Source organism: Cricetulus griseus, assembly GCF_003668045.3.
Source record: "Cricetulus griseus strain 17A/GY chromosome 1 unlocalized genomic scaffold, alternate assembly CriGri-PICRH-1.0 chr1_0, whole genome shotgun sequence".
In the NCBI taxonomy this organism is placed as follows: domain Eukaryota; kingdom Metazoa; phylum Chordata; class Mammalia; order Rodentia; family Cricetidae; genus Cricetulus; species Cricetulus griseus.
The window spans coordinates 114,146,315-114,218,403 of record NW_023276806.1 but is presented as its reverse complement, the minus strand read 5'-3'; the positions used below and the strand labels follow the sequence as shown (position 1 = coordinate 114,218,403).

The following is a 72,089-nucleotide window of genomic DNA, read 5'->3' as shown; positions in this document are numbered from 1 at the left end:
AAAATCTCAAAAAATAAAGTGGAGCTTAATAGAAGAAGATATTTGAAGTCAACTTCTGAGCCCCACACAGGCATACAAATACAAGTGCACACACACACTTGAGAGTATACACACACTTACAAATATACTCAAATAAACAAATAAGTTGATATGCAGAAATTCAAATGTCAAGGGGCAGTTAACAAATCTGGACCACAGTAGCATCTCCTCCACAGTCAAAAGGAACTTGAAATGGTTCCTTCAACAAGATGACCTTTGTGGAGGGGCAGATCTCATCACCCCCCTCATCCCCTACCCCCTAACCCCCACCCTGCCTGCCATGCCCCTTAGCTAATGGGGAAGCAGTGTTTATTGGAGTAACTGTTACCAAAAGGCTGGTAGATATATTGGCTATATTATTATTTCTCATAGCTAAGAAAAATTGAGCAAAGGTCCTCACAAAACACTCTAGCTAGCATCTATCGTGTTAGACCCACTCACAGATAATAGTTCTCCTGCGTGGGGAGAATAGAAAGATCACTAGCAAGAAAACTAAGAGACAGCACAGTTTCTAAAAGCCTCAATCTTAATGAAAAACTGGGGAATGGCATTTTAATTAAAAAAATAGATTGGTATTAATGTTTCAAACTCTTAGTGTAATACTTAAATACTAGAAATGTCCCCAAGGATTATTTATTTAAGGGCTTTGTTCTGGAGGGCCATTACATTATTTCAATAAAGATGAAAGGGTTTATTTTCCCTAAATTATTTAGGTGAAGGAGTTAGCCTTCAGACAGGTGTTCTATTTATGCAGATGGAAAAATAAATTATTCAGAGAAAGAGACTGCTAAAACAGATGGAAAAGCAGTGTAAACCAAGAAAGCCACGGGCAGCTGCTTAACAGGCAGCTGCCTATCGCGCGCCTGGGAGTTACCTCCTTAGCAGGACTTTAGCTATATATGTCGTTGTCACTTCTCCACAACGCCTTTGGGGACCTGGCACCATCTTCAGTGATACAGTATTTAGAGAACATCATTTGAAATTCTTTATGGAAACTTAATTTTAAATGTCATCACAGAGCCCTGTGAAATCTTCCTACGGGCATTTTTCCTAACAGATTTGAGCGTGAGCTGCCTCTCACATCACCTTTTTTTTTTTTTTTTTTTTTTTTTTTTTTTTTTTTAAGTAGTCTATTTAACATCTGGCTTCCTCTTAGCACCTCTCACAAATTAACAGGTTTTCAAGCTAGGGCTTTCTTTTACTCCACTGTTGCATGATTTTAGCCCCTTGGTTGGGGGATCCTGAAGGGCCCCCGACGTTGGTATGCCCTCCACATAACACTGGGACCGAATATGTACCAAACACCTGCTTACAGAGGGATCCATTCCGGGAAACAGCCACAGCTCTACACATTCCCGCCTTGCAACCTTGTAACCATGCAAACAAATCACACTGTCCCCTTAAGGAAGGGACAGTTCAGACCCTGGAACTTCAGGGACACAGGGAAAAGAGAAGAGGCCCCTGAAGGGATGCCCTCTTGGCTGAGCGTTGGGAAGCAGCTTAGATTCAGAGCTCACCAGTCGGTCATGAAAACCAGCATGTTAACCTAGGTCTACTCCCCTGATCATTGTCACTGATAAGATCGGCCATCACCAAGGCCTTGAACTTTTACAACACAGGTTCATATAAATATGAAAAAGAGCATTTGTCCACAAATAAAAGTGTTCAAAATGTGTCTTGCACCTTCTTTTTCTAATTGTAGAATTTAGTGCTTTCATTTTTAGCTAATTTGCAGAGTTTAGAGTAATTATTTCAGGAGACATCTTCATCTGAAAAATGACAAATATGAAGTACATACTTACTGACTCAAAGTAACACAGACCATAGAAGGAAGATTTTGATTTATTAAACTTATGAAGCCTGTGAGTCCAGATTTCTGCCTTTTTGGTTAAAAAGGTTGACTGTTCAAATAAAGGACTGATTTTTTTTTATGCTTTACACTGAAACCTTTTGATATTATGAAAATATTTCTCAAAATGAATAACCAAGAAAAGAGTGTCTTGTACAGTTTTAACTTACAGGGGAATGTGTGACAGTTCCTCAAAGTTAAAAAAATATTGCTCAAAATACACTTTGGACCAATTTCCAGAATTCATGTATGCACACTCATTGGCAGTCTTTAGAGGTTGGATGCTGAAGACAATGTCTTATTGGCATGGCAGTTTTGTCTAAATATCATCCTAGCAATTAACATTTAACCAGGTCCTTCTCTGAGATATATTTAAAATGAACTTGACTTTAGTCATCCTTGAACTATTTTACTTTTACCAAATGTTAACAACATGGAAGAAATGAGGAGAGACAGTAAATATACAAGAGAACTCAACAGGATGGTCTTACTGCCTTCCCGGTGTTGGCCTCTGCCTCATCCTACCTCTGCTGTCCTTTGCTTGATGGTCCTTCTTGAAAAGAACTTGAAACTATCTCTTAATGTGTTTATTTTGTAAGCACATTCCATGTCATTTTTATATATGCAAAATCGGTAACCTTCCCCAATTACTAGTAGCAACTGATAAAAATATATAATCACTGGAGAAAATACAAGTTTTTAGGAAAATACTCCTTCAATTTTGCTTGCATGGCTTTTCTTAAAGCTGTGATTCTTAGCCTTCCTAAAGCTATGACCCTTAAATACAGTTCCTCATGCTGTAGTGGCCCCCAACCATAAATTTTTTTTGTTGCCACTTCATAACTGTAATTTTGCTACTGTTATGAAACATAATGTTAATATCTGTATTTCCAATGCTCTTAGGTGACCCCTGTGGAAGGGTCCCCAAAGGGGTCAGGACCCACAGGTTGAGAACTGCTGTTTTAAAGGATTTGTTCTTTCTTTCATTTAAGCAATGTGAGCAAGCATCATTTGCTAGTTACCACTCTTCAATGGCAACAGAAACCATCTTAGGGACTTCTCTACTTCAGAAAGGTTGGTTCCTGGCTTATAGGTTCCTGGTTAGTTTAAAGGATAGGGAGACTAAGATGTCAGTGGTGAGGTGTCTACTACGAGTGCAGACAAGATAAGGACCTAAGAGATGCAGTAATAGTGGTCGTGAAGATCCTGGGCTTAGTGGATGTTAAAGGCAAAGTCGGTGGGGGCAGAGGGCTGCTTGGCTATGGGAATGAGGGAGAGAATGGTGTCAGGGTGCTAACTCTTGGGTAACTTGCAGTCAGTCTGGTCTCAGATTCCTGATTCATCCAGACCAGTAGAGGTCATTGTCTGTACTTAGAGATTTGCTGAGATACTGTGTTGTTAGGCTTACTACTCCCCATAAAAAGGCGAATATACCAAAGTAATTATGCTAACATTGCTGGGTTAGTGAGATAAACTAATTAATTGCCTTAAGGCATGGTGTAGACATCACACTGTACCTGTCTCTCTGAAAATTAAAGTCACTAAGATAATTTATATCCAGGTGTCTTCTAATGGAGACAGATTCAAGGATAAGGTCACATGACCATAATAAATAAAACCCCAAGAATGAAAAATAATGTGGTCTTTAACTTAATCATTCTCTTTCAAGTTACAAATGATTGGGAACAGATGTCAAAATTGTCATCATTGCAGATCACATCCCGGAAGGTCATGCTAATCCTTTAAGCATGGCCCTATTCCTGCTGATTCAGTCAATACCAGATATTGTTGGTGATAGCAAAGGAATATAAATACTTTATCAGTCTTTGATGCCAGGCAGCACAGTGAAGGCATTTATAGGCATGTTGGCCCTGGGCACAGTACAGTCCCTCTTTGGTACATGAACCACTGGGTTATTCTGGTATGCTTGTGGTTAGGTAATTTAGTCATTCTTACGTGTGTGTGTGTGTGTGTGTGTGTGTGTGTGTGTGTGTTCTGTATGTATATAGATGTCCATGTCCATGAAGAAGCCAGAGGATAATTTCAGTTGGGTGGGGTATTGCTCCTCAGGCACAAACCACTTGTTTTGTTTTTCTTTTTTTCTTTTTTTCTTTTTTTTCTTTTTTTGCAACAAGGCTTCTCAGTGGCCCAGCATTTGCCAAGTAGGCTCGGTTCTGCTCAGATCCTCAAGCTTACAAGGTAAACACTCTAAGCCAGATGATAGTAGTGTTAACCCCTTCCCTAGTGAGATTACAAGGAGGGACTTTAATGTTCCATTCACATCTGCAAATGTGTTGCACACTAGTTTTTTCACAGTACTGAACTGAAAAGTTTATCTAACTAACCCAGCATTGTTGGCATAATTACTTTGGTATATTCACGTTTCTAGGGTGAGTGTTAAGACTAATACCACAGCATCTCAGCAAATCTCTAAGGTACAAATAATGACCTCTAAAATTCCAGATAAATCAGAAATCTGAGACCAGACTGTGTGCAGTCATTCAAGCCAGGAATAAGGTTAGCACCCTGATGCCTTTCTCTCCCTCATCCCCAGCTCTGTGTAGTCATTTTTCATCATGTTTGAAACATGATGAAAACATGTTTCAAACATCACTGTTTGAAACAAACAAACAGTAGTCACTGTTGGTAGGTTTGCATGTGAACTAGGGACATCCATGCAAACTTCTAAGGCAATTAGCTTGATCACTATGAAACCATCAATTCATCTTCTGGGTCAGACTTATTGAAAGGTGGAGTGAAGATTCAGAACCACAAACACTAAGGCTGTTTAATGTTTAGGAAATTGACTTTTTAAAATGCTTTCTCTGACCAGGAAGTAGCAGAACTGGAGGTAAGCCCTGGGCACACTCATGTCTGCTGCAGTCCACAGGATGAAGAGCTGTCTTCTTAACACCTCCCACATATGCATCTAGCTTTTAGCCATAAAATTCAGACATTCATCTTTTTTCTAGGATGACCAGAGCCTGTATATACAGCCCAGGCTGCCACATTCCATGTGTGGCTTCAATAGTGTTGCTTGGAAGACAGCCTCAAATGCTAAAGACACAGAGGCAGGAGCCCAGAACATGGAGCCCAGAGGACACACAGTACTGACTTCTTAAATGCATCTTTTAATCTCTACAAGGGGTTCTTAAAATTTCATCATAGAAAAATCTATACTTCACTACCAATAAAAGAATGACTTTTGAGCAAATCTTTGTCTTGGGAAAATCATTTTGATTCTGTAAAAAAGGTGGTGTTTAATTTGGTTTTTTCTTTTCTTTTTTTTTTTTACATTTATATATACTAATGGAACATTAAAGGAATATCACTAGAGAAAGGGGCTAATAAAGGCTAATCAGAAATTAGTTTTCTCACACAGAATAACCCAATAGAGAAAGCTAAACCCAGACTGCATCGGGTTTAATTACTGACACAATCCAGAAGTTTTTTGCTAGTTATCCAGTTCCCAGGATGGAGGAGTGGGGCTTGCAAAATCAGATGCCACTGAGATATCTCTGTGAACAAGAAAAACAAGTCAGTGTTTTCAACTGGATATTTTCATTCTTGAAAAAGGTATAATGTATACAATGTACACTGCCTTATTAGCTATGTCATGTAAAACTGTGATATATGTGTATGGAGCACAACTAAACCAATCAAACCAAAGTGAATACCACAGTCCTTAATTTAGATTACAATCAAGGAACGCTAAGTCTATTTGTTCTGTGTGATAAAATTATGGCTATAGTGGGAGCCAAACTTAGCATTTAGAACACCAGATAAACAAACACCGTCACTGTATTCAAACGATTTTATAATATAAAGGAAAAACAGATGGGAAATGAGTACCAGGAAGCGGTGTGGGGTACCGAAGATCTACAGCTGGCCTGGGGTTGCTTTAAGGGCACCTAGCTTGACCAGGATGTAAAACGAAGCATTGAAAAACCTCTCCTACACTCACTATTTCATTTTCTCAGTCATTTAATTGTTCATTAAATTAAACAAATATTTATTGAAGACCAACTATGTAAATAAAGCTGTTTCTGGCCCAGCAAAGCTTCATTCTATCTAAAGAAGGGAGATAATAATCAAAACAAAACAAATGAATATAACCAAACAAATGAGTGGTATCCCCCCCCCAATCTGGTGACAGCAGCATAGAGAAAAAGATAATACAAGAAACATGGCAGAGTGCACAAGAGTGACAGGGAAGACCTCCAAACTCTAGCTGCAAGGAAAAAGTCTTGTAGTGGAATCATGAAGACAGAAAGAACAGTCGACACAGCCAGTGCAGAGGTCCAGAGGCACAGCAGCAGGACCTGCTTGGCTATAGCCAAGAGAGAAGGAAGAAAATTGCTAGAAGATGAGGTTAGAAAACAGAGCTAGGTATGATGGCTCACACTTTAATTCCAGCACCTGAGTAGTTGAGGCAGGAGACTGGACTCAAAGTAAGATCTTATAGAAAGAAAGAAAGAAAGAAAGAAAGAAAGAAAGAAAGAAAGAAAGAAAGAAGAAGAAGAATAGAAGGCAAAAGACACACAGATCAGCTCCAAGAAAGATACTCATTGAATGTTAGGCCATATCAATATATATATTATTTAGTATAATATATATATATGTATATATATATATATATATATATAGTAGGTGGATAAATCCATGGAAATGGGATTTATCCCATTTATCCCATTAGAAGATGTGAGAGGAAAAATGAACTAAACATTTTATCTCTGGCAATCCATTCAAAATACAGAAGAGTTGGCTAGTAACAATCAAAATAGGATCAGGTAAATAAATGTGATGCCAACTTTGAGGAAACTCACTCCCCAGCATGTTGTCTCCAGCCTACAGAGCTGAAGCCATAGGACCCCTTGTCAGCATGAGGGGGCCAATAGTCAGCAGCATGCTCTGAGAAAATGCCACAACCTCATCCTACATCTTTTATCTCTGCTGCACGTTATTCTACAAATTCAGCTTACCTATAAATCTCACCTCCCTTAGGGCTCTCTCTACCTTTGTAGTAACTGACTCAAGGCCATCCAATTTGAAAGTCATGTAAAAAAGAACGCTTTGCTAACAGTGATGGACCGTTAGAGAAGAGAGACAACTAGAGGTAGCATATTTTCCTGCCTATGAGAGCTCAGTTATTTACAGTTTGATATCATAATTTAAAAGGTCTCCAGATTACAATTGAAAGTACTTACAGTGTGTTACAGAGGACTTCATTTGGATTTTTGGTGTAATGAAGTGAAAAGCCAAAAATTCGTAATGCAAAGGAATTCTCTTTTGTGGAACAATTTATACAAAGCTGTTCCATTTTTTACAAGTATTTTTTTTTTAAGCAGCAGACGTTCATTTTCCCATTAGCTTCAAAATTAATGATAGTTTCGGATGTGAAAACAATGCTCGATAATTCTCCCTTAATGCCCTGTGTTACCCCACAGAGGATATGGTAAGAAGCCTTCAGAGGGAAGCAGGTGCATGGAGGTTGATAATGGAGGTGGATCTTAAATTATCTCTTATACCCAGCGTCAATGCAGACTTAAATACACTACAAAGTTAAAATGTACCTATCTCTGTGTGCGCATCTTCTTCTTGCCCTGTGATGCAGCCTTGGTACCTCACAGAGAGGATAATGAACTAAATTTATTTTAATTAAAAGAATCCCTTAGTGCAACTATCGACAGCTGTTGTGTGACCAACTCTTTCTCAAGGAGGGCTGAAGTCTCCCCCACATTAAGACACTCCCCTTCTTTATCAGACTTTGTAATTGGATGAAGAAGATCCCAGCTTCATGTTCCAGCCTGGGGCTGTCTCAGGCTGAGTAAAAGACAGCCTTGCTGAAAAAAATTAACACAGGCAAATCCCCTTAATTGGCCCTGACTGTTGATATCAGGGTAAGGTGCCAATTATACAACCATCCCAACTCTTGGGGTCTGCAGTGCACATGAAAGAGATAGCTTGTTTTCTGATTAACTTTTAATGATGTCTATCTTTAGGCAATAAAACCTCTTTGACTATTTTTATTAAAGGATCCTTGACAAATTTGCTGTATGGAGTTCCAAATAAAAAACAATTAAAAAACAAGCTAAAAAGAAGAAATTTTGGATAAGAGAAAATCTCACATTTTGGTTCACATGATGTGAGTTGGTAATGGGTTTGCACTTTACATGCCTTCTGTGTCTGAGGTTCCCAGAACACATCTTCTGGATAGATATCTTACCCAGCATCCAGGAGCACCTTTCACCTACAGCTTTGACATGGAACCACATTCAATTGCTCAACTCAATCTGTGTTCCAGCACGCCTGAAGAACATTCCACTTAGATAGTGTGGTGGTTGTTCTTGGTAGTCATCTTGACCATATCTGGAATTAACTAAAACCAAGCAGCTGAGCACACCTGTGAGGGATTTTTCTTGATTGAGTCAGCTGAAGTGAGAAGACCACCTTAAATCCAGACCACGCCTTCTGGTGTCAGCCTATAAAAAGGACATGGAAGAAGGAAGTGCTTGCTCTTCACCCACTTGCCCTCATTCTCACTGGCAAGTCCATTCCTTTGCTGGTATTAGAGCTGAAGTCTTCACTTTTCTGATGTATATGGAACACCACCTGTGACAAACTGCCTTGTGGAACCAACAACTATTGGATTGTTAGGCTCTCTATTGGGAGATGGCTGTTGCTGGAATAGTCAAATTACAGTCTCTATGCCCCCTAATAAATGCTGTTTATGCAGACAGATAGCACAGACACACACACACACACACACACACACACACACACACACAGAGAGAGAGAGAGAGAGAGAGAGAGAGAGAGGGAGGGAGAGAGAGAGAGAGAGAGAGAGAGAGAGAGAGAGAGAGAGAGAGATCCATTCTATCAATTCTGTTTCTCTAGAGAACCTTGATGAGTAGAGGCAGCATTGCTATCTATCAGGACAGAGCTGGGATGAATTTTGGTCATCTACATAGAGTCTTTGCTTTCATTTAAAATATCTTCTAAGATGGGCAGGAGTTTTGTAGATAAGAATATAACTTGTTTTTTAGTGCTTAATGCTTTTAAATGTAAAATAGACATATTGGCATATCTGTAGCTTTATTTATTTGGTTTTTTGTTTTAGTCAGGGTCTCATATAGCCCAGGTTGGCCTCAAACTCCATGTATAATGAAGTTGACTTTAAACTCCTAATCCTCCAGCCTCTGCTTCCCAAGTAATGATATCGCAATGCATATACCATCATGCCCTGCTTCTCCATCTCATATTTTTAAACTTTACATTATATCACCGATTTAATTTTAGCAAGTTTGGCTTCAGTTGCTCCAAATGTGAAAGATTTCTCAGTTCTCTGTGCTCTGACAGTTCCCACATGCCACCTCACACTAGCTGTATTGGAATGAAAGCTTGAGATTGACTGTGTTTCTTAAAGCACAGCTTCCTTGAACAGACCTTCAACCTCTTGGCTACACGGAACACTAGTGTAAGGAAGCCAATCTTTTAATCCCAATGAAATGTTAGGTTTTTCCTATTTATCTTATTTCAATCAATTTTGAGGAATAATGTGTACTTCCTAAGTGGGCATATTGGAAGAAGGTACTATTTTTTAAATTCTATTGTCCTGTGATCTGAGAATGTGATCTCTATAGTTTATTTGATTAGCTGGGGTATTCTTTATATATTAACAATACATGGCTAATGTTTTGTGCTGTGTGTGACATAAGCATGTACTTGATTTTTGGTTTTTTGGAAACAAATAAACATTAACTATGCTAATAAAATACGCAAAATTCTGTATTCTTTATTTTCAGGTGTGTGTGGTTGAATTCCTGAACAAATGTGTTGTTGACAGGAGCCCAGTCATGTCAAAGACCCCAGATGCATCATTCCCATGGAAACAGAAAAGCCTTCCTCCAGTCTATATGTAGATTTCAACAATGTGTGTAGAAAATACCAACGACAGCTTCTTCCTCTTGGATGATTATACCTGAAAGTGCTCCCTGGAAACTAAAATTGGCTAAACCTTCTTCCTTGCTCAGTTGAACAAAATAGACTCAACTCCTCAATTCAGATTCATGAAATAAAAGCTCAGTACTTCAGAGTTTCTACTGGTGTGTCTCCAACAGAGCATGGCCCACATAATCCCAGCTTTTCAACATGTGTGTTTGTCCTTTCTTCATTCCCTTGTCACTCCAGTTGAGTCAGTCTCAAAGCAATGGAAATTGAGGAAGGTTTACTCTAAAGTTCTAGTATTTTTCATGGAGTTTTCTTCCATAAAGACTGAATACCCATCCTTTTCCTTTACACACACATACATATATATATACATATATAATGTATGTATAATATACATATATATATATATATATATGTCGCTCAGACACACACACACACACACACACACACACACACACTCACACACATATGTAGCTAAGAAGACAACTTGCGTAAGAGTCTGTCTCCCACCATGGTGATCAGGTTTGGCAGCAAGTGCTTTTACCCAGTGATCCATATAGCTGGCCTATTCTTTCCTTCCTTCCTTTTTCTTTCTTCCTTACTTTTTGTATCAATGTTTACTATAAAGTTAATTCTGTCAAAGACAAAATGTTCATGGCTGCTTCATACTTCTATGGATATTTTATTGGCATATATTATAGTATTCTTTCTTTGTCCCTGTCAACATTGTATCTTGGATTCTGTTTGTCTGAGAAGTCAAGAAATTTCTGAGATTTCAAGGGTCACAAAGTCAAAATATTTTTTGTGTTTCTCCAAAATAAAATTATTTTTGCAAAATAATAAACATGTGATTTACTTTTCTATTTTCTCTTGCGTTTTTACTTTTATTCATTTATTTCTTTTGACATGTGGTCTCACAAAGTCCAGGCTGGAATCCTTCTAACTCTCTACATATAGTTGAGACTCACATGCTACAGGACAGCTAGACAGTTGCTCAGAGAAACCCTATCTAGAAAAAACAAAACAAAACAAAGCAAAAAGACTAACCAGCTCTTCCACCTCCCAAGTGCTGGGATTACAAACATGTGCCACCACAGCAGGTTGTGTAATTGGCTCTTGACTCTCATTCTCTCCTGAATTCACACTGGAGTTGCCCAGAGGCTGGACAGTCAACTCCATAATGGGTTAGATACAGAGCAGGTGTGAGCATCTAACTATCTTGTGTGAAACTCAACACTGAAGAGCTTTGTAAACATGAAGGCCAATTCAACTTTTCACACTTAATAGTTCTGCTGCTTTGGCAAAGGAAACTTACTGTTAGTAAATATATTAGCATGCAATAGGTTGTGTGTTATTTTAGGTGAATTAATGAACAAGATTTTAGTTCCTTGATTCTACGTCTAATATAATAAACACAGGTACATAGAATCCACATGAACAAAATCTCCTTAGATTCTTTTGAGAGTTTAAGAAAGTAAAGAAGGACTGAACTCCAAAAGTTTCAGGATGCCTGACTTAAATCATGTATTTTCATTTAATATTTAATCATTCAGATGCTTTTCTTTAATTAGAATAATGGAAAATTCAGAATTTAAAAGTTAGTAAAGGAGAAAACTAATTGTCCTACAATCAAAGCACTCAGGAAAGGCCATCGCTAATCTGCAGGCACACAGACTTACCATGTTTGGTCTGTGATGCATAAGGAATTAACATGGGATGGTGTGGTACATATTACTTTGGAGCTCAATTTCTTTTACTTAAATATATCATAAGAGCCATGAATATTATTGACTGATCTTCCAGTGTCCATTATAACCGTTGTACTGCCATCTCTTTAAGTAAATTCCCATAAAGCCATCCATACTGCTTTCGTTTCTATATTTGTATTATATCTTAGTATTGTATTATAGTGTATCATCCTTTTCACATATACTTAATAATTTCTTAGAATAAACTCCTAGAAACAGAATTGCTGTCGCAAGGATATGAGTAGCCCAAGGCTCCTAATATCTCCTACCTAGCTGCTTTGCAGTAAAGTGGCAACAGCATAATTTTTTTCAGTTTTAGTTGGTATCTTTGCATCACTTCACCACTTTCCAAGCTTTAGAATTTAAAATGGTACCTCACATTTTACATTCACATTTCTTTGAGTATTAATGTTTAACCATTTTTATCTCCAATTACCTATATCTAACAATTTAGACTAAGTTAATAGATATGTGTCAATTAGAAAAATATATTCAAAGGTAGAATTAATTGCTTTCATTGGTATAGGGAAAGACTTCTGAACAGAACACCAATAGCACAGGTACTAAAACCAACAACTAATAAACAGGGCCTCATGAAACTAAGAAGGCAAAGGATGTTATCATTCAGACAAAGCAGCAGCAGTCTACAGAATGGAAAAAAATCTTTATCAATTATACATCTGATAGGGGGTTAGTTTCTAAAATATATAAAGAACCTAAAAACTGGACATCAAGAAAACAAAGAACTCAATTAATAAATGGGTACAAAACTAAACAGAGAGTTCTCAAAAGATGAAACACAAATGGCTGAGAAACAATTAAAGAAATGTTCAGCATCCTTAATCATCAGTGAAATGTAAGTCAAAACTACTTACCCCAGTCAGAATGGCCAATATCAATCAAATAAATGGCAGTTCATGCTGGTAAGAATATGGAATAAGAGGAACACTCATCCATTTGCACTATGGAAATCAGTGTGGCAGTTTCTTTGGAAGCTGGGAATAGATCTATCTCAAGATCCAGTATATATTTTGGTATATACCATTCTTGGGCATATGCTAAAAGGACTTCACATCCTGCTATAGACATACTTGCTCATCCATGTTCATTGCTGTTCTATTCATAGTGGTAGCCTAGATGTCCATCAATGATGAATGGATAATGAAAATGTGGTAATTTACACAACGAACTATTATTCAGTTATTCAAGGGTAAATGGATGGAACTAGAAACAAAAAACATCCTGAGCAAGGTAACTGAGACCCCCCCAAAAACAAGTATTATATGTTGATGTTAGCTTTTAAGCCTTCAATAGGCAGGCTGCTATCCATATCACCACAGAGGTTAGGTATAAAGTCAAGGAGTGTCAGGGAAGGAAGGGGAAATATATAATTATGAAGAGACTGGAATGGGAGAATTAAATGGGGAGAAAGACAGAAGAGGAAGAAAAAAGGAGTGAATACTGGGAAGGACAACTAACACGAAGGGCCATCTGAGGGGTCATATGGAAGCCTACTAAATATAGTCACCAAGTAATGAGAGACAGAGCCCCAATTACACATCTTTCACCACCAAGTGAAATTTCCAGTGCCAAGAATGGGTTACATCTAATTAAGTTGTTAGGCAAAGAACGTCCCATAGATGCCCCCAAACAACTTAGTTTTTGCCATGACTATTTGTAGTTGTTTTTTTTTTCTTCTTTGGCTCTTTTGGGGGACCCACTACCCAGCTCCTGAATAAAACACTCACAGAGGCTTATTCTTTCTTATGAATGCCTGGCCTTGGCTTGTTTCTAGGCAGTTTTTCTTAACTTAGATGATCCCATCCATCTTTTGCCTCTGGGCTTGTATCTTTCTCTATTTCTATATACCTTTCTTTACTTCTCACTCCGTGGCTTGCTGTGTAGCTGGGTGGCTGGCGACTATGTCTGTCTCCTTTTCTTGCTACTCGATGATGGGGGAGGTCCTTCTGTGTATATGTTTGTCTTATTGGTTGATGAATAAAGCACTGTTGGCCAATAGGAAATAAAGTAATTGAAAGAAAAAAAGAGAAGCCAGCAGTGGTGTCACACCCTGGTAGGATTTGCTGAAGAAAGCAGTGGCAGTCAGATTTCCACAGAAACCCTGTCTTATAAAAGGAAAACATAAAAGTAAAAGAAATAGAGTAATTAAAAAGCCATGTAAAGATGGAAAATACACAGAGAGTCTGGATATTATATGCTATATTGTTGTCTTTAAATTGCTTGATTGCCAAGGAAAGAGTTAAGGTGCTAAAATACATTTGATTATAGGTGCTGCTAAATTAATCCAACTTATGTATTTTAAAAATGCTTTGACTTAAAAATTTAAATATAAGGACAGGTTACTTGGGAAAGGATTTTTTGCATGTGTTTCCACAGAAAATGGAAAGCTATGGATTCCTTCCAGAATAATATGGTTTGATGAAGCAAGACACCCTGAAACAGTGTCCCAGTTTATCCAACATCTAAAACAATGGAGATGATACAGCCTTGCAGACTACAAAAACAAGGACCTGGCCAGGTTTCTGTGTTTTATCATGATTCCCATGGTATGGACATCGCTCCTGACCAGCAGGAAGCAGTTTGGAATGAATGACTCCAAAATTCCCAAATATTATTTATAAATGTTTGTTTTCATTTAAATGGGGTTGGTTAAAAATGGTAACGATCACAGTCAATCTCTTTTTAAAGGAAAAAAAGGGAAATAGGATATAGAAACGAATACTTTGTATTGGTATGGGTTTTCATTTATTGATACAACTTTAAGGTCAATTTTGTGATATGTATATTTCTCCTCTTGTTTGGTATTGTGTTTATACAGATCTTTTAAAATGTAATGCATAATTGAATACAGATTTATATAGTCAGGTATAATAGTCAAAACTTACAGTTAGGTTAGTTAGGTTTTCTAGATATACAAAGATTTATTTGAGATGGATATTCTTCAAAACTTTCAAAGACCTACAGAACATATGGCATTTAAACAGGTGTAGGGTTTTTCATGACAGTGAGACACAACTGTTCCTGGCACACCATTTACATCAGAAAGGAGGATGGGTATCGAAGAATCTCAATATGGAGTTTGCTTTCAACATGGCAAGATTAGCCATTTGAGCAAGAAACTGCGCTTGCCTGGACTGTTTGTTGCGGTATAAACTGGATATGCAGGACCCACAGGAAAGTGACTGCTGAACTTGCAAAACAAGACATTCCTGAAGGGTTCCTGCTTCATGGAGAAGTCTGCAGACACACTGTGGCCTATAGGCTGAAGATGGATGCCCCAACGTTTACAGAGGAACTTTGGGTGACTGTCCAGGTAGTGAGATGTCTCTGTCAGACCTAGAGTTTATATATTATCCTTCTGTGGTATTTGATGAAGTTGAAGACAGATAATTATGGTTATAGTTTTCTTTAGTTATTATAAAAGGTAAGTTACATACATATAAGACTTTAGACTCACAAAGATAAGATAGATGATTGAATATTTTCTTTAAATCTTGGTAAATGTTAATGGACTACTATCATAACTATAGTTCTTACTTGATAACTGTTTTGTTATATATTTTACTATGTTAACCATAAAACCCTATTTATTTAGACAGAAAAAAGGAGATGATGGGGGAAGTCCTTCTGTGTATATGTTTGTCTTTAGGTTGATGAATAAAGTACTGTTGGCTAATAGAAAGCAAGATAGGTGGGACTAGGAGTTGAGGAGGATTCTGGAAAATGTAGTAGAGGAGAGTCACCATGTGAGTCCGGGAAGACAGGACACTTGCCGCCAGTGTCCTCAATAATATAAGTTTATAAAATATATAGATTAATGATTATGGTTGATACTTAAGACAGAGATAGAAGATAAGAAATCCTAGTCATTGGCCAGCAGCATTGTAATTAATATAAGACTCTGTGTGTTATTTCGGGAGCCCACGTGGCGGAGGGGCTTGGGTGGCTTGGTGGAAAGACTTATCGTTATGCCTCCTTTCTCATCTTTCTTCCCAGATTTCTCCTCCTATTTATTCTCTCTGCCTATCAGCCCCGCCTATCCTTTCTCCTGCCTCCCTATTGGCCACTCAGCTCTTTATTAGATCAACAGGTGTTTTAGGCAGGCAAAGCAACATAGCTTTACAGAGTTAAATAAATGCAACATAAAAGAATGCAACACATCTTTGCATCGTTAAAACAATTTATCCCACAGCATAAGTGAATGTAACACATCTTAAAATAATATTCCACAACAGCCATTAGCTGCTCTCCACAAACTGATGGTAAAACCTTATTGCAGAAGGCAACACCTAAAGCCCGTTCTTTTGTTTTGTTTTGTTTTGTTTTGTTTTGAGACAGGGTTTCTCTGTGGCTTTGGAGGCTGTCCTGGAATTAGCTCTTGTAGATCAGGCTGGTCTCAAACTCACAGAGATCCGCCTGCCTCTGCCTCTCGAGTGCTGGGACTAAGGCATGCACCAACACATCCCAGCCTAAAGCTGGTTCTTACCTAGAGTCTTAAACCTTACTGACTGGTGTCGGTGGGAAGGTACTCTGCAAGCTACCAAAGGTAATCATTAACTCAGCTACAAACCTTAAAATCTCCAATGGTGACCTGCCTGAAAGATATACTACTACAATAATGGCATAAGCATTGTGAGAGTAACCAATGACTCTTAGTGACCTTGTTTGGGTAGCTAAGATTCTGAGACTATAATGTCCATGGCCCCAGGAGAAAACTAAATACTATTGTTCTGCTAAAGGAACATAGCAATGAGTGACTCCTAATGGTATTCTGCTGTACCCATAGATCAGTGGCTTACTCAGCCATCATCAGAGAAGTTTTTTCTTTCAGTAGATAGGAACTAATGCAGAAACCCACAACTGGAGTGAGAGAATTTAGAATACCCAGTCCTAAATGAAATGCCTTCATCAATCTCCTCCCATCAGGACTCAGAGAACTATGTGGAAGGGGAGGCAAAAAGATTGTAAGAGTCAAAGGGGATGGATGACACCAAGGAAACAATGTCTTCTGGACACAGGACAGAGACTGGAAGCATGCATAGGTTCAGTCCAGATGGGTTCCCAGCCCTAAAAGGAGGAAGTGGACATGAAATCCCATTCCTAACCTGTCCCGCGCAATAGTCTCGCCAGCAAGAACCACACAGGACATTCGGATCCTTCTGCAGGAAAGATTTAATGCGTCTTGAGAGGAGAGCATAAGCTTACCAGAGCAGAGACCCCGAGCCAAGAATCCCGTCCCCTAATAAAGGCTGGCAGCCGCAGCCTGGGACGTGTCACCCTATGATTGGCTTCAGCTCCTCAGGCCATATGACGCCACGGAATAGGCAGAGATCAAGGAATGGAAAATTACCCAGCGCCTGTGCAATAATTTACATTCAGTGCCTTCAGGCGTCATCATTGTAATGGAGAATGCAGGGACGGCTCCCTACACTAACCAACTTCTCAAAGGAAAAATTTGTTTTCTCCAAGGGAGTCTCATTGGATATGTAAGCTATACTTATAGGCAGGCCCCATGCCCAGCAGTAGATCACAGTACAAAATGAACTCAATGGTATGATGTTTTTGTCCAATGTTGCTTTGTTTGGGCCTTTTTTTTCTCTTACTGGTCTTTTTCTTATATATTATGATTTCTGGTTTTGTGATTTTATGAGATTTGGTGTGTGTGTGTGTGTGTGTGTGTTTCTTGTGCTATACTTTGTTTTGTTTTTAAAATTCTGGTTTGTTTGTTTTCTAAAGAGGGAGGGTTGGGTGAGTGGTTGTGGGGAGGATCTGGGAAGAGATGAGAAAGGGAAAACCATGATCAGAATATATTGAGTGACAAAAATATTTATTTTCAATAAAATCATTTTAGCATTTGAATATTTTAAAGTATTATTATTTAAGTGGTTTGTATCATAACTAATCCCCTAAGCCTATCATAATATCTAAGTCAGGAAAAAGTGTGAGTAATATGGACTGAGGAAAGGAATGAGGCTTGGATGATATAGCTCTATGGGAGTAAAAAATGGCATTCTATAGGACATGGCATGACTGCCTATCACCCTGACTGGCAATGGGATCCAGAATGTGACAAGTCTTCCTGTCCTGCCAGTCTGACTTTTATAGATAACTATTAACCTATTTAATAATAGCTTTTTTTTCTTTTTTTTTTGTTGTTTTTGCTTTTTCGAGACATGGTTTCTCTGTGTAGCCCCAGCTGTCCTGAAACTAGCTCTTGTAGACCAGGCTGGCCTGGAACTCTCAGAGATCCGCCTGCCTCTGCCTCCCGAGTTCTGGGATTAAAGGTGTGTGCCACTAACGCCCAGCTTAGAAGGACTTAAACTTTACATTTTTAATGAGCTACATAAGACCATAAACAAAAATAGAAACATACACAACACAACAAAAATAACATTAAACTTGTATCAGTATACAAAAATCCATAGCAATGTAAATATTTGAGGCTAGTGGATGTTCAAAACCAGACTCAACATTCCACCCTTTTATTCCATCATTTCTATACTCCAGAGTGCTGCTGAGGTCTTGGCTGAGCAGCAGCTCTAGGCAGGACATCAGCCTAGACTCAGCTGCCTCTAGCCTCCAGTATGCATAACTTCTTTATCTCCGCAGCATCTTACCAAACACCTTCTAGAGACAAAATAAATCAGAGAGTGCCCAACAGAAAGATGCTGGTAGCAATTAACTACAGAAGTGGGCCTTGGAATGATAGGCTGAAGCTCTAACCAGAGGGGAACCTACACTGCCTATACAGTTCAAGGCACACAAGCAGAGAGCAAAGATATCTGTAGAGCCAAACTTGTGTCCCGAAGCATGCCCTCAGGTCCCGAGCTCCTCCCCCTCCTTGTTAAGGAGATATATTTAAGCCGGCAAGACCAAGGCTGTAGCTGAAGGATGCTGGAGAAGAAGCCAGCCAACTGAATCCTTCTAGCTCTAATTCTAGCACCACCAATCGAATTCTGCCCCTAAAACTCTAGGCAGAATTGTGCATAAAGACTACAGATACTTGCCAGATGAAAAATGAGTAAATAAATGAAAAGATGAGTATTGAATAAATAAATGAAAACCCATGAAATTAGTAACAGGTGCTCACTGACCATAAGATTTATTAAACTAAAACAAAGGAGGGACTAAGAGTGCTAGCACATGTGTGCCAATGCTCATGTATCTTCTACATGTTTCCTAATAGGCACTCTACTAAGTATTTAAGCCATTGAACCCATTTTGCCAGTTGGTGCTTAGTGGAAATTAAGCTGTGGATTACCAAAGTGGTTTCTCAAGAGGCTTTGAAGTCTACCGTTTTAGGCTGTATGATCATAGCACTGTCTCACCTACTTCCCTTCCTACTTTCTCTTTTAATCTTTTTGTGGCAGTAGGTGGCTGGGGGAATGGTGCCACAAACCAACCTGTATTGCTGTAATGGTTTTCTTAGTGAACACTGTAGTTAACATCCAGACTTTTATTATAATCCCCATCTTGTCGCCAAGTATTTGTCTTTCACATTCCTTCAGCCAAAAATCTTCCAGGCTTTGTTTTCTTGTTCAGATACACTTTAAATATGTATTTCTTGCTTCTCCATCTTCAGAAGCAGATGGACATATAAAATTTAAAATTTGGGAATGGTTCATCATCCAGAGTCTTAGCTGAGGTTATTATTGCTATGATGAATCACTATAACCAAAAGCAAGTTGGAGAGGAAAGGGTATGTTTGGCTTACTCTTCTCCAACATAGTTTATATGAAGAAGTCAAAAGAACTCAAGCAGGGCTGGAGCCTGGAGGCATTGGGGGGTGTGGGTGCTGCTTACTGACTTGCTCCTCATGACTTGCTCAGCCTGCTTTGTTATAGAACCAGGACCACCAGCCCAGGGGTAGCACCACCCACAATCTGCTGAGCCTTCTCCCATCAATCACTAATTAAGAATATGCCCTACAGGATGGCCTGCAGCCTGATCTTATGGAAGCATTTTCTCAATTGAGGCTCCATCCTCTCTGAAGATGTTAGCATACATCAAGTTGACATAAAAGCATCTCAACAGGAAATTATCAAGGAATCAAAAGAAGGGAGAAAAATCGGTTGATGTCTGAGGCCCAATCAGTATGGGCCTGTTGGCTGAACCTATTCCGATGGTGTGAAAATTTTAAAATGTCTGGGAATCACCCCACTGATAGGTAGATGTCTATTATTAGAATCTCCTGCTCTAAGGATCAATAGCATTAAAAGTGCAATCTTTCATGGGGTAAGCTTTTGTGCAAAGATAACATTGGTCGTTTAATTTGCTTAATAATTTTAAATTTAAATCATCATAGTTTTAAAAAGTGAAAGCTTCTCTAAAGTGTACTGCTTCATATCCATAATCTTTAGCACTCAAAAGACTGAACCAAGTGGACAGATAATTTGAGGCCAGCATGGGCTAATTTCTGGGAAAGCCTGTGCTGCATAGCAATAACTTATCTCAATAAAAGTATTGTAACTTCTTTAAGCTTTTAAATTAGCAACCTATGCTATATAAGCCTATAACTTTTTAACAATCAGTTCTAAAAACCACGGATTAATATTTGGTCAAATGTATAGATATGATTAATTAAATACCTTAAACTATTCTTTATGGTAGCTATATAAATTCATTATTTTCAACCCCCTGCAAGTAAAGTAGTTACCCAATGTTTCCAATTTGATAAATTAAAATTTTAATTTAAAAATAATCATCTTAAACCAGTTGCTTGATAGCATATTTAAATTCTGAATCATAATCTGACATTTCCTTTAAAAGGTCAAATTCTCTTAAATAAACTACAAATGCTTAAAACACTAATAGTTTTGTTTCTGTGTCTTAACACTGCGGTTTTGAATTTTATAAACATTGTTTCCTTTTATACTGGTGAGCCAATAAAAGATCTCTTCCTGCCAAGACTAAGTTTATAATCGTAACCTACTCTGAGAGCCACTTCTTATCACCTAGAGTTCCCTACAGTTTCCAGTAGGCTATCTACAATTCTCTCTCTCTCTCTCTCTCTCTCTCTCTCTCTCTCTCTCTCTCTCTCTCTCTTTCAAAAATTAATTGAGCAACTAAGGTATTAGAACATGGTCAGAGATGAGGCACATTCACAAGTGTAGAAAGCAGTAAAGTTCTCTGGATCACAAAAGTGAAAGAAAAATGCTTTAAGAAAACAAGAGATCGCTTCCAGCGTGCAAGCGGGGAGGAGAATGGATGGCCAATCAGGAAAGGGGATTGAGATTACAAGAAGACTTCAGTCTGGATTGTTTATGGTACTCAGTATGGACTATATTTGTTTCTCCTTTTCCTCTTTCCCCATCTTTGTGCTTAATTTTCCAGTAGTGCCCAGGAGTGTTCAGTGTGCTTTTCCTATACTTGCATTTTTGCCTTAACGTCTTCTACAGAACTAGGTCCTTTGGGGAATTTTAGGAGGTTTTTTCCTGTTTTTTGAAGGACTCTAGACCTTTTGATCTTGGTGTTGATGGTTTTAAGTCTTTTCCATTTGGGTTTGATTTTTGTGCATTTTTGGCTGGGGCATTTCATACAGATTTCTTCACTGGAATTTTTTCTTCATCAAAATCATCATCATTATCTTCATCATCCTCATCATCTTCATTGTCATCTACATCATCATCAATTTTTACCTTTTTTGTGGAACCTTGTTACCACCTCCAGGAGCAGATCACTTGCCAGATACACTTAAGAGTTTTGAAATCTTCGTCTTCTGACTCTGAATCTTCCTCTACAGCTACTAGGTGCTGTCCACTAATGTGTACAGACCCTGAACCACACCTCAACCATAAGACCACAGGTGGTAGGTATAATTTCAAAGCCCCCAAGGGAAACTGTTAGTTGTACAAACATTTTCAAAGTTGCCAGTGTTACTTTAATTGAACTGCCTTCATAGTTCATTGCTTCTGCCTCGACAATGTGTAATTCATCTTTTGTCCCTGCCCTAAACTAACTGTTCTTAGTGACAACTGGTGTTCATGCTCATCACTATCCACCTTAAAGTGAAAAATTTTTGTCAGCTTTTAGTTCCCAACCCAAAAGGTAGTTGTGAGGGCTTAGGTTCATGTCTATCAAGTCTTCATGAGGTAGAGGCACGCACTTCAGTGTGAGAGAAGTCGAATGGAGGAAACTGCCTACTGCTCCTCAGAATGGACACGCAGGATGGAATCATGCCAGGGTCTAACAATTCTCTCAAGTGTTATTTCTCTATTTCCCTCTTCTGAGTTTGAGCACTCCCTGTTGTCACCAAGAGTTCCCAGAATTCCTGTTAACATCTTAGTACAGATACCCTGTGGCAAAAAAAAAAAAAATTAGGTGAAATGATTGCTGAGGGACAACACATTCTAATGGTTTCTATACACATGAATCCATCTGTCCACACATGGACAAACACACACACACACACACACACACACACTTGGAATTACAGGGGTCCAGGCAGAAAATCAAGGATAATTTCACCCTGCTATCAGCTTTAATTTTAGCTGTAACCTTCGTTCCCCTTGATATATGACTTCACACATTCACAGGTTCTAGGGATTAGGATATGGGATTCTTCAGGGATTCGACAGAGAGCATTGTTCTGCCCACCACATTATTATAGTTTTAAAAAGTTTACACATTTTCTTTTAAATTTATCTACATATTTATTTTAGACTCTCATTTCATTTTGCCCAACTTTAGTCTCTTTGTCATACTTATCACATTGACAAATGACCTGTGATTACATCTGTACAGTGAGTCCCTTTACATTTTAGAGATAAACAGAGGGGGATAGAAAAGAACAAAATCCAGGAGGGAAAGAGTAAGAACAAGGAAGGATAAGAGAGGTTGATTTTATCTTCACTAAGAAAGCATGTCTAGCCAGGATCCCTGTTGGAGAAGCCTATCTCCTGGGGAGTCTGAATCTGCTTGGTGGCAGAAAGTTCTCCCATACTCTCAACTTGCAGAGCAGAGATTGTGCTGTCACAGCTCATCAAAGTCCTGGACAAGCACAACTGTCTGCTGTTGCTGTTAGCACTGCTCAAACTTGTAAATGGTTTGCACATTATAGTTTCAGCTTCTTCTTCTTCTTCTTCTTCTTCTTCTTCTTCTTCTTCTTCTTCTTCTTCTTCTTCTTCTTCTTTTGAAATGTCTTATTCTTGATCTTGGTAACCTAGACAACACTAAGCAGTAGGGAAAAAAAATCAATAGAATCCCTTAGAAAACCAAGGGCATGGTTTGTAGCTCAGTGGTAGAATACTTGCCTTGCATGCAGGAAGCTCTCAGTTCAGTTCCCAGTCCCACCAAATGGGAAGAAAGAAAGAACAAAAAGGGGAACTAAACTGACAGAATGTCCCTAACCAGCATCTTTAGAGCCATTTCTTGTTTTCCTGTGGATCATTTCCATCTTATAAATTCCCACCCTGATCTGTGGGAATTAAATGTGATTAAAAAGATTAAATGTGATGAAGTGCTTCAGTTGACTATGTGTCGATCTCGAGCCATGAGATGAAAACTAAATTCTATTAAGACAAGTTCTTTAGAACCAGTAAGAAGAGGGGGAGACATCCTTAATATGCATTTGGCACTTCTAAACAGATGGGTTATTAACATGTTTTGAGATTACTTGAGCATGAGTGGGGGGTTTTGCTTTCTTCTTGGCCAGTTAGAGAAATAGAGCTGGAGATAAAAATAAAAACATCCTACAAAGCATAATTTTGTTTTTATAATTTTTCTTTTATTTTTGAGATAACAACATAACTTCCCCCTTCCCTTTCCTCCCGTGGGAACCCACAGAATGGACTCCATTTCATTTTGACTTAAGGTCAGAGAGTTTTTACCTGCCATCCTCCTTTAAGGTCAAACTGCAGAATGTTTGGCCTAAAAGGTGGCTATTGTGTATCTTACCTTGACAACAGGATGTCTGGCCTAAGATATGAATGCCACAGGACACTTGGCATAGGTTGTGGTCACTGCATGTCCTGCCTAAACAATACTTAACTCAGGAGATAGTTGCTTGATGTTTTGGGTATTGAGAAGGTAATTACACTTGCTTGTTCTTTGTATCTTGGTAAGGAAGTCTTTTGCCTTCTCCCCCTCTTTTGATGGGAGTATAAAAAGACTTTTAACAATAAACATGGGTGGTTCAATATTCACTGGATGCCCTCCTGACTCTATCTGTTGTCTCCTGCCTATTCCTTTTCTCAGTCCATACTCCCCATCTAAGGTATGGACTAGACTAGTTGGCTAGATCCAACTGAAGACCTCCGAACATGGCTATGACACCTCCCTTTAAACCCTTCCATAAACCCCCTCCTTTCTCTCTTTCTAAGTCATGGCCTCTTTTTTCATTAATTGTTGTTACATCCATATTTGTATATACACACATATTTCTTAGTATAACCTGCTCACTCTGTATAATGTTACTTGGTGTTGGGTAGCCAATAGAATTATGTTTGAGAAAAGAGCTCATTATCCAAAGACATGTAAGGAGGCTTAGATAAAATACATAGTGAGCAAGCCTGTGCTGAGATGTAATGGGCTATTGTGTGTAGCTCGTTAGTTCTTGTACCAAGAGAAAAGTAGTTTCTTTTCTGGACTTCTTTCTATGCTCTATAACTTTGTCTGGTTTAAAAAAAATAAAGTTTTTATGTTACATCTGTCACAAGTATGAGCAAAAGGGTTATTTAAATATAAGTGATGTACACACATTTTTCTGGCAGTGAATAAGAGAATCACACTACTGTGCATCTTCTTCTACTTCCTTGAAGCAATTGTGGCTTATTACTAGTGCAAACATAAGGCATAACTCAATACCAGTGCTGACACCATCATAACTTCAGCACTGTATGTGATAGCTTGCCCAAATTAGAGATTTGATAAGAAAAATTTTCATATATCCCCCCTTCTATTAATGATCCAACTAGGGGTTTGGTTGATTTATACATCTACTTGCTCAAATAATTAAAACCATTTGTATATTACTATTGCTTGTGATGATTTGAAGTTCAGAATAACATCAACAAATTCCAGCTAATCAAAACTTAAAACCAAAAAGCCTGCTGCTCTTCAGGACTAATAACAATACATTAAATCTAATGAGCATCTGTAGTTTGAATTTAGCCCCAAATCACCAGGTCCACATACTAGTCAGTCTTTCCCATTTAATCTTCACTTCTCCAAACAAACACCTTAAAAGGTGTTATTAATTATATAATACATATTGTGTCATTATATATTATATGTAAAATGTATAATATAACTAGATGAAAAAAAACAGGCCTACAAAACAGAGGCAACTTGCCTAGAATGTACACCAAATAAGTGGCAGAGATGGTATGTGATCCATATCAGGTACCTGAAATTCTTGAACTTCTGGCTTAAATCAGTACATCACAACTTTTCCATCAGTGGCCATTTTCATCGAGGAAATTTTATAAAAACCCACATAAGTGCAAGTATATAAAATATGTGCACAAATCAATTATTAATAATAAATCTGTCCTAGTGAGCTATGCTCTGTCAACTTGACACAACCTAGAGGCATTGTTTGGATCAGATTGGCCTGTGGGCATGTCTATGGAGGATAGTCTAGATGGTTAATTGATGTAGGAGGGCACAGCACTGTTGTGGAATATTACTTTAACCATGTAAAGGTGTGTTACATTTGTTTATGCCACATTTGTTTAATAATGCAAGAATATGTGTTTAATTATGTAAAGATGTGTTGCATTTGTTTCACCTTGCCTGACTAAGGCACCTGATTGGTCTAACAAAAAACTGAATGGCCAATAGCTAGGCACAAAAAGGTTAGGCGGGGCTGGCAGGCAGAGAGAATAAATAGGAGAAATCTAGGCTCCAGAGAGGAGGAGCAATAGAAAAGGGAGGAGGAGAGAATGAGGGAGATTCTCAGGACCAGAAGCCATGCAGCCACCAACCAGACATACCAAACAGTGAAATAAGATATACAGAAGGAAAGAAAAGTAAGAAACCCTGAGGCACAACGTAGATAAAGAAAAACAGGTTAATTTAAGCTAAAAGAGCTAGTCAGAAATGAGGCTAAGCTAAGTCAAGCATTCAAAACTAATAAGTCTCTGGGTAATGATTTGGGAGCTCATTGGTGGCCAAAAAGACAAAGCCTAGTATAGGGCACACTGTGGGTGGCATCATTCCTAGACAGAACATCCTAGGATGAGCCTATAAGCAAGCTGGAGAATGAGCCACTGAGTTCATTCCTCCCTGGTTCCTACTATGACTTTTCTCACTCGTGAATTGTGATCTGAAAGTATAAGTCAAATAAACCCTTCCCTCCCCACCTTGCTTTAGGTCTGGTTTTGTTTTGTTTTTCAAGACAGGGTTTCTCTGTGTAACAGCCCTAGCTGTCTTGGAACTTCCTCTGTAGACCAGGCTGGCCTCTAACTCACAGAGATCCACCTGCCTCTGTCTCTTAAGTGTGGTCTGAATATTTAATCCTAGCAATAGAACTCAAACTAGAACTGAAGGGACCAACCACCATTTTGGCAGCCATGACAGGCTAGCATGCATTCGCCTGACCTTGCTGGGCCTGTCCTGGTCACTTGAAGGACAGATGCCCTCCTAGTGGCAAGGAACCAATTAGAAGTTAGCTGGCAGAACTGTGCTTTACAATAAGTGCACAACAGTGACTTGCAGAGCATAGCAACTGCCCTTGGAGGGCCTATGGGCCATAACAACCAGTTGACCAATCAACACTGCAGGTCATCCAAGCCTGGAGGATCACTAATCCTGAGCCTGTGCATACTCCTAGACACTCCCCTTACACTGCCCTATAAGATCCCTGTCTCGTGGTTTCCAGGGTCTTTCCCCAGCCATCCACTGTGGTAGATGGATGAAAGGCCCAAGCTAATGGGGTTAGCTCGTTAAACAACTACAATAAAAGACTCTTTGCTTTTGCATCGAAATGGGCCTCTTTGTGATTTGGGGGTTCAGAATTTGGGCACAACAGAACACAAATGCAAATAAATTTACTTTAAAACAAGTATTTGGTATACATACAAATTTATAATTTTTAAGACAAAAGCCCATTCCAACACTAATGAGGTGAATATGCTTGTTTATTTTTACATAAACAATTAATTCTTAGCTGAATATTTGAAACTACGAAATATAAAAGAGCTTCAATATTTTTCAGAGTTGGCTGATATTATAATGTCAGTGCTGAGAATCCCACTTCACATAAATATGAGCAAATGGCAGGAGTATGTTGGAAATCTTGTCCTAATTGCAAGTCAAAATGAATTTAAATTCTTATTACATTTATTTATGTATTTGTTGTGTGCCCCTGAGTATGTGCATGTGCACACACTACTGTGCACATGTGGAAGTCAGAGAACAATTTGTGGGAGCCAGTTCTCCCGAGCTATCATATGTGTCCTGCATTGAACTCAGGCCGTCAGGCTGAGCTGCCTCAGCAGCACTTTGTTTAACTTAAACAGCATTTTTTTTTCTTTTCAAATCAAATACACAATGCAAGGATGTCCTAATTTGATATTTACATGCCGAGGAATGACATTAGGAAAATATAAAAGTCTATCTTTTATGACAGGCATGGTGGCACACACACACACACACACACACACACACACACACACACACACACACACCTTTAATCCCAGCACTCAGGAGGCAGAAGCAGGCAGATCTCTGTGACTTTGATGCCACCCTGGACAATGAAGGCGTTCCAGACCAGCCGGGGCTGCACAGTGAGTCTCACAAAACAGCATGTCTTCTGTGTGGGTGTAAGATCAGAAAACTTTGTCCCAGAAATCACTTCCATTCTTAACACTCACTACCCTCATGTCTGACCGGTCTCCACATTGGTCTCTCAGGGTGTGGTGGTGTGAGCACTAGAAAGTGTGGGTGCTGTATGTTTAGAGCCAAACCTGCAGCAGTATCACATGACAAAACATGGGCAAGCACTGGCAGGAACTCCCCGGGTTCGTTATGTGTTTGATTTTTTTTTTTATTAATTTTTGGTTGCTATGCTCAGAAACCTCTTACGGTTGCCAAAATTTTCACACCAAGCCCCGCTTTCACTTACAGGACCTCCTAGGGGCTGAAACCCACCATTCAAGAAGGTATGACAGAAGACAAAAGATAATTAGAACTGCAATTACCCCCTGAAACTTTACTCTGATATTAGCATCCCACCATTACAGTTGGCTTTGTCAATATTCTGCTTGAATGCAAACCACAAAAGAACTTTCTAATATTGTGTTCAAAACTGTGTAACTGGGAGCAGAACATGTTGAACCACATGTGCGGGGCTGTAGAAAACATCAGGCTGCATCTTCTTGTGGTGAATCACACAGATATTAGATAGGATTATCAGTTGAAAAGAGACCCATGGAAGGCCAATCACATTGCTGAATGCAATTCCATAGTGATTTACTCTAATCAAGACTGAACATGCCCAGTGAACAGAGCCATCAATTTCACAACTGAAAAAAAAAATCTCTAAGCATTACTTTGTAGAGATGGGGACAGAAGGCCACCATAAGCCTTATAGTTGATTTTCTGTGAATTATAGACCCAATACTGTGGTTGCCACATACCCCTATAATATAGACTATAGGCACAACAGTCCTATAGCCAGCCACACTGCACTGGTCCTTCCCCCCTGGAGGGTATAAGTGGCCTCTCTAAGAAGCCCCAAGGAAGTTAATTGGCCTCATTCTGATGGTGGTCACAGAGACCTCCCAAGGGCTAAACTTAAGGCTGGTTTAGCAGGAGATACTAGGGTCAATAGTGGTCCACATCCTCATGAAAGGGTAGACAGACTAGGGCAGATAACCTGGATTCAGCTACCAGTGGGCTTGTTTGGAGAAATCCTCCAACCTCTTGGTGTGCCTGTTTGTTACTGTGTGCCTCTGAGACAGAATAATCAAATACCAATGGCCTGTGATGATTAGCTGATATCATGCCAAAAGCAAGCCCTGGTCCAGCAGATTGTAATCCTTCTTCCTTCTTCATGTAAGCCTTGATTCCTTCCTACACATCTCTATACCCGGCTCTCCCCTATCTCCTGGGTGACAACATCCAAAGGTGCTCATGAAAGTATCTCTCTACCGTTTAAAGCTTGTCCTCCTCAACCTCGCCATTTGGCTCCAGGTCCATGTGTGCCATTTACCTTAAGAAGGGCTTCTAAGCAGGGAAGGAAAAACTGCTCACTGTCCCTCTCCATCTTTTTTTGTGGAGCCCTATGGCCGTTGCAAGCAGGCCTGGGGAGGCTTTTTCCACTAATGGTGAACTAAATGATACATTAAATTGGGCACAGGCCACCTTCAGGTGAAGATGAAAAGAGCCCAGCCTGATCCAGGGGAGACAGTTTCCCTCAGGGTGTGTTTTCAACTGCACTTTTCTTTCCACTTTAAATAGCACAGGTGAAAAGGACTTTCTGAGCATAACCCCATGAACCAGCCAAGTTGCGGTGTCACTTTCTGCTACAGGAAAAGAAGGGAGGGAGGGAGGGCTGTGCAAGAGTGTGCTTTAGCTCTCAGGATTCCTTTCTCCCTCCCTCCCTCCCACTTTATGAAGTAAGGAAACGCAAGCACCAGGAAAAGTACTGCTATTTTAACAGAACTTCAAAAGGCAACAAGGCCAGGTCTCTGGGTTAGTTTTCAGAACATTCCAGGAACATTTGATTACAATTTCCATTAGGATAAGTTTTGCAAAAATGAGCTCTGCTGTGGTCATATCACAGAGACAATTACTTATTGTATCCATCTCTGGAGAGCCAAGGAGAGACTTAAAGACAATGGGAGATTCAGCTTTTCCAAAGGGTCAGAGGGAAAATGATGTCATAATAAAGGGCAGAGAGGTTTGGACCTCAAGGCTCTGGGAGAAGACCTGCTATCTGATCAGATGCAAATTACTCCAGGGTTTGGCTGTCAATCACAGCAGAATAAGGAGGCCATTATAGTTTACTGTCTGCTGCATGCATACACTGAACCAGAGCAGATACATGATTTTGATCATCTCCTTATTACTCTGTGCTATTACAAATGGACATGGTCTATCTCTGCCCTAGCCAGGACATCTCAGATACAGAATACATTTCTTTTTCCTTCTTTTCTTTCTTTCTTTTTTTTTTTTTTAATTTGAAATAGGGCTTCACTATGTTCAAGTCCTCACCAGGCTGGCCTTGAACTTTAAATCCTGCATCAGCCTTTTGAGTTTATAGTCACATACTACTAAGTCCTGCTAGGATACTGTTTAAAATAATTGTTTAAAAATATTTATCTTTAGATATGCAAGTAATAAAGAGCATATATATGTATACATATAAGCATATATATACATATATATAAAATATGGGAATAAGACATAAATTATGGGCATGGGCTACACCTTTCTGCATATAAATGGCAAAACAGGCTTTTTAGTTGTTTTTAAACTCGTTTTTGTGTGGTAGGGTGCATCTGTGTGGAGGCCCAAGGACAACCTCTGATGCTGCTCCTCGGTTGCCAGTTACCTTTTTTGAAACAGGTCTCTCACTGGCCTGGAATTTGCCAGCTAGCTAGCCTGCCAGCCAGTGAGGCCCACAGATTTGCCTGTGTCTCCACCTCTCCAAGAGTGAAATTTCAATGGTATGCCACTACACCCAGCATTTCTGTGTGTGGTGGGGGAGGGGGGTCTTCAATTAAACTGGTGTCTTCTTACTACAAGGGAAGCACTTTCCTCACTGAACCATCTCCCTAGCCCTATAGCAGGATTTAAATGCAGGTATTTCCAAACCCCTATCCCGTGCAGTTGTCACAGCAATTAAAGACAACAAACTGAAAAACCAGTGTACTGCATTGCCTCAGCATTCAGTCAACAGCACACACTCACTGCATGTTCATGCCTGTTCCTGGGGCCCACCTTACCCCACACTGCACGCTTCACAGGCATTAAGCCAGCCAGCCAAGTGACAGGAGGCCCCAGCAGCTGTTTCACCAGCAGCAAGTAGAAATGACACAAGGGACAAAGGAAGCACTCTACAGGAAGGAAGGAGTGGTTTTAAGGTATGCTACTAAGCAGGAGGGTGAGGAGGGCCAGCGACAACTCAGGAGATATTCGGGATGAACATGGAAAAGTGGTACTAGCTGGTGGAGACAATGTTACCCTTTAACAAGAGTCTGTCTTTTGTCCTTCTTCCTGCAGAACACCACAGGTGAAAAGATACTTCTAAACTTCTTGTTCCCTGCTTGACTTGCAGACTATCGCCTTTTCCTGTTTGTTTGGTTTTTACATCTTTTTCCTTCAGAAATGATTCACAAATGCTATATTATTTTACCCTACACAAATTGCTTTTCATAAATCCATGTGTGTGTGGTGGGGGGTACTCGAAGCCATATCATAAACATGACACATCTGTTTCTAATAATCAAAGAAGTATAATAAAACCTTTCCTTTGGAGGAATAGTCTAAGTTTCATCCTCAAGGCAAATTATATCCATCTGGTCCCAAGAGAGCTGGCTCTTGCATTAAGGAATATTTGTTGGTTGGGTGATTGGGAGAGTAGGACTGGGGGAGAGGGGAAGTTGTTAGTTCTAACACTTAGTGTTAAGTGGAGTTCATTTCTAAAATTGAAGCTTCCAGAAACTGGTGAGTAATCCTGCTTCGTGGAGTGATATTATGTCACCAGCTCTGCTGAGCCAAAAGCACAATAAAATTAATCCTTCGTTCTGCACATTCTCATGATGTGGCCCTCACAGATGTGCTGGAGGAGAACTGCTCCTGTCATGCAGAGTTCATGAGCCATGGGCTGAGGCAGCTGGTGAATTTCCGGTCCACACACTGCTCGAGCCTTCATGATCTGCAGAGTCATACAATGGCCTTCCAACTCTCTTTTCCCTTGCTGCAGTCACTGGTGCACATTTTTGAACCGAGTTTTAATATTTGTAGCCAATCTGGCAGTTTACTAACTTCAGACAACAATGGGCTGGGAGGAAGGCAACAGAATTAGGTAAGAAAAGGGGCTGCTATTTTTAGGCCTGTGTCCTGTGAGAGTTCAGTCTTGCAGTAGTTACAGGTGTGGGGGTAAGAGGGTGGGGGTGGAGTTATGGCAGCTACTTGAGTCTCACAGGGGCCAAATGAAAAGGCTGTACCTGGCCTCCAATCCGTGTGACTCACCAGCTTTTTCCAGTATAACATACTGGTCTAATCATCAAATACTACCTATGTTGGAATTATTCTTAATGATCCCTATTGATTTCCAAAAAGAAGGTAACTGGTGAAAAAATTTAGAGTCAATATAATTTGGTGACTTAACTCTGTCAATGGCAGACTAACACAGGAGTCACCCTTCACACAAGATCTAGTCCACTGTGGCTGTCCATGGCACTAATGGACATTAAACACTGCCTTCTTTTCAAATCTGCTCCCGTGCCTATGGAATCAACACCCAATCCTGCAAAACTCTGGACAGAGATTCTGATTGGTCAAGCTTGGATACATACTTGGATCCTTGCTAGGGAAGGCATAGTGGCCAATAAAAGATAGGAGGTCAGGAAAGATTGGGTTGCCATCACAAAAACAATCCAAAGATATTCTCTGGGATGGTGCTTTCAGAAACCTGTTATCTTGTTTATTGTGGAAACATTTAGCATTTGTCCCACTAGGAAGTGACCCCTCTCAATAAGACACAGCCATAGCTGTTGTGTGAATGGACCAGGCAAGACCCATGTGTTGCTGTGAAGTGCTGTTATGAGAAGCTAAGTGAGCAGAGCCTGAGGTTTACTAAACCTCATATTACAAAGACTCTGCCAAAATTTATTGTTATATCAGTAGAATCTCAGAACTGAACAGGAACCCTGGGAGGCCTGCCAGCAGCAGAGAGCCAATGTCAATCAGAAAGCCAATAGCAACGCAATCAGCTGGGTTCCACTGAAGACCATTAACCAGTCTTTAGTTTTAAATAGGTCAGTTAGCTTCATATACAGTCATTTATGATGACTTCAGCTTGTGTCTGAATGTCATGGAAGAAAATCTCGTTTTCCTTGACATAGTGTGTGTGTGTGTATGTGTGTGTGTGTGTGTGTGTGTGTGTGTGTGTGTGTGTGTGTGATATGCCAAGGTTTGAGCCCCGATTCTTGTGTATGTTGGGCCATGCTCTAACACTGTGCTGTAGACTCAGCCCAGTTGACACTTTTGTTTTGTTTTTCAAGATAGGGTTTCTCTTTGTAACAGCCCTGGCTGTCCTGGAACTAGCTCTGTAGACCAGGCTAGCCTTGTACTCACAGAGATCTGCCGATCTCTCTGCTTCTGAATACTGGGATTAAAGGCAAGTAACACCACCGCCTGGCCCAGTTGACACATTCTTAAGAATGATTTATTTATTTTTATTTTATGTGCATTGATGTTTTTCTTGCATGTATGTCTGTGCAAGAGTGTGGGATCCCCTGGAGGTGGAGTTACAGGCAATTGTAAGCTGATATGTGGATGTTGGGAATTGAACCCAGTTATTCTTTAGAACAGCCAACGCTCTTAACTGCTGAGCAATCTCTCTAGCAACCCTCCCTCCCCCGCCAAATTGACACATTTTAAAATGAAAATAAAATTTTAAAATTTTAAAAGGAATTTGAGGTTCTCAACCTCACTTTTATCTGTCCTATGTGTCCTCTACTGCTTATAAATGCCCATTTCTGTGTTTTGTTGCCACTGGACATTTCTCTAGCTTCCTGACCTGTTCTGTCCCTGCCTTGCAGTGCTTCCCCTCAGTAAATAACAAACACATCATTCTTTAAAGTCAGTGATTTTTCTTTGACTCAGTTACAACAAAATGCAACTAATTGCTGAATGCTAACACCATGCCAGGCAGAGCACCATGGGAATCTGCAGGTACTATAAGTTTAATGTTCTTTTTAACGTATATATAATTTGCCCATTTTCTTCATTTTTCTTATTTCCTCAAATATTCACCAGCAATAAGATCTACAAAGAGAAAACAGTAGTGAGGAAAGACAGGATGTCTAGGGATGTCTCTTAACTAGTTTAGTTTCCCTGCCCTGACCATTTGGTAAGAAGCCTCCTGCACTAGGACCTCTGGTAACATTCAGGGACTCAGGCATGGTTCCAACATCTCTCCTCTAGAACTAGCTAAAGCTTCTATTTACAATTGCACTGGTATAAAGATGAATGTAAACTAGGCCAAACTCAATATCATATATTCACTACTAATGGAGTCAGTGGTGTTGCTTTAAATAAAATTAAAGTTAAAACATCAAAAATCGCCTAGGATTTCACAGATAGGGTGCTTACAGGGCCTAACAGAGAAGCAGTCCTGTTTTGGGGCCACTGGAGAAGGATTTCTCCCCACCAGGACAAGGCTTCCATCTCTTCTTTCAGAGCAAAGCTTTCTGGCTGGACTCACTCAGGAGACCTCTTTCTCTAGTCTGATATATTAACACACTGAGACCCAAGGGAAGAAATTCCCACCTACATTCACTGCACCAGCTCCTAGCCACAGTACCTTTTTTGTAGGTCGCTAAGCTGTAGGACAATTATGCCTCCCCAACACACCGTAACTCTCCTCTTGTTTATGTAAAGACCCCAATTAGGCCAGAAATAGAATTTAGCACTGCAAACATTGTTTAAAAAATGTTAAGACATTTAGACCAGTGCTCTCGTTCATTATTCTTATTTGAAACCTAATATTAGTAACAGCATGTGCCGAAGACCTGGACCATGAATTAATAATGAAACACTTGTACTGGAAAATATGTGAGCACCTAGTTACTCTCTTTGGCAGGCTCCTGTTGGGATGGGAGTTCGCTCTGACTTACACAGCACTTTCTATGATCATTTTACAGAAGAAAACTGGAGATTAGTTATTTCCATGGGATTTCTTGCAGGGAGCAAGACAACAGAGCATGCATCTCCCACTCACTCTCAGCAGCCATAGAACAGATGCAGGCTCCTGGGGAATGTTCCAGCCCCAATGCTTTCTTCCCTGAAGGTTTGACTCTCCAAGAATACTTTGCTTAGACATGGTAATATGCATAGTGTCAGCTATTCCTCCATCTAATTTATTCCAGCACAGGCCTTACAAAGTCTTTAAAGACTAAGAAAAAATCAAATCCTTGTTTCCACTCCAGCTAGTGTATGTGTGGGCAGGGGGAGTTTCTGAGAACAGAGGTCACAGATTCAGTCAGACAGTGGGTGGGATCCCATCACTGTGACCCTCAAATAATAGGTGCATGGTCTTGAGCACAATATTTCACTTTTCTGAATCTTATCATGTCCACCTGTATCAGGGGAGGATAGGGTAGTCCTCTTTGGTCCACAAGGATGAGCACAAATGTGGTGGAGCAACTCCTGCAGTATTGGGTAAATGGAGACCCTGCCATCATACCAAACAGCTCACCATCATCTTCTGCTTCTATGGCCTGTGTGTAATCATTAGTGCCTCCTAATGTTTGCTGTCTTACATGCCATCCTTTCATCTACAAAGAAGGCCAATTTGTTTTCCTTGGCATTGTTTTTAACAAAAGCAGTTCATACCTGAATTTCCTCCTTCTGTTGAGAATTGTTCTCTGGTGGCATCCCTTGGTGACAACTCCTCAAGGAGGCCTTCCAACAGGCTTACCTGTCTGATGCCATCTAGTTTCAAGAGAACTAGGGACAAATTCTTAGCACTAGTGTTCCCAGCACTTATCATAACAATGCAGACAAATGTCAACCTGAAGATGAAACAGACACCAGTGCAGAGGCCCAGACTGGGGTCTGTCTGTGGTCCTGTGTTTCTTACAACCCGGCGCACTCACCTGTCCCTTTAGACCCGGCTTCCTGTGGCTTCCTGCACATGTTAAAGAAAAAGTGCCTTTCCACATCTGCACAAAACAAGCAATTGTTGTCATCACTATCCTTGTCCTGTGAAACCTTAGGAAGGCTATAGGGTTACAAATTCTGTCCCTCTTAGCAGAACACAGAGTCTCAGCCCTACACCGGGGAGGTGTGTCCGGTGGGTCCACAAACCTCGATTTGGAGTTTCATAAGTTTAGACATTATATGTAAAAATATATAAAAATCAACACCCCCCACCGCCCCGCCAAAGTTATTCACAACCAATCAAGCAGGACAAAAGAAAAAGGACATGTTAGAGTCCCCCTCTGCTGATGAAAAGCAGTCGGTGGCACAGGAACGGTTTTCGTTTTGGTTTGTTTTCTTAGTTATTGCGTAACAGGGTGCAGTATATGTAGTACAGGAAATAATTTAGCCCACGCACCTGCACAGAAACCCACATCAACCAGTTCGCTTCGGCAGTCAGTCTGTGGAACCAAAAGCTAAGCCTGAAAGCAAAGGCGAAATCAAATACGAAAATTGCACAACAGCCCTGCAGGAGTCAGCTCCCCAGAGGCCCCGTGAAACCCCATCTGTCAGGTAGGGTTTCAGACACATTTTGATGTTTTGGTCACCTGACCCAAGCTCTTCAGCCCAATTGGCCCCCAAATTCCCAGGGCAGGTAATGAGGTAACTAGAGTGTGTGGGAACGAGGGGACGAGGCCGATACAACTTTCCCCATCATTCATTAGACTGTCTACTAATTCTGCTTGTTTCTTGGTTTGACGTCTGCTTATCAGGAAATTTGAACTTCTTAAAGAAACAGAATGACTTTATCTACACCTGGGACAGAACTTTGTAACATTTGTGTAAAATTAAACCATTGTAACAGAAAATAGTAATTTGGGAAATTAAATGATTTACATGTTAATTTAACAGCCAATATATTTAATTCATTTGCATTTTGTTTTTCTGTGACCCCTTATTAAATATCATTTGTAATATCATACTACCATCCTTGGGTTGCCTAGAAGTCACCGAAATAAATGTTGTGATTTATCCATGATTTTCCTAATCCTTCTCTTAATCTCCCAGAGATGTTGTCCAAACAAATTAATGTTTATACTCATGTCATCTATCACAATGGGAACTTTGGCCTTTAAAATGCTGACACTGTGGCAGAGACCCCACCAGAGAAATTAGCCTTGTTTAACAAGAATAAACAGAAGCAAACCTTGGTAAAACCAAGCCTAATGGGAGGGACAGAGAGCACGTGCTGGCTGTTCAGCTGGACCCCTGTCAGGAAAACAAGCAGATTTGGATGCCCTGGCAAAACCAGGCACTCCAACACCACAGAGGAACATGAAGGAATTGTTCCTTAATTTCACCTAATCAAACAGGCGTTGGTGGCGCACGCCTTTAATCCCAGCACTTAGGAGGCAGAGGCAGGAGGATCTCTGTGAGTTTGAGACTGGCGTCTAAAAGAGCTAGTTCCAGGACAGTCTCCAAAGCCACAGAGAAACCCTGTCTCGAAAAAAAAAAAAATTCACCTAATCATACACAACATTATTTAATGTTCTAACACCCATTAGTGACAACTGATAATGTTTTGATTTTGCAACTGATAATGCAGCTCTCATAGTACTCCCAAAGTGTGCCTGACAAGTTTCCCCCAACAGTTTGACAATTGACAGGAAATATATTGGTCTGCAAACTTCAGAACAAACTTTCTGTGTGATTTTTTTTTAACTCAACTGATGCTAGGTTGTGGTGCTCTCACAGTCATAGAAAATGTTTTCCTTGCCAGGGTGTTGGTGGTGCATGCCTTTAATCCCAGCACTCAGGAGGAAGAGGCAGGCAGATCTCTGTGAGTTCGAGGCCAGCCCGGTCTCCAGAGCGAGTGCCAGGACAGGCTCCAAAAGCTACACAGAGAAAACCTGTCTCAGAAAAAAGAAAAGAAAAGAAAAGAAAAGATTTTCCTCTCTCAAAATACATCATGTAATTATCAAACACATCTTTAAGAGGGGGACAAAAAGCCCCTAACAACTTTATCATTTTCCTTGCCAAAGTGTATTTAGTACCAAACACATGCAAAAGATATGGTACCTGATACCTCCTTAAACCAGTTAGGGGACCATATCAAACATTAATGGGGATCAGTGTGAGAACCAGTGTAAGCAGTCTGTGGGAAAGCACACAGCCGCATTCCCATATGTTATTGGGGAAGCAGGTATGTGAAGTGAGGCTGTCTGGGAGATGGTGTTCTGTAGTGAGTACTTGACTGATGAGAAAGAAATGCACCTTGGGTATATTTATTTAATGACTCCAGTACACACACACACACACACACACACACACACACACACACACACACACACATCTGTTGCCCTTAAGCTCTCCTCAAGACACAGGTCCAGTTCAAGATAAGCAATTTCAATATGAAAAGCTTCTAAAACACAGATAAAAATGATTTAGATCTTCCAGGTGTGCCATAATACTTGGCAGAAAAAAAAAAAAAAGTTCATTCCGGGTGTGTAATCTCTTAAAGAAATCTGTTGTCAGAGCTGGATAAAACCATCACGTTAGAAAAATAGAAGTTCAGCTATGAACAAAGTACAAGGTGCGACTAGGGAAACTCTCTGCTTCGTGCAGAAGTTACAGCATAAAAGTAAAATTCCCTTTTACTTATGTAAACACTGCTGGGTTTGGGCATTATTTCAAAAGAGGCAGAGCTGAGCATGTAGGAGCCTATAGAAAGACGACAGACTCTTGGTGGGAGGTTTGGGGTGGGGTCCTAGTGCCAAGCCAGACTCTAATGCCTAGACAAAGGAAGAAAGAAGATGTATTTTATAGCTTACAGACTTTTTTCTTTCGTTCTTTTTTTTTTTTTTCTTAAGGCAGCAGACCAACCAAATAACTCAATCAACAACAACAAAACTGAGATGTGCCACACAGTGGAAAATGTTATAACAACTTGAATAACGAAGAGGCCCCCGAAGGAGTGGGAATGTAGGCAAGGGGGAGGGTCCCATATTATGGAATATTTAAACACTGTAATTCAATGCACATTTATTAATTGGCTACTTTTTAAGAGACTCTTACTTATGACAGGTTTAGGAACAATATAGCATGTACAGAGCTCTCATGACTTGTTTTGCTTTCCATATGTTTAGATGAAATGAACATCACATCTAATGGTTGTCCTCCCCGCTCTTGAAGTGGCTGCCAGTGCCACACCCCTTGGGAGTTGTTACCACCAAATTAATATCCCGTGGGTCACTTAATTTAAAAAAAAAACCACATTATAGAAGCATTATGTGATTAGATGCACTGCTTTTATAAGGGGGTTAGGGTGTGTACTTTGCCTCTGTTCCAGAAAGGATGGGTGGGGCTCATGTATATAGACCTCCAACCCAGAGTCTCTGAGAGGCCAGTGACAGCACAGACACATGTTCCAAACTGTGACCTCCATCCACCATCTGAAACTGCCTTTACAAGATGGACCAGGGCAACTCGTTTAATAAGAAATAGACCTGAACATCTGGTGGGGATTAGCTGCTCTGAAGGGAGGTGTTTTTACGTCCCTATCAGGCCAGTTTTTCACCAAGGGCTCATAGTAAATACAGGGCTATCAAATGCTCCAGTGGCTCAACAGGTCAGTGTGGGTACCTATACAGAACCGCACTATGGTGCACTATCCAAACCAAGTTCTATCAGTCAGAAAAGACTGGGCTTGTGAATTTGAAACATCGTATTTAGTCTCCACCTAAACAAAAAGAAGTATGTGTTTTTGTTGATGGGAGGGCAAGAAGATTTGTTTGGGGGTTCAGAACACCCAGTAGTTCTTGCAGGTGATTCAGATGGTGTCAAATTCAAAGACTGCAGGCAGCAGAAAAAAAATCCAATGGTCATTTAAGCTCCACTATTGAGTGTCTAGAGAGAATCGCTTGGGTATCTTTCAGGTGACACCCAAAGAGGCTGAAGGATGCCCTCAAGAGGGGAAGCAAGCAGCATCCAGGGGGACATTAAGGACTGGACATGTGTTTGAGGAGGACTATGGGTATCTCTGGTTACATTCCCAATTAAGTAAAAAATAATGTTTCCCTTTATTACGAAAACCTGCAGTAGTTACTTTTGCTTCTTACTATTTTAGGCCTTCATAAGTATTGTAATTTGATGATGCTTAAGAGAAAGCAATTTTTGTCCAGCCATCCTGACTGCCAGTGGCTATAATCTTAGAATAGTTTTTTATATCATTTAAAGTGCACCGATCAGTTTGAGCTACATTCTACACATGGAGGCAAATGAGTTTTTAGGAGTTGAGATGGGCAATGAGCTGGGAACAGAATTGCTGTACCATTCTAGACAATTCTTGGGGGGGGCATGTTATCAAAGCATTACACTCCTGAGGACCTTTTTAAAATGCCATCCAATTTTTATTCCCTGGAGGAAGTAGGGTCTCATAGAGGAGAGGTACCCTCAGGAGTTGCTACCGAAGCGCTGTTACAGGGTTCAGCAGTCAGGGTCACCAAGTTGTCTGTCTATCCATGGTTGTTCATTGCCTTATTTTGCAATCTGATACCACAGAGAAAGGATGTAAAAAGGACAGTGACAGGCTGGATTGTGTTCTTCATATCCCATTTTGCCAGCTGCCATGTTTCCAAAGTGCCAGGATTCCCAGTCTCCAGAGTGGGTATAAATAATTTTAAAGGGATTCTAATATTTCCTAAAAGCTTAATAATCAATGAAACAAGTTCCACTTTCTTGCATTTGTATCTTGACATTGGTAACAAGTGGAGACAATTTCTGACTAAGATTGAGTAGACACAAGGATCCCCCTAAATAGCTACTCACTTCTCCAGTCTCCTTGTCTGCATGATCATGATGCAGTCTCAGCTGTGAGATCCACAAGGCTGATGAGAAGAACTGTGTTTAAGAATCTGAAAACAGGAAGTACTGTGACTAACAGAGGAGGTGCAGGTGATTGTGGAGATGACGACAGTAATGATAGAGAACACAGGTGGAAATTCTACATGTTATGAAATTCTGGCCTATGATTTGTTATTTGAGAATTCTGGTGTTTTCTCACATGCAGAACTGTGGTGATGATGGAAGTTCATGAGTGTGAGGTTGACCCTAAAATAACACTATTTTGACCATATATTTTTTTTTCAAAACATTTCATGATGTGCCTATTCCAATATTTATTGACATCACTGAAAGGTAACAGAGCCCTGACCACCATCTTGTACACTTGGCTCTGCTTTCTAAGGTCAATTATGTCCTGCAGTTGACACTTCAAGGTCCGATCACCAGCACATGCAGCCTTCGGTCTGCCTGAAATGTTGTCCTGTCCTGTCCAAGCATGCAGTTACTTTGAAAGAGTAAAATAAACATTTTCTTCAATATCGGTGCCCATAACATTTTATTTTTGATTCTCTTGATTGGCCTTAAGTAGTTGCTAAGAGATAGAAGGATAGACAAGAAGAAAATAGATGTGAATAAGGCTACACTGAACATTAAAACTAGGCTGTCAACAAGACTGTACTTTACCAAGATGAAGGTTGAGGATGGAAACATCTGTAGCCACTCAATGGCACAGCAACTGTCCCAACCAATCCCTAAACTTTACCTAGGCACGGGCCCTCCCACCACTCTCTAAAAGCAAAGCCAAAACATTTAATTCTCTCTGCAGCCTTCCGTGCTTTTATCTAGTGAGCTGTCTGAAAAGCCATTCCGCATCTTGGAAACTACGTCCTGCTAAGGGAGCAGAAATGGCCATCGTCAGAGCAGTAATTGAACAGTCATTTGAGGACGAAATACTAGGCCAGAATCTCCTTGGGCCTGCTCCAAGCATGGCAATCTTACGTACCTTGCGTAAGTACCCACATACCCCAAACAAGGCAAGAGCAAGAAAAGACTATATATTGAGAACAAGGATGGCCACTTTCAGGACAGTTTGTTAACCATTTTCAGACAAGCCAGCAGAGCCAATTGTACAGTCACTCTGCAAGACAGAAACTGTAGGCTGCTTTTTGCTCACGTTCAACATCATATACTAGGATTTCAAACCATTCAAAACTCTCCTACCTCCCTCCTTTTTTGCCCGTTTCTTATCCTTAATGGGCACTCTCAGCTCTGGAGCTAGGTGCTAGAGGGTCTGGATTCTGCCAAGATTTGCAGTTCTCCCTGCCTCCCCCTGTTGGTGGGTTTAACTACAGCCCAACCTCAAAACAGCAACTATGGAAAACATTTTTCAAGTTAACTCACGAGATAGTAGAGTAGCTCAGAAGGAGAAGAGAATACTGAATGACATCAACTCATACTTGAGACTGTCATGCACTGTGATATAAGTGATCTGGGGGCTTAACATCATTTTGGAAACTAGCCTTGGGATCAGATTTGTAAAATGCAAAATGGGTAAGTTGCTTTTAAAAGCTCCCCTTATTCTTTGTGTTCCTGGACTCTTCCTTTTTGTGGCTTGCAATATTTCCTTTTGTCTCCAAGCTGTAGACACCTACTTAATAAGTACCAATAAAGATTGTATGTTAGCCTTAAACAGTGGTAGCATTCCCCACCTGCTAATTGCTTCATTTGCACTTACTGTTTCCGCCCTCTCATCAACAGGAGCTTTGGTATAAAGGGCAATGAAGTAGAACTCGCCGAGGCAGCAGAAGCCAGCCCACTGAATGCTGCCGTAATTACACAGCAGCCTGGAGTAGCTCTTCTCAAATCAAATTATGAGACTGGATTACCTAAAACTCTCAGGGCATAGTCCAGGTTTTCATTTGTCTGGAGGTTGCTGTCAGCAAGCAGGTTTCTTTCTCCTCATTCTTTGCAAGGATTATCAAGGTCCTACTTCCAGATGCAGTAGTCCAGAGAGAGGAGAGGCTGGGAAGAGTGCTGTTTTCTCACAAGGCTTGTCTCACCTCACTGCTTTATCATTTTTTTTTTAATTATAAAGAAGCAAACTGAAAGAAACTATTTTCTTCATGTTTCATATTTTCTATCATTTGCATATCAAGATTATGTCCAGCTGAGTTTACTCACGATTCTTTGGCAAATATTTATGCCTTGTCAATGTCCCAACCACCCATACACCGATTAGAACAAGAGTCAATAGCTATCAACCATATTTGGATCTTGTTTGAACACCTGACTGTCGTCTGGGAAGTGTATACTGCACTAGAAATAACAGAAGGAAGAGGGTTGTCTGGAGGTCATGCCACCTGGATTAGAGGTGCCTAAGCTGTGGGGCCCTGTAACACTCCTTTAACTATCACTTTCTCCACCTGACAGACAAGGGCATCGAATTTAATCATCCCCAAAGTGTTCTTCTTTCTAGTTTCATAATATTCTATTGAATACAGTATCTATGTGTTTGTTAAAACAATTTTTGGACCCCATTAAAAGGAGTAGATTCTATACAAAAGTAGGTAGCTATCTACTTCTCAAATGGTTTAAACTTTTACTAAACCAAGATTTGGTGTGTCTATTATGCAGCTAAGAAACAAACCAATATCTTGGACCACTGCTAATTCCTAAAAAGAGAGCCTGGGGTTCAAGTCCGAACTCTGGCAGGTTCTGTGGGATGCTTGGTTATGATCTAGAATGTCTGAGAGTTCTGAAGCTGTTGCAAAGTTAGAGACAGTTCAGGCAGGGAAAAAGGCAAGCAACCACACTCTAAATGTAGCAGTCCCTCAAGAAAAGTGAACATTGCAGTCTAAGGACTGCAAATGTTCTCTGATCTGTGTCAGCCTGTGTCAAGGAATTTTCCATAATGCTACAATATTTAAGATGGGTAGAGGGACAACAAAGGCAGGATTATAGCTATGAGCATCTAAGAGGAAATTTCAGATAGGGTCATTACAATAAAAAGGCTACACATTACAAGCCAATTTGTTAAGGTAACACTTAAACAGATCCAAAAAAATAGTAGTAAGATTTTAATGTTTCGGCTAACAGCATAATCTGGGAAGCAATTTTAAGCTAAACTTAAAATATTAGTTGTATTTTCATTTTTAAAAACCATGAGCTCATACTTAATCCTTTTAAAAACACTCATTAGAAATTGGAAAAAGAACTGAACTTTAGAATTAGTTCTACTTGAGAGCTAAAGGCCATCATTAATAATGCAATTTTTTGTTTTTCACATTGTTTTTCTTTGTTTAAAAATTACAGACATAAGAGTTAGCACCTTCTAAGTATTTGTGAATTCATGAAAACTCAGCCTCCACACAGGAAGATAGAAAGAAGACAGTGCTTAGGGTGTGACATGGTAGCATCGCCAATAAGGATGTGGCTTTCAGTGTTGATCATGATCATCCTTTGTGATGTTAACTGAGATGGATGGGTAGTAAAGCACCATTTGTAAAGCCATTGAGTAAGCACATTATAGAGCGTGCCTATTCCCACTCACACATCTTACACACAGTAAAGCATTGGGAATTTGATTTCTAGTCTATAAGTCAAACATGAAGTTCTGGCCCCAGAATTTCCTCATAACATCTGTAGAACTTTAAAACCTACTTTACAAACTGGAAAGGTTCCAAAAAATCATCACATTTAGCCCATTTGGGTTTTCCTCATAACCAATGTGTTTCTCCTTTCATTGCGGTTGAAGCAGGAAGTTTTACCAACAGAATTATACAGTACTTGTCCTTGTCTAGCTACACAGCCCCTCCCCTCAGTCTCATTGGCTTGGAGTCTGACTGTTGCTGTCATAAATGGATGCATATGGATGCAAACACACTAAAAATTAAGACTGGTGAACAGTATGTATAGTTACATCTGTGATTACTATTTTACAGACACCAATGTCCACACACAGAGACAACACATAAAGGGATTTTTCAGCCTTTTCTGCATTTAAGAACAGCCTTTCAACTCCTCCATTTCCAGTCTGTAATGTACCTCCAAAGCTTCTCCTGAGTAACCCTGTAAAATTGCCTTGTGTGGAATAATGGTGACACAGTCAAGATGTGAGGCACACTTAGCCACTGTTTTGATCTACCTTCCTTTTCAAGATGCATCTAGTTGTCAACCTCACTCTTATCACTTCCCCATCCCTCAAATGGTGATGTAATGTCATCCACTTGAGTGAATCTATATTTTTTAACAGGATTAGTGTAGTATCTATCACATTTGAAGTCATAGACAATTGGATACAATTGCTATTGTGGATTTGCCAAGTATTCAAACGTGTGTTTACCACTTAATTTTCTTTTGCTAAAGATCTTCCAAGACAATCAAGTCTTCAAAATGTGAAATCATTTTTTTCTTTCTTTTCCTGTGACTGTGTGTGTACATGCGTGTCTGTGCCTATGTGTGCACATGCGTGTGAGTGTGTTGTATGAACATATGTGTGCAGGTGTACATGTATACCAACAAAAGAGTGCAACTTCCAGTGTCATTCCTGGGGTATCATTGAATTATCATCTTCATCATCAATATTGTTATGATTATTATTTGGAGAGAGTGTCTGGAATTCTCTAACTAGTCTAGGTGGAGATCTGTCTTCTCAGCACTGGGATCACAAGTGTGCATCATCATGACTGAGTTTTTTCTGTGGGTTATGGAATTTAAACTCAGGTCTTCATGATTAAAAGACAATCACTATACCAACTGAGCTAAATCTCCAGTCCAAAATGTCAAGTCTTGTGTATCTTTATCATTTTCCAGTAAACTAATCTTGCTATATTGCTATTTCCCACATATATGCTCAGGCTCTTTCCAATGGAACCTTCTTTGATAATGGAAACATTTCCGACCTATACTTTCCAGTGGACAGATTATCAACTGCCTGTTGTTAAGGAGCACTCAAAATATTGCATTTTGGCAAACCAATTGGATAATTATATTTAAGTTAATAGAGTTGTTGTGAGTAATGGCTATAATATTGACTATTACCATTGTGGAAGATCTTGCAATTGCTCCCACACTTGAACACTGAAAACGAATCATCTATCAAGAATCTCAAAAGGAAGATAATCCTTGGGATGCTCACAAGAAGCCACAAATGTGTCCCTAGCTGGCCATGGCCATTGAGACTTTTTTTTGTTCTCTTCAGATAGGTCCATCATGGTCCAGGCAACTTCTTGTGGCCTCTTTCTCAAAAGGCAACCACCTGGAGCCAGTGTTTCCATCACCTTGCATTAGTGTCTATCAGTGTACTTATCTGATACCTTTAAGGGGTCTCCTCACATTGAAAGTCCTTCACCACTATAAGTATAGAGAGTGCTGAAAGAAATTGTCATATGGTGCAGATATAAAAGTGCAGTGTCTTCTAAGGACTTCAGTTATAGTATCTTGAGAGTCTGGGTGTCATAAGCTAGGAATTCCTCTGAGGAGATCACAATCTAGGCTTACTGTGAGTGACTCATGAGGAGAGACTGAAGGATTGGTACTTCCAAGTATAACTTGACTTCAGTAGTACCTGGTCCAAAACTCTGTCAGTAGCCATATTCCTTCTAAGGCTTATCTTGGAGGTGAAGAGATCTACTAATTATAAAACCTTTTCTTTGATGTTTCAAAGATTTTAGCCAAGTGCCTCATTAACAGGTTCTGCCTTTCTAGGCATCACTAGCTGTATGAGAACAATGTTTCATGATTATAATGCAAGACCATGGATGGTCATACATATACCTAACCACTAGAACTCATATGCATATAAACTGAGGGAATGGTAAGTACATGGGTGACAAAAATCAACTTCACCTAACTCAGGGTTAGTGTAACACCCAAAGGAAAAGAACATCAATAATACTCTTCCTAAATGTTTTCAGACAGCAGGGAGCTGCAACAACACAATACACTGGCCTGTTGTCATGGGACCTACTCTGAATCACTTGGTGTCTAGACTTAGGATTTGTGTCTATTTACTTGACTTTTTGAACCTTTGTGTCTATAATTCATAAATAATACTACTTTATTTAGAAGTTATAAGGATTAATTACAGTGTGTAGAATCATTGACATAATAACCACCACAGAGTTGATAGCCAAGATTTATCTTCTTCACTTCTCAGATATTTCAAAATATTATAATCATCCAACTTAATTTATTTAACTCAGACTTTCAAAACCTATTGTTTAACTCAGATTTCAAAAACATGAATCTACTTTTTCCAAAAATCATATACAAAGCCAAGACACCAATGTCAGAAAACTTTGATTGAAATGTAGGCTCTACATCAGTTCAGGTGGCATAGGCCTATTATTTCAGTTAATCAGGAGGCTGGAGTAGGAGGTTTAAAAGCCTAAGACCAGTCTAGGAAGCAGTGAGCCTCAACAGGGTTGGAAATGTGGCTCAGTGGTAAAACAGTTGCTTGGCATGTGTAAAGGTCTGAGGTGCAATCTCCAGCATCACCAAAAGGAAACAAAACAAAACAAAAAAAACAAAACTGGGCTGTAGCTTAGGAAGAGAATTTGCTTAGCATTGGCAATGTCCTTGGATCAGAAAAAGAAATAGATTCAATATTTTCAGATATCAAATCAAGTCTGTGTAACAAAAATTGTATTGCACCCCAAGGTGAATAGAACAGACCATTTATCAAGTAGACTGTAGGCACCATTTGCCTAGTCTGAACCCTGGTGATTTTAACAGGCTTTCCCAAATCAGCCCCTTTCCCTATACTACCTTCTGCTGAATGACAAATGAGAAACAAGATACATTTGGGGAGTTTTGGAGACTTCCTCTAGGTCATAATGACACCCCAAGGTAGGGCTCCCTTCCTCGTGTTTACCTCTAGCGTGTCTCCTGACTCTTATACCATTGACAGTTGACTAATTCTTCAAAAACTAACTTTGGCATTAGTCTCAATACTACAGATGGAGGTAAAGACAGAGTGGGAAGGACTGGAGAGGGAACCCTTATGGCCAATCAATCTGAGGTGCTGTTGTGGCCTCACTGATGTTGTGTTTTTCAACAAGGACCCAGTAGCAATATGCTTTGGGTCCCATGCACTTGCCTCCACAAACCAAATTAAAAAAAAGTTCACTTCTCAACTGAAAACAGTAATTTACAAAAATACATATTTTTTAATATCTTTAATGTCTTTGCTTGTGAAACACCCTGGTCAAGGATGAACATAAAACTATCTGTACCTATTAAATGACTGACAACATCAGTGTTTGTCATCCCTTTCACTTCACATACTTGCTCAGTGCTTCACCGATGGCCTGTTTCACTTCCATTCTTGCTTTCTCTTAAACTACAAACTTTAAATTATGGACGCCATGTTATTTGACTCAATGGACAAGCGGCTGTGGAGAGATGCTTACACAGGCTTTTCAGTGCGTTGACTAGTAAACAATGGATGGGTAGGTGGAGAAAAGGGTGAACACTGCACAGCTATCTTCATTTGCTCTTACAACAGGTAAGAACGCTACACAGCCGTCTTCATTTGCTCTTATAACAGGCTAAATTTACCTAAGTGCTTTTGCTCTGTCTCTGCCCCTTGAACAAAACAACCAAGGTAGGTGAGGCAAGGAGTCAAGGGACAACTGCTCCTGTGCACACAATGGAAGGGACATTCTGTACAGGGTCTAGTTTTTCTTTGGCTAATTGCTGCAAAACATCGTCTGAAGCAAGGTTGTTATTTTCTGCTAATTATTGTTCACTTTTTAGAAGAAATTTGTACTTCCTAAGCTGAAAAATAAAAGTGAAATCAACAACACCTACACTTTTCCTGAACTCCATACTTCTTAACTTTGACTATCAGTAAGTTTAGTTAATTCCCCTGCTACCAAAAGCTTATGCATTCTGTTCTTAAGTCAGTGTGTATTTATATCTACGTGTGAACTTCAAGCCATAAAACTAAAATAGTGAAAAAGTAAGTAAAATATTTTAAATCTTTAAATGGACAGGTTTTTACATAGAATGAATGCTAATACGTCCAAAGTAAGAGTCAAAATATTTTGGAAAAGAAATAGTCTTTTAGAGCTGGAGAGATGGCTCAGAGGTTAAGAGCACTGACTACTCTTCCAGAGGTCCTGAGTTCAATTCCCAGCAACCACATGGTGGCTCATGACCATCTGTTATGAGATCTGGTGCCCTCTTCTGGTGTGCAGATATATATGGAAGCAGAATGTTGTATACATAATAAATAAATAAAATCTTTTAAAAAAAAGAAATAATCTTTTAGACTTTTTTTTTTTTTTTTTTTTTTTTTTTTTTTTTTTTTTTTTTTTTTTTTTTTTTTACAAAACAGAGGGGGGAATGTATAAAAAGCAAGAGACAGATTTTAAGTTTCCACGAGTCCTTACTGAATATACTAAACCAGGTCTCTGTTCCCATTTCCATAGATATGGGTCTAGGGACTGTCTGTACTCAGGTGAGATGACATCACTGTTCTACCGCCCTGTGTGAAGGCTAACCTTTGCTAATGATGAATTGATTGGACACTGCGCCTTTCAGTGCACTCTGTTCTTCGGCTCCTTATATCTGTTCTGTGGTATATAAAGAGGAGACAGAACAGGGTAAGGCACTGATGGAGGGGTATAGCCCAATCCTCAACGAAACCTCAGTCTACTGTGTAGGAAGGGTCAAGATAGTTGTGCCTGTGCCCTCCCTTTAGTGTTAGGAATTCTCACCATGGAATGGTTCATTCTAGGCATTTCTCTCCATCCATTCCTGTTTAATGAAGAGTTATTACTCCAACAGTAGCTGTCATAATATGCAACTGTAGAACATTTCACACATTGAACTAGATCATTCATTGTAAAATGCAGTTTCCAAAACATTATGAAATGTACCTGCATATAAAGGTGTCTAGCAACATGGCAACATGATAATTTGGTTAATTCTCCATGGGACTGAGCATGTTGCACATAGCAATTGCCTGAGAGCCCCTGTGAGGATACTTTTCTGTGATGAAATTATATAGAGTTCTAAATATGACAACTCTCTTCCCTCCAAATTATTCCAAATACTATAATACTATTGCAACAGAAGGTGAGATATAAATACCTCATTTTGTAGATTATGGGGTAATATTGTTTGGCCTTGCTGTCACTTGGAAGTAAAATTATGACACACTGCTTGCCAAATTTTACTTGGACTTGTTAGCTACCACCAACCTATTCGTGCACACACACACACACACACACACACACACACACACACACACACACAGTTGTTTGGTGTCAGAAAAATCACCAGGGTCTTGAGCATGCTAGGCAAGTACAGGTTTTTGTTTGTTTTGGATAGTCTTAATATGTAGCCCAGGGTAGTCTCAAATTACAATCTTTGCCTCTACCTTCTCAGTGGGGCATTACAGGCATACCCACCATTCCCAATACCATATTATAATAATTTTTTGAAAATTTTGCTTTTCTTCATCTATCGTGCTCCATTCCAGCAAATTATATGTTCTTCAAAAAGTAATTGAAAGAAATAGATCACAATAGTATCCAACGTAAGTTCCTTTAATAACTTACTTAAGTGCTTTGTAAATCAACCAAGATGCTATCCTAACCTGAGAGATAGATATAGAACTAGATAGATACAGGGGAGAAAACATGTAAAAAACAAAACAATGCTGTGGCATGATTTCTTTCATTTTAGTGTATTTCTTGCACTCTGCACCACCACCACCCCGCCTTGCTCTTGCTCTCTCTCCTCTTGGAGAAAGCACAGGCTATTTTGCAGTATAGAGAAAATGAACAATTGTGTAACTCATAGACAGAATCAGTCTGTCACCAATTGGCAACACAGTCGATGGTTAATTATCTGCAAAGACTTGTCACTTTTCAACCTTCTCATCAGCGTTTAAAAAGGAGCCTACTCTAATTAGTAAAATAATTTTGGGGTCTTTGAATAAAGCACTTGGTTTTGTTCTGTTGATTTGTTCCAAAGGTAAAATAATTCTCTGACTCCAATATCAAAGCTAACAGCACTTGCCATTCTAATCAGGAAAGATTTTTCAAGATGGGCTCACTTTTCAGAGCCGGGTTCCAGCCGCAGTGAGCTGAAGCCATATTCTGTCACCTGTGCTGAACAGCGGAGAGGGAGCTTCATTCTAAGTGTTATACGGGAATAATAAGGACTGCAAAGATACATGGGAGCTAATACCTCATCGGAAACAAATGTGCAAGGAATCATGAAAAGTAACTTCTGTTTCCACTTAGGGACCTGAAATAATCTCCTGACAAACGAGGGTTTGAGTGTGTCGCCTCACTCCATTGCCTTTGAGCATTTTGGGGGTCCAGAAATGTTCATTGTAATTCACGGAAGACCCACTAGACTGTAGGTTGAGGCTTGGGTCCAGGCCTGGGTTCCCTCTTGGGCCTCTCCTGGGAACAGTGAGCGGGTTTCCTAACTGCCAGCTGAGGGGCAGGGTCACGGAAAGGATTTGCAGGGTCCTCATTGAGCCTACTCCATGCTGAGAGGAGCTGCCTGCTTCTGGACACCTGGTCATTAACATTGCTAATTAGCAGCCATTAATCAGGGTGCTGGCTTTTTTTTTTTTTTTTTTTTTTTTTTTTTTTTTTTTTTTTTTTTTTTCTGTTGTTGTTGTTGCATGTGGCTGGCCCCAAGGAACCAAGTGAATAAGAAGATTGTTTCATTACCTCCGCCAGAGGAGCAAAAGCAGTTCCCATCAGCTCAAGAAGAGATGGATTAAGGGAAAGGTTAGACAACAGTTACAGATGAACCGGCATTGGGGGAAAAGTGGTGGGGCCAGGAGACCTGGGCTGTGTGCCCCAGGAAAATCAGTCAATTATTACCAAAGAAATCTGCGACGCAACTCTAATCACCCTGTGAGAGAGCAGCTCACAAGGAAAGTTTTGTATTTTAGGAACTTCATTTCCCCCTGGGGTTAGGGCAGGGCTTATCTTTGAGTTATTCTAATTCTTTTTGGTGCTCAGGGAGATTAAGGTGGCTATTTCTTGTTTCTCTCATTCTAAATTCATGTTTTTCCTTCCAAATGCTCACGAAATCAGCTAAGATGTTAAGTAGTTATAACTAAAACACTTTCAAAACACTGTCATCATTTTATCCAAAGGACCACATGTGACCAACAGACCAGAGATAATTTAATAAACAGAGTAATCCTACAGTCTTTAGACCAGGGAGGATAGCAATGTGAGAAAATAAAGACTCTTGATTTGCATATAATGACATATCTTTTGAAAGGACTGAAGACAATTTGCATGTGTAATAAATTGTTAATCTAATGCGATACAGTGGATGTGCTCTCTTTGGGAAGTAAGGGTCACCTGTGCAAAAGGCACACTATGTGCATCATAATTTCTGGAAGATATTCATCTTGGTAACAGGTTGTGCATCCCAGAGTTGTAATGGTCATTTTTTTTTTTAATGCAAGAAAAAAATATATGTAAGACCTGTTATTTAATCAGCAGCTGATTATCTGCTCCGAATTAATTTGTTCATTTAATAAATTGTATTCCTCCGAACACTACAAAGCAGACCTGGAGTTCTGTGGGAAGCTCCCACTCCTGAAGCAACAGGAACAGCCAGTGCCACATCTAGACAGTCTGTGCCACTCCTAGGGAGTCAGTCCTCTGTGTGGAGTACAAAATGTGCTCTACTGTAGTAATAAGAGAGGGGCAAGCAGAGATTGCCTCACATTTATTCGTGTGGTGGTCTCTTTGGGACATGTGAAATAAATATATATTTGCACTTATAATGTGTACCCCTGCACTTTCAAAGCAGCATCGCTCATTTAATGTGCCCTACATTTCAAAACAATAAGAGATAAAACCTGTTTTTTATGGACTAATTTGTTCTGTTTGCAACTAACTCTGAAATGGCTGGGGGAAGGAAGCAAGCATGTAAAGCTTCCATGAGGAGCGTTTTGGCTGGGTTGAAGAGCCATAGTATGATTTCTAGGACTTCATGGGAAAGTTGAATGCTCAAGGGGAAATTACACAAAGAACAGCTGAGAAAAAGTTGCATTCTGGCACAGAAGCATGCAAATGGGGAGTATTCTTCAGCTTTCTCATGACGGATTGTCCCCACCACTGAGCCAAGGCAGCAGTGTTAATGAGACAGACTCAACAAGGAGCAATGTCATCTCAGGGGCTACCAAAGGGGACAGGGAATGTAGACCAGGGGAGATGGAGGAGGAAGAAGGAGGGGTGGGAAGAGAGTGTGACTGAAAGGGGGAGGGGAAAACTTGATGTTATTTATTAAGGCTAAGCCAGCAAGAAACCAAAGCACTTCATGGCAGAGAGAGAAGGCCAGGATGAGTACAACAAGGGTTAAGATTTAAAATCTGAAAAAGGAACAGTATAAAAATGATATAAAGAAAAATTAAGACTTTCTTTTAAGTTACAAATGAAACTCACATTGGAAACGCAATAGTTCTCACCCAGAGAATAGCTGTGGCTTCCTGGGATTTCTCAAGATTATAGTGGAAGGGGAAGGTAGCTGGGCTGCCTGGGGTGGGAGAAACATTCACACCAGAGAGAAAAGCAGCATATTTTAAGTCTGAACTTTGTTTTATGGTTATAGATTCTGTATTTGGGTATTTCCAAAATCTATATAGATTGTAACTCATGAACCAGAAATAAGAGACAGCTCAGCTCGCCTGTCATTCTGGTTACATATTGGAAAATTTATTATCATCATCATTTAAATATAGTTACACAAAGTTAGCTTAAAAAATACTTTTCTTGACATTAAAAATGGTTCCTGAGGAGATCTCTTTCCTGAGCTACCTAAACTACACATATCACCAGCCTCCACTCAAAAAAAAAATAAACATGTCTCAGAGCTTGACATTCCTCCTCTATTCTGGGCTTCTAAGGAAGTATGTTTCTTATAAAATTCAAACCCATAGTTGCTTTTGGGTGTTTACTGTATTTAGGGCATTTTATAGATAAGTATAAAAATATATGTAACACTCAAGTCCCAGCATTTTAAAGGGTGCTGTGTCTAGTGGGATGGCTGACAACTGCTACATCCTAACACCCATGGCAAATGACCTGGTATGATATGCTATTCTTCCAAAACTTATTAAAGGCTGGTTCAATTAGAAATATAGTTAATAAAGAAGGCACACAGACAGACAGCACCACCCCCTGCTTGAACTCTTTGTAGTCTGAGCTTGTTTGGCTAAGTAAATGAACAACCTACATGTAAAAACCAAAACAAAATTATCAAGTATTTATATTCATTAATTCATGAAGAACTTTGCTTCAGAACATGAGTATAGCCTTTTATTGTTCTACTCAGTTTTAACCAATGGGAGTTGCAAGATTCAGAATTAAAACTGAAAAAAAAAAAGAAAGAAAGAAAGAAATCCTAACTCACTCTATTGTGTATTACAGTTCATATGGTACAGTTGCCAAGACCACCCAGAGTCTGACAGTCTACTAGCCTACTAGCCTACTAGAAGATTGGGTGAGCTTCTGTACCTAATGACAACTCCACATTTAAGAATGAAGTGTGAGCTTTAACCATACTATCAGGATGAAACAGGCTGTTCACATCATTTCAAAGACCGCCTTGCATTCATTTGAGTGGCTCACTTCTAATCAAGAACATTAATCATTGAAATTGGCTCAAAGTCTGAATGCTGGAGGTAAACATTAAAACTGATTATATTAAACTATCTATTAACAAACATTTAGACAATTTTAAATTATATATCAATAGAAAACCAAAAGTATGCTTCTTACATCAAACAATAGCATTTAACAGAATAATTATAAGCAATGTTATTAATTAATTTTTTATGACTGTCCATCACAGAGAGTCTTGAGTCTCTCAAAAAAGGCGAGGGAACATTTGTTAGCATCAGACATAGGTCATGAAGGCCAAGGCAGTCAGGGCATCCGCTTGATCGCCTGTGTCCTTTCCTTATAGGGATATTTCTTTGGATTCTCCTGTTTTACTTAATAGCTCCTACTCTACAATGTGACTATGTTCATTTTAGTATAAAAGCAGTTTCAGTCACTAGGTACTGTAATGAAATTACCTGGTTGCTTTTGAATCTTAGAGTAAAACTAATAGTCCAGGAAAATGGGCCAAGATCGGTCCACCTTATCCACAGTTATATTCTATTAGTCCTGCTTAGGGTAACCAGATAATACCAAACTTTTCATTTACCATTCCCCACATACACACCTATTCCTTATAAGCTAGGCTCAGAAAGAGGTGGCAATAATAAAAAATATGGATGGAACACTCAAAACATTATGCCATCCTGAAATTGATTTGAAGTTATGAATAAATAATTTCTAGAACTTTGCATTTGGTGTTTTCGTACTTCAGTAGACCACAGGTAACTGAAACTACAATTTCCAGTCTCTGCATCTCCTGGGCTAAGCTCCCTTCTATGATGGGGACTCCACCATGAATCCCTGATGCAGACTTAAACTGTGGCTTCCGACAAGAAATTTGTTAGCCTTCTTGAGTTTTTGGCTTCCTGATGAGGGCATTGGATGAAGAGTTTGAACTCCTGTGGCCATTAGAACAGTAGGATGTCACAGGAATTCTGCTAACTTTGTTTTTCTGACAGACCAGAATAGGGACTAAAGATTCACATAGATCAACCTTGGATTTTAAAAATAAGTATGTCATGCAAGCTGCCTCCAAATATGAAGTGTAACAATAGGAGCTGCTACTGATATCAAATATATGCAAGAAATATTGTCCTGCTTGTGGTTCCTCTTGGTTTTGCCTGCTCAGTAAAATCAAGTTTAACTTAAAATAATAATTAGTCATAAATCTTAATTAAGCAAGCATTTTCCTTGAAACATAGTTCCAAGAGAAAGTTGGAGAAACAAACAAACAAACAAACCTTCTTAATACGTTGTTTTTTGTTTGTTTGTTTCATTTTGTGTTTTGAGACAGGGTTTCTCTGTAGCTTTGGAGGCAGCCATAGAACTCTCTCAGTAGACCAGGCTGGCCTCGAACTCATAGAGATATGCCTGTCTCTGCCTCCCCAGTGCTAGGATTAAAGGTGTTTGGTACCACCACTCAGCAAATAAGTTCTCTTTAATATTTTTATTGATTATTTGGGCTATCATGCACCCTGATCGTGCTCACCTTCCCATCTTCCCATGTTTGGCCCCCTCCACCATGACCCCACCACCAAAAACAAATCCATTTTGTGTTATCCATAAATTCACTGGAGCATGGACAAATTCCTAGTGTCCAGTGCCCCCATGGGATGATGAGTCTTTTTCTACCTACATCCACGCTAGAATCCATCAGATGGGGAGAGCCAAGACAGAGACGGGAACAGAGTGGTACTAGCTCTCCCAAGCCAATGCCATCACCTGCACTGCAGTATTGTGGGCCTTCAAGGGGCATGGCCAGTTCTCCCAAGTTCACCACTGGTGCCAACAAGCAGCTGCTATCAAGGGGCAGGGCCTTCTCTACTATACCCACAGACACCAACATGGCTTCAGGTGACAGCCCCAACCCTTGGCATCTGTATGGACTTTGGTAGTAAGACAGACTGCAGACATCAACACAGCCCTTGACCATATCAGGATCACTGATCCACACATGGCCTTCAGTGCCTACACAGACCAATGAGCCTCAACATGGTCTCAGGTGGTTATGAATGCCACTCCCATCAGCCAGCATAGCTCCCACAGGCAGCAAAACCTGAGGATGTCACCAAGCCATTGGACAGGGGCACAGACTGCATAAGTCCACATGAATCTCAGACTTCATCGCAGTCTGGAGCAACAGAAATGGACCACTGACACCAACATGGACTCTGGTAGTATCACAGACCACAGTGGTCCTTCAAGGAGGTCCAAATCAAAAGATGAACCTTGCCTCATCTCGAGCCTTTGACTATAGCCAGGGATCCCGCTGCCAGGTGGCAAGGGAGTCTATATCAGTATAAACTCCAGGCTGTTGTACACCATCCTGCCGACCCTGCTGGGCAGGACAACATGTAGGCCTCACCTGTCATGGCCATCATGTTTCTGGTTCTGCCTCTCCCATAGCACATGAACTGCTCAGTTTTTCTATCTTTCCCACCTCTTCATCACATATTTGTTTGCTGTAGTGGTACCGCCCACCCATGGGGCACAGGGCTAGGACTGAGCTTGAATGTCTTCCACCTGCCTGAGGAGGTATTAATGAGCTTTATTTGTTGTTTCCATTTAAAATGTCTATTTTTTAAAGTAAATTTTATTATTATTATTATTATTATTATTATTATTATTATTATTATTATTTTACAATGCATCACTAAACTCAGTTCTCAAAGTATTCTCTACCTTGAGCAATCTGGTTTTCTCTGTGGTCTTGTTTCTACCATCTGGCTAAAGCCTTGTTTGTCCTTTGAAGTTTTTAGTGTTCTCATCTATAAAATACAAACTTCATGGAGTTGGAGGATAACATTATATGAAGAAACTTAGGTCAAGTGCTCTCCACTATGCTTGCCCAGCAAGGGTGATTTCTTAATGTCTAATGTCACATCTCATTAATACCTTCCCCATACCTGATGGTGGAAATGGCTGTGTCCTATAACATAGAAAGCCAATGTCAAGGTAAGACCGAAGTACAAAGAACAGGACACATTGTAACAGGAACATAACCAAGCTGGCTTAGCTTAATGTTGTATTTCAAAAACTACTATCTTTAGGGCCAAAGGAGAAAGGTCAGTGGGTAAAAATGCTTGCTAGACAAGCATGGTACCTGTACTGGATATTCACACATTTCCCAACTCACATATTCTCAGTTTTAGTCTTGCTTCCTCTCACCTCTGAGACATCCACAACCCCATGTCTAGCTGCACTTATTCTACCCAACACCATGTCTTTTCCCTGGCTCCTGAAACCCTGCAAGAGCTTTCTTGTGAACTCAACAAGTTAGACTCCTTCAATGTCTTTCTTTACACCTGCAACTCTGCTAACATCCAAGCACCATGCTACCTCCACATACCATGCTATCTCTAACCACCATGCTACCTTCACCCACCATGCTAACTCCACTAATCATCCTCCAGTCACTCTGAACTATTAAATTCTCAGATCAGAACACTCACCACACTCACCTTCTGGTTGTCTTTGGAGCTTCTTCTTCTTCTTCTTCTTCTTCTTCTTCTTCTTCTTCTTCTTCTTCTTCTTCTTCCTCCCCCTCCTCCTCCTCCTCTTCTTCTTTCTTCTTCTCTTCCTCCTCCTTCTCTGTGCTAGAAATGATGTTTCACACTCCACAGGTTCCTATTTGGCCACAGGTTGTTAACTTTTCCAACCACAGAGTTGCTTAGGGAATCACACACATGCTGTGCTGTTTTGATTCTTATCGTTGTCATAACTTTTATCAAGCACCACTACAGCCAGCTATGCCCCTTCTCCTAGCCCCTTACACAGAGCCTTTCACATAGGAAATCCTCAGTAGGTGGTTACTAAACAATTATCAGCATATTTAGAACAAATGTTCAGATCAAATTCAATGGCCATATAAAAAGCATATTGAGTATAATTTGTAACAAACTGTATCAATTTAGAAACTTCCATTAACCATCTAAGGGATACACAAACAGAAATGTAGGGAAGCATATCAACCTTCCCCAGGGGAAGGTGAGTGTGGCAGATTTTGAGAACTTAAGTGGTTCAGTGTGGCTGGAAGATAATGGTTGGAGGTGGAGCAGTGAGTGGGTGTTGGGAGGGTAGGGTAGGGTGGTGGTGGGGCAGGGTGGGGCAGAGTGGTGGGTGAGGGAGGGTAGAAGGCAGATAGAAGTTGGGGTGGAGAGTGGAAGTGGTTGAGCAGTCTTCTCCATTATAGTCTGACTCATGCCAATGAGCTAAGAAGAATTCTTCTTGTTCAACTCTAGTCTGATTTCACCCACTCTTTTCTGCTGCCAAAGCCTCATGCATGTCACGGAAATTCGCATGCATATCAGCACTGTTGACACTTTCTTCAAGGGTACCCACCTAACCCGTGGTTGACATTAGTATACTTCCTCGGAGTGCTTCATCCTCTATCATTTTTGGTTCCCATCATTGCTGTGAGGATCTTGGAACTCATTTCTGCTTCCTTTTTTTGGTTAAGATTTGAACTTTTACTCTACTATAAGGCTTATTCTCTAGACCAAAAAAGCAGCAGTCTCTTTCATGTGCTAGAAATATTTATCTCATATATCCTACCAAACAGTTGAAGTAGCCATTCTAGAACCTTGTCCTTGGTATAATTTAGACCACCTGTTCTCTAAGTAGCACCGTGTACTGTGGTGAGATTGATGCAGGAGCTGAGGAGGACTCAGGGGCAAGCAGATTTAGCACTCAGTACCACTGGTTTAAAAAGTGCAATGTTGTCTGTACATCTCTGGTTACAGCAGCAAGGAGTCTCTGCCCATCTTCAACAGCACCGTAAGGCTGAGTTTAACAACCACTTACCATTAGTTTACTTTTTACAATGACTTTCTCTTTGAGACCAATTACTTTATCATTTAATTTAGTGATATTTTTGGTAGCTTTAGTTTCTTTTGCAAAGAAATTATCATTCAAAGCTAAGTCCATATAACAAAAGTGCTATTTAAACACAAAGGGGTAGGCAGTGTGCAGTTAGTATAAAAACACTAAAAGTAGTCTGGAAGAGTTGATCTTTGATAAAAAGTAAAAATTAAGATGTGTATATCAAAACTTCAAATTAGACATTCAATGTCAGTTATTTGGATGTTTTCTGACCCTCAAAATACAAGGTTTGCTTTAAACCAGCAATAAATGTATTTTCCCTAATTATCTAGGCATTCTTGATGCCTTTTAAAAAACAAGGATCTGCCCATTCTCTCCATCCCTACCCCATTCTTCCTCAAAACCATGAAGTAATTGTTCTGCAGACTACAGCACTCAGGGGTGAACCAAAAGGAAAATAAAAACAAAAGGGCCCTTCAGTCTGGTGATTGCCAGAGGCGTATGCAAACCTTGAGAAAACAAGCTGGTGTTCAAGCAAACCGTTTTCATCGCTAGCTCTAACCACCCGACTCGTTCTTAAGGAGAGGATGAGGCCCACAGGACAATAAAAGGCTGCAGAACCACACAAGAGTTCCACATGCACAACCTCCTGAGTGGCCTTCAAGGGGGTAAGGACAGGAGGGGGCGATGGACGGGCTGAGAGCAAGGCAAAAAGCCTTGTTTCTGGAGATGCAGCTCAACTTACAAAAACATAATTCACTCTCGGGTCCCGGCTCCGAAAATCTGTTATCAGAAGGAAACAACAACCCAATAATTGTAACAACAATAAGAAGTTGAGTCCTAGCGGTTGGGGTTTCTGTGGTGACCCCGTGGATTGCAGAAGGGGATTATGCGAAGCGCCCTTGGTCTGGAGGCGGGGAGTCAGGCGTGTTAGCATGTAAGTGGCCGCAGCTGCTCCTGCAGCTCTCAGGCCATTTCCCCTCTTTCCCTTCACAGCCCCCGCCCGCCCCTCACCCCCTCCCCATTCCAAAATCACCGCTAAGAAGCCAGGCAGAAATGGAAGAGAGAAAGGCCGAGGGCGGGGCGGGGCGGGGGGCGACGACTCTTCATCCACAGCAAGCAAAAGAGTCTACCCACTTAGGAAGAAACTGTGGGGTTGGAGAGCAGAGTGGAGAGTGGGGGAACCGGAGGGGGAGGCACTTCATTTTAATGCACCACAGACAGAATGAGATCTGATACTGGCAAAGTTTCAACGAAGATGGGGGCGAGGGGGCAGGAGGAGAAGAAAGGACTCTTTGACTGCTTCATGCTTCTGAATTTTCCTGAGGAGAAGCATAAGGTCCACTGGACACTCTGGGAATGGTAATGAGGTACACACAGCATCGAAACACAGCAAACGGCGCTGATGACTCAACCTCGTCCTGCATCTGCGCCCACAAAATAGGACTTCAGTTAAACAACCTTGCAGTTCTCAAGAGAAGAAGAGAAAGCAGGGGGATTTTTAATGAGTCAAGTCCCTTTGGTCAAAATTAGGTGTTTGTCTGAAACTTTATTCTCAAGTGAGTTGTGAACTTATGCTGATGAGAGAGCAGGGCAGTTTCTTTCTAACGGTTTTTGAACCAGTATTCTTCCCTTAGCAAGGCACCTATACAAATTGTCTCAACCAGATAAGAGGACTCAAAATGAAGTGCTTTTTTGGTTTTGTTTTGTTTTGTCTTTCTCTTTCAGCTAGCACAAATGCATGGATATTCACAGATCTCTTCTAGTATGGCATCAAGGCTCTGTATGTTTACAAAAACAAAACACAAGCATACACAATAAAAACAAAGACCCCATGCCTCAAATCAGGTCACATGCAACAAGAATTTTTATCAACAGGGTTTTTGCTTCTACAATGAATGCACATCATCTCACCACTTACATACCCTGCTGGTCTATGAGCCCTGGACCTATCAGATGGGTTTGCATCTACACTGAAGAAACACACATGCCCTTGTGAAGGATGGACCCAACCTGTTCAGGAGACCCAAATTATCTGCTTTCAGAGGGATCTCATGAGAAGCTTGACATGGTGGTCTCTGTTTTGAAAAAAAAAATTAAAAGGAAACAATTCACATTGAAAAGTGAAGACGTTTATAAAGCTCAGAGAAAAACACTCTTTATCACTCTCTCTCCCTCCTCCCTGCTTCCAATCTCCCTTCTTGCCTCTCCCCTTCCCTAATTTCCTCAAATTTATTCTCCCTAGAAATCTCAACAGAAATTTGGAGGCAGGAACAAGAGTTTGACTGGCCTTGGCTTTTATCTCCAGCACAAACAAAGCTCTAAACAGCTATCTGATAAATTAAGAGTTAAGATTTTTGTTGTTGTTTTGTTTTAAATACAAGCATTTTTCTCAACCTGGATCTCTGAGATCAGTTTTAAAAAAATCTATTTAGCAAAGCAAGGAAACCAAATCTGCAAATTTGTAAGAGAGAAAAATTAACTAAAGCAGCACTGCTTAGGGAGTGGAAATATCAATGAAGTCCAGAAAGGAAGACTTAGTTCAGGAGTGAGCATGTGAAACCAGCACCCTCCATGCTTGTCTGTTTGCAAGGAGGTTTTTGACAACTGGAGAGTGTGCAGCTCAGGAGAATTATACTTTTTATAAAGCGTATGAATTTGTGTCAAAAATAGAGTTCAAAAGGGAATCCGGTCCAGGGACACTGGAAACACCATCTGCACCAGTGACATGCATGCATTGGAAAAAGCTTGCAAGTTTCAAGTAAAAATATGAAATAAAGATGGACATTTCCTGACCTGGAGTGGAGTTGTTAAAGGAGTGGGGACACGTGCCTGTGGAGAAGAAAGGCCAGACAGGCACTCCTCACAGCTCCCCTCAGGTAGCTCTACCAAGAAACTGCAAAGGGAAGCCAGATTCATGTGTATTCTTCACTAGTGGAAATAAGGAAGACCTCAAGTTGGAAGGCAGGAGTTCCTACTCCCAGTATCAATTCTATGAGGCCAGCAGGAAAACACATGCTGTCTCTGGGTCTTTGAATCCAGGGAACCAGACGTTAGGTTATCTCAGAGATGTAAGCTCAGGTTCAGAAACCCAAGGTGGCCAGAACTAGGCAAGACTGATGAGATATTTTTTGCACAGTGGCAGAGAGAAAAGGTGTGGGATGTCTTTTCTTTCTCATGCTGTCATCACAATCCCAAGAGGACACACCCCGCAGTTCACAGCCCCAGAACCAGAAGGGCGTTTCCAAAGTGTGCTTGAGCTCTCCCAGCACACCATGACCACACACAGGGGCAGTGCTGGCAGAGGAAGTGAGTTTTCTCACTGGAAAGTAGAAAACTATGGCCCCTCATTTAGACCCTCTAGTCAGCTTCAGCCCAACCTCCCACTGCAAAATTTTCCAAACCTTTCCACATTAGTTTGTCTCTTTTTCAAACCGATCTTGTGTGCAGTTCAGCACACAGACACGGAACTAACTGCATCATATTCTTACTCAACTTTTCAGGGTTATTTCTTTAAGCATGATTCGCTCAGTGCTCCTGGACATCATTCCATCATCAGAAGCAAATATATCTGGATTATACCAGGTTGAATAAATTTTACTTCAAAACATCTAAGAGTAATTATAAAGGATATGCATCATGACACTAAGTAGTACATAGACCATAAGGTCTTCCCAAACTTGTTTCAAAATCATTCTTTAAAGACAATTGTTTAATCTTTCTAATGGGGTTTAAGGGGCAAAAGTTCACTTAATCACTTAATTACTAATGCCGTAACTGTTTACTGAGCACCTGCTTTGCTCTGGGCAACTCAACACAGAATGGAGATCTCACTGGGATCATTCCTGGAAGTTCTCCAATGCAGAAGATCTAATAAGAGCTGATCATAATTCGATGTGATGGGGAGAGGACAGCATCATGCAAAGGATAGCATTAATGGCAGCAAAGCCATGCCCATCCAGAAGAATGGTCAGAGAGCTGGGAAGCTATTTCTTAAGGGCAACATCATCAGGGGATGGAGAACTGGGGAGACAGCTCTGGCCCCAAAAGTATGAAGACCTGAGTTTGGTTCTCAGAGCTCACATCAAAAACCCAGATGTGGTAGTATGCACCTATAATTCCAACACCAGGGAGACAGAAACAGGCAGATCCCTCATCCTGACCAGCATCAGGTGAGTCAAGACCCTGTCTCAAAAAACAAAGTGGGTGGAATTTGAAGAGAGATGTTAAAAGTTGACCTCTATGCCCTCCCATTCCCGGGGTGGGGGAAGTGGAAGGAAGCTACCACATTTCCACTAATCCAGTTTATAAAATTTCCCCATGTGTCTAGTACTTACTGCTCTATCTTCCTTTTAGCACTGGTGATATATTACACATTTTGAACTTATTTGTACTTTCATTTGCATTTCTGAGAGGGCTCATTTCTTTGAGAGCTTTCCCATATATGAATTTTATTTTTCTTATCTGAAATGCTTCTATCCTAACTTTTAACCTCAGGTCACAGTGAAAGACCAATTAAGTTTGCCCTTGTCATACATTTCTTTTCTTTATATGTTTCTCAGGGAAAAAAATAGTAAACAATATCCATCACATTCTCGAGAAAAGAACAGGGTCATATTTTCTCAAGATGCTGAGATCTAGACATTGAGAGCCTTGTGTGTTGTGCAAATCACATGAAGGGACTTTTGTTCACAGAGAATGATGAATTTAGAATTCCTCAGCAGAGTACCAAAGACAGGCTTTGCTCTCTGGGACGAGGTTAACTGGACAAGGACAAGGCAGCTTTTGTTAGAAGGTCTCTCAGGACACTGCCATTGGAGGTGAGACCAGGGCTCACCTACAGCCTTGTGTTGTTGACCTCTAGTGTAGAGGAGGCGCCATTCACAGCACATGTTTCACAATGCTGATAAGCTGAACTGTGTGGGCACATGGTAACATTTACATCACTGTCAGGTCTCATCACAAGGCGGCTACAAGGCCCTTGCCTCTGATTGCTCCTTTAAAATACACATTTCAAATCACTGCTTTCTGCATAGAGCTTTGGGTTTACAGAACAAATTCTACTCTTCCTTCTGCTAGAACAACTTCTAAGCAAGGATGTGAGGTTAGTCTTTGCCATCCCTTCTAAGCCCAGGAAGATGATACCTTCTTATATTCCAGCTTACCTCATTGTATGGCAGGAGAAGTTCTATTTTTTATTCCAGTATAGGACCCATGGTGGTAATGGAGAAAAAGGCAAGAGTAGGGACAGGGTCACAGTGTTTACATCTGTGCAAATCCTATACTTCCTCTTCAGGGAAGAAGGCTCAACTATAAGGAAGCCATCCTGAGTCCTGGCCAGCTCTAACTGTACTAGTGGTGACATCCAGCTCCACAGCTTTGTTTTCCTTGTTTTCAAATTGAATAGTGAAGGCCTTTTAGGGTCATCCCAGGCTGCCAGAAGGATTGAAGAAGTGAAAATAAGTTCAAACACTGGGCGAAGTCTCAGGAGCCAAGTGCAATCAACTGTGCTAAGACCCCTGTCAGCTGTGCAAGGTGGGAGAGTCTTGTGGTATTATAAATGTAGACTCCCTAGGTGGCAGATGTCTGTGATCCTTGAACTGGGGAAGTAGAAGCAGGGAATCAGAAGTTCAAGGTCACCCTTGGCTATGGTGAGCTTCAGGTCAGCCAGGGATACTTGAGACCCTGCCTGGGGTTTTCACCATGAGCTTCTGTCATTATGGGAAAGCTACTGCCTCACAGCTCTGATCATCTACTATGTCAGTGTGGAGGACTAAGACTCAGTGAATGTGCACAGGAATCTCACCAAACAGAAAATCTCTGTGTTACTTCCACATCCCTGGCATAGCTGTAGTCTCTCTGGCACACCACTTGTTTCATTATTGCATAGCAATTGCTAGTTGTCATTCATTTACTTATCTGTGTACCTTGCCAGAGTATGAGAATGCGATGGCAGAACTACTCATCTCAGAACCCATGGTTTCTACAACAGTGCCTACCACACAACAGGCACCTAAAATAACACCTATGGAGTTGGTCACATGAGTGATGTTCCGCTACAAGTCCTCAGACAAGTGACAGAGATGCACATGCAGAGGCAGCATGACACGGGGACCAGCAACATCTTTAGGGGCTGAGATGATGCCTCTGCTCTGCAGTTCCAGAAAACACTAAACTGTATGCTGCTTCCACTCATACGAAGCCAATAAAAATGAAACAAGACAGTATGAGATTCCTCAAAGATTTTGCATACCCCCGTCACAGAGTCCTGGGCTCCAACCAAAGAGAACAAATACAAGCTGTCATAGACCAGGGAGAGTGAAGCCACGGCAAGCACTAAAATGTAGACAGCTTCCATCATAGCCTCATTTACAGCTAGAAGCACATGACCCTGATCTCTCAGTGCATTTCCCCAACAATCTTTCCCTCTCTTGATAGCCATCTAGAAATTGCCCCCACTGTCAGTTTGTAGGTCTGTGTATCAGAGGTGGAAGTGAAGGAAGGCTGGATGGACAAGGAAGCTGTTACAAAGCACCTCCCTTTTGCGGCTCACCTCTTCTCAATTTCCATATTAGCATCATCCAGAGGAAGGCACCATATAATTTACAGAAAAGACAGTAATTATCAGATAAGATTTTTGGTCCCATAGAAGACAAATTGGCCCTGTAGGGTAGAGGAATTAGAAAGGACAGAGATGTTTTAGTCATAGGGCTCCATTCATGGTGGGACTGAAGCCAAATGCTGCCTGGAAGAGGATAGCCCAGGGAGAGGCGGTTTCGTCAGGGACTGTGACCCATGTCTCTGGAGGAAACACAGGGATGAGAATCAATGTTTGAGTTCAGTCTTACTAGTTGCTGCCTTTGTGGTGATTTTCAAGTAAGGCTTATTGTGTCTGAAGTGAGTGACGGCACCGGGATTGGCCATCTCAGATGTGCCTCTGCTCCTGGAGAACGGACCCACCACTTCATCCTCATAGTCTTTAATAAAAAGTGGCTTTCATCATTCTTTCTCCCAACTCTCGATCTGTCAGCTCTGGGAAAGCACATGTAACTCATTTGGCATGTTCCAAATCCTCCTTCATGATGCTCTGACATAGTCCAGTGGGAGCTCAGGGGTGGATTGGCCCTTTCCTAGTGGTAAGATCGGAAGTATGAATTCACCCTGTGACCAAGCCCCAACACAAACAGAAGCCAGGAACCATGAGAGGGGCAGAGAAGAAAGAAGTGTGTCTTTCTATTGGCAGACTTGCCCTCATTTCCAGTCATCCATGAGATCTGGGATCAGCCTACCTTGTGTGCCTTTGCTACTGGCTGACCTGGTGAGACAGAAAACCCCTCCCTCTCTTGCTTAAGTTAGATAAAGTGTTCTATGTCTGCTGCTTGGAACAGTTGATCCTCTAGGTAAATTTGAATGCCTCCTGAGAATCCTGAACCAAGTCCCTGAGCTGAACTCAGGGTTTTCAACAAGAAGAAAGGGACCCAAACTAACACCTGGATGCCCAACCTAGCAGGCACAGGAGTGGCCACAACCTCCCTTACAGCCATCCTGGAAGAAGCATTGCTTTTAGAAAATTGAACTTAATCCCAGCACTTGGGAAGTGGGGGAAGAATCAGAAGTTCAAGGCTAGCCTCTGCTACAGAGTAAGTCTTGAGAGCTCAGGTTATCACAGGAAGTAACCAGGATACCCACACCCACTTCTCATGTGACTCCGGCTTTGCTTGCTACTCTTTATAGTGCTGTGGATGAGAGGTCCTGCTTAGAAAGTCTGTCTGCAAAGATGGACTGGTTAGAACTGATAAAACCCTTTTGTAATCGATTAATTCCACAGACCACTGGCTTCCACCAACCCCAAAGCTAAACATGTCATCAGATGATATCTAAGGCCCATAGAAAAGCTTCCCCATCTTACTGTGACCACCTCTCTGATGTACCCACCAATGCATTTTATACTTGCCTTGATTCTTTCTTCTAAACAATATAAAACTTCACGAAACCCCTTCCATGTTGGCACATGGAATTTGGGGAGACCCGAATCTGTGTTCCCAAAGTCAATCCAATTTGGCTCTAAAATAAACTCTTTTATCCTCCTTAAGGTGAAAGTTGTGTGGGTTTATTGTTGTTGTTTTTGCTCTTGTTTTGATATTATGTCTTATACTACAATTCAGAAAAGGGCAATTATACACTCAGTGAATGTGATAGGAAGTATGGCATGCTAACAAGGTAAGTTGAACCACTGAGTAAAAAGTGACCCACTTCCCCCAAAAGACCACCCAAATTGTAGCTTCCAAAGTAGAATCCGGAAATCTTATTACTGTTTTAAATCCTGCCCCTGCCCTGAGCCTAAACACATCCTTGTTTCCCGATGCACGCCTTCATTCATGCACCTCTCCCCAGTATGTTCAGATCTGCACACTGGAGGTGGGAATGGAATCTTCAAAGACCTGGGGGATTTTATTGGACCAAGAGTAATGTTTAACCAAGCATATAATAAAACATGGAAGGATCAGCAAAATACAGCCACACAAAGACAGGGCAGGGAAAGTGGATCTAACCCACAGCAGAAATGACTAGCTCTTTATCTGGGAAAACCACTGCTGACTGTGAGGCTGAATAACAGTGAAACCGTTACCAGGGAAAGCTGTGGAATCCTCTCCTCTCGGTCTTTAGTAGTAAGCAGTCTTTAAAATTTCTGTAGTCTGAAAGTCTTTACATATGGTCTTCCTTGAGGTAGGATGGGGTCAGAGAACTACAGAGGGATGGCTCTGACCCTTGGAATCCTTCCCATGCCTAACAGCCTCTGAACCTGATGTCATTACCTCGAGGAAGGGGTCTTTGCCACTCCTCCACTTTCTTGTCCCCCAGTTCTCATCTACCTCAGTAATGCGCTAATCCACAATGCCACAGAAATGATTGAAATATTTAGACATAATGGAGGAATTGTAATCGAGTCCAGTGGGAAACCCAGGTGTTTAGATCAGCTTAATAATAATAACCTCCGCCCCCGCCAGGGGCCTTTCTATTCAAAACCAGCTATGCTTTTATTCTGCACCATAAAGGCTACCTCAGACAGGAAATTATTCACCTGATTGGTCTTTACAAGTGCTGTTGGGTTTAAACTGAGGGCTGTAGGGGTCATTAGTGGGCAGCTTGTGATTAACGTTTGCCAGCCTGTTGCTTTTCACACTTCGTTAACAGCTTCCATTACTGCCCCCATGTCCAAGGAAGCTGTTTACTGACAGTATTTTAAAAAAAGGAAAAACAAAAAACAAAAAACAAAACAAAACAAAAAACATCACTACAAATTCTTAAGGGTCCCTGTTAAGGAAGAAGAAACAAAACAAAACAAAACCCCTTTCCTGACATCTTATGGCCCGCTGGGCCAGCTGACTGGGGAATGGGGGAAACCTCTAATTTGTTATAAAGGCTTACTAAGGAATATGCTGTTTAACACCACAGTGGTGCCTGGCCCTGCTCCTTTTTTTTTTTTTTTTCCCATATTTACATGTTGTGGTGACACCATCAGAGAGCAGGGCTTTAAAAGTATGTTTAAGGACTGAATGCTGCTATTTCTCAGGAAATTAAGTCCCACCTAAGTTGGGGAGGAAAGAGAGAAAGGCCACTAACTGGAGAAGTCCTAAGAAGGAAATGGAAAGACTTTGGGAGCACAAAGTGGTCTGGAGTTTTAGGAAAGATCACTGTGAAGTTAACACATGACTGTAGTGTACACCCCACTCTAGACTGATGTGGTACCTTGGCAGACATTTTCTAGAGTTTGTTGCACAAAAAAAGACTATATATACTGCCATTTTCCTCCCCACAAATGTACCTAAAACCTAAAGGATGTCATTCTTGCATGACCCCTCCCACTGCCCCTGTGACCTTCCTGCAAGAACTGAATGGCCTTTCCATGACCCCTCCCCCAGCATAAGACTCCCCGCCCCCCAGCACTCTCTTTTTAGGTTTTAAATGCCAGTGGAGAATTTAGCTTTCTCTTTGAGAAATGTCTAAAGCAAGCGGAAGGGGTAGGGGAGACAGAAGATGATCCTGGTAACACTTTGTCCCTTCCTGTTACCGACCCAGAGACATGCATAAGGACATGTGTGAGTGTCGAGGAAACTGGTAGACTTCCACACAAGACTTTTGTGCTCAGAACATTTAAAGGAAGAGACAGTACACAAAACCAGGCTGACTGATGGTTCATGGGCTGGCTGGCTCGTTTGTTATCTGGTTTTGATGCTCTTGTTTATTCTTACGCTTTTTAAATTGTGCCACTATCTGCCAGAATCCTTTGTGGGGGCGGGGTTGGGGGCAGACGATGACGACAACACCAGGCAAGTACTGCTTCTCTCCCAGAAGAGTATCTACCGATCAGTTAATATTCTTCTTAATACGAGAGAAGAGGTAAATGTCGCCACTGCCTGACCCTAGAACCGCCTCTCCTGTGTTACAATGACCACTGTGTGTGCCAGTTGTACCTCAAACTAGTCAGGTTGATAGCACCTTAGACATACTACAGCAACTTAAAACACGTCAACCCCATGGTGGAAGGTGGAGGGGAGTTGTCGCCAGGATAAGACTTTGTATTTTATGTCAAATTTTATCTGGAAGCTCATTTTGAAAGTGGAATTATAACCCGCCCACCCCCCAAAAGCAGGGATTTGATTTGAAAATGCCAAAATAACTTTAATTATAGGTTTGTTGGGGGTGTGACATTCAAATATCAGTCAGTGGAAAACTTCACATTGTTAATGTGACACTCAGAAAATTTGAAATCCCTGTTGTACTATTACTATTTATTTGTACATTCTTGGTCTTTCGGTGCACCTGCCTCCTTGATAAGAGCCAATCTCTGGAACAACTTCTAAATGTTCAAATTTTTTCTAAAGTCGAAATTAAATGTATATTGTTACATCCTTGAAAATAAAAACCTTGGCTTTACTTATTGCAGTTTCAAAATTGTGCTGGATTATACACTATTTTGAACATAAAAAAATCTTAATTTGAACTTCATATTCTTTTTTTTTCTATAAAATTCAAAAGAATAATGTGACATTGGGAGACAAATCTATAGTAGTCCTAACTCCAGGCTTCTACTCCTTACCACAGACTTATTGTAGACAATAATTGATTTTCTCTGCTCTCTCTTCCAAATGCATTTAAAAAAAGTAAGCAAATAAAAGAAACCATGGAAACTGGGTCACCAAAAAGCAATGCTTTTTACCCTCAGTCTCCAGAGATGGTGTTACATGTCCCTAGTTGGCTAATCTTACAGGGACCATGGTATCTTTGATGAACATCCTCATCCTGAAGGGCCATCCCTTGAGTTCTTCAGTTTAACCTCATCCACAAACGTTTACTTATAGCCTTCTTCACTGAAGAAGGTAGCTTAGCAGGAACCGGTTATAGTAGGTTTGATCAATCAAACCTAGGCTTGGATTGTACAGCCAGGTCTTGCACAACAGCTGGCTTACAATCTCCACCCTCACCATATAGCCCTCACCTTTCATCTGCACTGCTGCTTGGTCCCAGCTAACCTTCACCTACCTGGCATGCTTAGCAGCATCTTCTGTCTTCTGTCTTCTCTGTGGATAATCCTGTTTTAGTCTGGCTTGCCCTACTCCAGCAGAAATCTGAGTTTAGTAAGATTTAAAAACCAAAACCAAAAGCCCCAGAGACTTATTTCTTGCAGTCCTTAACATTGTGGAGCCCAATTTCCCAGAATTTCAGAAACACACTCCTGCAATACTAGCCACCCCTTGTGTGGTAAAGAGCTAACACATGTAAGGCAATTGGAAAATACTGACTATACAATAGGCATAATAATATTTTCAACCTTATCCTGTAGATCATGGAGACCTATGAAAGAATTGTAAACAAAAATTAAAATAGTATTCTTTAAAGATAATTACTTAGAACAAGGTATTTGTATTAGCATTTTTGAGACAGCATCTCAAAATGTGTAGTCCAGACTGGTATCAGGATTACAGGCCTCCTGTGCTGCTACATCCAGTTTGACCATTCTTGTAATAGTATATAACATTAATTATCAAGAAAAGGATGCTAGAAGTTTAAACAAATCAGTTAGGATTAAAGAATAATGAGGGATTATGTTCTGTGCCCTAAGATGTGTTGTGATCCCAGCACTGGGAGACAGAGTCAGAAGAACTGACACAAGTTGTTCAAGATGTGCCAGGGTGACATATCAAGATACAGTCTTAACAAAAAAGGGGCCAAAAATCACAAGTAGCTCAACTACAGTAGAAATAGGGCAGCTGTACTTGAAGATCATTGAAGAAGTAAAACCAAGAGAATTTGGTGAAAACCCTGTGAGTGGCATTCACTTGAGTTTTCCAAACTCCTGACATAGGAGTTCGGGTACTTGGAGCAGTATGTTAGCTAACTTCTCACAGATGTGACATTTATCTGAGGAAAAAAAAAACTTAAAGGGTGAAAGATTTATTTGGTTCACAGTTTTGGAGGACTTGATCTGCAGCTGGCTAGCTCCATGTCTTTGAGAGCAGTGGCAAAGCAGAATCATCATGAGAGAAGGGTGACAGAAAGAAGCTCTTAGTTCATTGGAGACAAGAGGTTGAGAGGGAAGGAAGGGGAGGGCCAGGCACAAAATATACATTCAGATTCATGACTCCAGTGATCTGCTTCCTGCAACCAGACTCACCTCTTCATAGTCCATTTTGTCTGAACTCATCAGTGGGTTAGAACTACACACTTGTCAACAGCACAACCCTCTGGGGCCCAAGCCTTCAACACATCAGTCTTTAGGGGACACTGCATATTCAAATCATACTATGGAGTATCAAGCATGTCCAAAATACAAGAGGAAGGACTGACAATGATGTATTGAATTTTTACCTACTATGTTAACATGAAAATTCCACAAGGTTGTTTAAAACTTGAATGCAGAGCTAAGCAGAAAGCATCTAAAATTGTATAAGACAGGGAATGATGAGGGAAAGAAGAGGAACCCAGAAACCACTGGGGAATAGCAACATGAAAAGGAAGAGAAGCTTGTAAGATAGGGTGATAGGGAGGTCAAAAGGATTGTCAGAATCAAGATGTTTAAGACTGAGAGGGAGGTTAATATCAAAGTACAGGTATTTGCCTATCCTAAGAACTCCAGCACATTCCCTGGATTTGCAACTGTGTCATCACGAAACCAAGTGGAAGCCATTTTGTAAAGTGGAGGCAGAAATTGGGCCATGCAGGTTGAAGACATCAGAAGCCAATGTGAGTAGAAGAAAGTAACTTCAAACAACTCCAAGAAGTTTGGGAATGGAGAAGAAAGGGAAGGGAGAGGACAGTTTCCTTTGGTGGAGGTGGTGTGTA

The 72,089-nt window shown here is 40.5% G+C and overlaps 2 pseudogenes; one reads left to right on the top strand and one right to left on the bottom strand.

The window, feature by feature from the left end:
* Positions 1 to 20,970: 20,970 nt before the first annotated feature.
* LOC100760108 lies at positions 20,971 to 55,770 on the bottom strand (annotated as a pseudogene).
* A 4,233-nt stretch (positions 55,771 to 60,003) lies between these two features.
* LOC107980180 overlaps positions 60,004 to 72,089 on the top strand; it is a 19,656-nt pseudogene continuing 7,570 nt past the window's right edge.